Raw genomic sequence first — 72,089 nt, forward strand, 5'->3', positions numbered from 1 at the left:
CTGACTTTTAACAGCAAGGATATACAACAATTTTCCATAATCAATCCCTTACTATATTAAACCAAAATCACATTATTTCTATAAATCATTCCATTGGCACATTATAAAAATCACTAAATACAGTTGTTCCATCCACTTATATTAAAAGAAAAAGAAGATATATATATCCTAATCAACTTTCCCCCCAAAGATAACATTTATTTAATTATTTTCTTCCTACTTCTATACTATACATTTCTGTCTACTATAATAAAAATCAAACTAAAAAGCATATAAATGGTCTGCCATTATAACTAATAATACAATTATAATAATCTTAATCATATTAAGCCTAAACCCAACCATTTATTATTATACCTTATTAATCTTAATCCAAATCATTAAAGATTAATGAAGTCAAACAAGCCCTAGAAACAATCCAGATAAACCCTTACTCCCCCTTCAAAATAAACCAGAGCATTTATATATCCCCACAATACACACAGAGCTTTTTTAATAAAGAAACCAAACAGCCCAACTGTCCCCCTTAAAAACTCTGGCTTCTCAACAGAAAGCCTCCCATATGTAATAACCCCTTCTTTTCCATAACATTCCATCAGAAAATCAATTTCACTTATGGCTTCTAACTCATTCTGTCCCTTTAATTTCTTCAACTTGACTATCGAACCTTCATCTTGCATTTCAACAGAAGCCCCAATCTCGCTATTAGAAGAAACATTTCTATCATTGTTAAGCTCTTCAATTTCTTCCATGACACCCCCAACCAGATGACACATTTTAGAACTCATGTTTTCCACAATGTCCTGAATTCCTTACATAAACACTTGACAGGAATAAAAAAGAATCTGTTTAAATTCTTGATAAAAATCCAAGAAAGTCTGATTGAAATCCTCCATGTTTCATGCAGTAAATTATGGCACCCCCTAGGTACTTAACCAGCGAAAGTGGGAGATAATAGAAAAATTCCAAGATGTCTTTACAGAAGTGAAAGTATGATAACAGGCAGTTCCCCAGGGAAAGTAGCAACAGAAATCTGAAAGTTCGAGACAGCAGATTCAACGTGTAGGAAAATGCTAAAATCTTCAAATTTAGTACAAAAATAATAACATGGAGATGATTACATACTCTCAACCTTCCTTAATATTTGGATGGAAAGCAAAATCCAAAACTTAAAAAGAACTTTTTTAAAAAGAAATTAATCACAAAAATAATAAGCACCAAGAAAACACATTTTTCCTTGTAGAAATCCTCTCTTAGGATACACATACTTAAAAGAAAAATAAATTGGGTGATTTAGAAATGGGGTGGCCGGTCTTAATGTCCCTTTAAGGTTACAGCGTGACTTGGAAATGATGACGCCCCAGCCTCCTGGCTGCTCTTACCAGTTGATCCCGAATGCTGGTTTTGATTTTCTGGCTGCAAGCAGCCTTCCTGAGAACAGATGGGGTAATTCCGAATGTTTTCCTTTCTCTGTAAAAATGCTCCTGGGCTTCAGGAAAAACCTGCCTGAGCCTCCAACATTTCTGCATTGTCAGTTCTGCTCGCGGAGCTCATGATTAAGACCATGTTCAGACCATGTTCCCACTGGAAGCTGATCTATTATCCTTTCTCAATGATATCCTAAACCTTCCAGAACTTATCACTGATTTTTATTTTAATGAGAATATGGTTTCCACTTTTATGCCAAGCTTATTGGTGCTAAGTAGCATGTAATGTCTAGATTAAATATTCAGACCTTCATTTAGCTGAAGCTTAACAATGAGTCCTCAGCAAGCCCAAGAGTAAGGGCATGACAGGTAATGGTTTGCAAGCTGATATAATCAAAAGCATACTTTGTTACTATGTGAGCAAGCCTCACACACGATTGACATCTCATCTTCTTTCCTTTTCTTTCCCTCAGAAAGTTATCTCTTCAATGCTGATAGGACTTCTATGATTAGGATAGTTCTTGAACACCACCACTGATTTTAGCTTAGCCATATAATTGATTCTTGACTGAATTGGACTGTAATTATACACTTCTAAATGTAAACAAAGCAATGAATACAGAAGAAAGTTTTACTTCAAAGCACACTAGATTCAACACAGTTATTGAAACAGGTCCCTGTGGAACCCATTAAGGTGTAATATTGTGTTTCTGTCTTACCTTGAGTGCAAGTCTACATGATACAGCCAGCAAGCATTAGCATGTTTTTGCTTATTAGCAAGCCTCTTGTCTCATGGCCAATAAATCACTTGGGAGCTTTACATGGGAATAGTAATCAGTTCTTATTCATCAGAGAAAAAATACTGCTGTTGAAAACCAAGATGGCATTTTAATTCAGTGCTGCTCTCTTAGGAGTTTCTACTGTATTACGTACAGGCTACAAATGCTTGTGTTTGCATCAAATGATTTCCAGTCCAGTTAAAATGCCTACATTAAAGTTTCCTAATATAGTAAAGTGTCATCATAAGCCTGATATTCAAACATAAGTCTGATTTGTAGCATTAAGATATACACAGATAACTAGCATTTTAAAAAAATCAATGTGCAGTGGTGGCTTCACCATTATTTCCCCTCTGTATAAAAACCAGACTTGTGCCACACATAATTCAGATACTTTCTGAAGCCTAAGAAGCTAACTTACTGAAAATCTAGTCTTGCAAGGATATTTGTGAGGGAGTTCAGCTAAGTATTTTACCATTCACTTCTTGGGCATTTTTTCTTTGTTTGGAAATCCATAACAAAAACTAAAATACAGAAAAATCTAGGAAACAACATGTAAAAATGACAAGAAAATGGGCCTTTGTATAGAACATCCAACCAAAAGTAGGTGTAATCTTTGAAAAACTAATGACTCAAGCATGGGAAGACAAGAGTGCTTTCAACCCTATACTATATTCTGAGTATATCTCATAAAGTAATTTCCTATATCAACTAGAAATCAGATCACACAGTGATGTTCATTTTAAGGGGATTCTGGCTGTTGCAAAAGAGATACTGGTGAATTGCATGAGGCTCTCAGGCCACAATTTCCCCCCATCCCCATAATATAATTGACTGTTATAGCCATGGTAAGTATTAGAATTGGTTCCAAAAGCTGCTCTTTGGCTTCATTTCATTGACGGATGTTTCATTTGTCTATTTCAATTGTTTTGCATTTATGTATTACTTCTGAATGATTTTTACCTTAAGTTCAGACAGAACAGGATACTGATAAAAAAGCTGTTGATCTGATCCAACCAGTGACATCCTGATTATATATTTGTTACTAGGTACACCATGGCACATATCAGATATGACTTCATGGCACAAGGATATAAACATGATGCCGCTGGTTGGATAGATCAAAGGTTTCTTTATCAGCCTCCTGTTTCTCATAACAGCCAATCAGTCACTCCTGGGAAGATGAAAATAAGGATTGAAAGCAACAATTCTTTGCCATCCTCCCCAACAACTTTGCACAAAGATCTAAGTACCTACTCTAAGGAATCTGGAGTTTAATTTTGTGAAGATTGGGACATCCCCTTGGTTGTTTAAGTGGCGCACCCATGACTCTCTTGAAGCATCTTTGTAAGTTGAACCTACAGTATGCTGAGAGGCCTGAATAGATGAAGGATGAACTTTTCAGGAGTCTGACGCTTCTTGAAGATATATAGAATGGTCACAGGCTGATTCTTTGGCCCAATCAGCTTTCCCCAAGCTTGTGTCTTTCCGATCTCTTGGCCCATTCCCCAAAATCCCAGCTATCATAATTACAAGGAGGGCACCACATTGGGAAAATCCAGTCTATATGGTAGAGTGCTTTCCAAGGAAGCTTTTATCACCCCATTACCCTGCCTCATTCATTCACAGAGTTTTAGGGAGACCAGAAAATAGTATTTCCTACTTGTAAACTTTCTGTGCTTTCCTACTGCTATTTTCATCTTTTTTTCTTTCCACAAAAGCCTGCTAAGAAACCTAGAGTAGCTGTTGCACACTTTTTGATCAATATATCTGCCTGAAAAGCACCTACAAACCTTTGGAAAAAAACCCTGATAAATATTATTTCCAGTTTACTTGCTCTGTTTGTTTCTCTTTTTAGCCTCACACTACTCATTTTTCACTTTACTGTATTTAACAAAGTCAGTGGCTACATTTAGTCCAAGGTCTGCTCATAAAACATCTGGTTGACTATCTCTGAGATTGGGAGCTAAGCAGGGCCTGGTTAATACTTAGATGGGATACCTCCAAGATATACCAGAACAGTAGACTAGACTGTAGACTAGACAGTTTGTGTTGTGCATGAAGCTGGAAAAAAAAATCACAGATCACAATGGCAAACCACTTGCAAAGTGCTACCAATAAAACTATATAGATTGTAGATAAAATCACCAGAAATCCTGGAAGGACATTTTATCTTTATTATGCATGAAACAAGATGAAATGTTGAACTATAGCACCACCTTGTGGTGATAAGAGGCTATTACACACTCACCTGCATGCATAATTTATTACAGTATTTCCATCCATCTTCCAAATATATATAATGCAGTTTATGTGTGTGTGTATGTCTGTGTGTGTGTGAGTGTGTATAAAATCAGCATAACATAACTGTTACAAATGATAGCAAAACAATAAACTCAATTATATACAATTAACTCCTAAATGCCTGTTAAAATACACAATGCTAATTTTGAGTTACATGTGAATGAAAAAAAAAGAAAAACAAAAAAACAGTTGAAGAAAAAAAGTTGAAGAAAAAAATAAACTGATCATTGCCCAATGTTCATTAAAATAATAACTAGAACATGACTCTGTTCATTAAAATAATAACTAGAACATGAGTCAAGGATAAAAATAAGATTCTGTAACAATGAAGTAATAATATTCTTTGTGTCCTGCTATCAGAATATTGAGTTATTCTGTCACTATATTTCTCCATTTTGGAGAGAACATTCATATACACAGGGACCAGATCAGGTTGAATGGATGGCGATGATATTTTTAAGCCTGATTCCCATTTTCTTTTCTGTGGCAGGACAATTGCCATTCCATCATTTTGCCAATATTCCTCAGCATGTAGAATACTACATATTTTTTTTGCTGCCAAAGTGATTACATGGAGTACCTTGAGTCATTATTGGGGCGTAACACCCATCCCATTCAGGACACAGGTGGACAATCTGTAAGCTTATACAGACCTCACTCCTAAAAGTGGGGCCCTTGATATGTGGGAAAGCCCTGCTCGTTTTCCTCTCTAGTCAGCTAAAGAGGGAATAAGAATCAATTTCACAGTGAGTCATGCTTAGGGCAAGCCCAACAAAATCAGGGACAGAAGTCAGCCACATTTAATTTAAGTCCTAATGATCTTAACATGCCTGATGTAAGAATGATGAAAGAAACTTAATTCATGACCAAGTATCCGAGCCTAATTTTGAGCCTTTCCCTACTGCTGGGTCAGTGCTGTCTCCTAAGAATGTGCAGTGATCTGGGAATACACAGCAGGAGACACATGTTCTCATGAAAAGTTGTCTTAGATTTAAGACAAATGCAACATATATGTCATGTGCACTCATAATTCCCCTTTCCCTTTCAGCTCTGGATTGTTGCATAACTTTATTACCCACTAATCCTTGAGTTGGCAGAAAATTATATTGGCATGAAATTAGTTACTGCTACTGCTGATCCCTCTCCTGCCTTCACTGCATCTGTTCCTAGTCATTTCCAGTCCCTTGAATTCCTCCCAAGATAATGGATCTCAAAGCTGTCATGTTCACTGTTTCAATGTATAGTATACATCATAACGTTTCACATGCCATGGCGCTGATGTGCGTTTCTGTTTGGGAGGGAGCAATTTATCCAATGACTCAGAGCTTGAGGCGTTACGGGACTTTATTGACAAAAATCTGTCAAGGGGGTTTATTGAACCTGCAAATTCCCCAGTTGGGGCCCCTGTGCTATTCCGGGAAAAGAAAGATGGCACGCTTCGACTCTATACGGACTATCGAGGGTTAAATTCCATCTCAATTTTCAACAAGTATCCTCTTCCACTCATGAAGGACATGTTAGCTGATTTGTCTAAGGGCAAGATTTTCTCCAAGCTCGATCTTTGTGAAGCCTATTTCCGCATCTGCATGCGAGCTGGAGATGAGTGGAAAACTGCTTTTAACTGCCCACTGGGTTCATTTCAGTACAAAGTCCTCTCGTTTGGGTTGGCAGGGGTGCCCAGAGTCTTCATGCAATTGATTAATGAAGTACTACATGATCATTTGTTTAAAGGGGTCCTGGTTTATTTAGATGATGTTCTCATTTACACTGAAACTGAGGAGGAACATGAACGCCTCCTCAAACAGGTGTTACGCAAGCTTAGAAATGCCAAACTCTATGCCAAACTTTCCAAATGTGAATTCCACAAGACCCAACTTGACTATCTGGGCTATAGGGTGTCTGACAAGGGCATTGAAATGGACCCTGCAAAAATTCAGGCGATTTTAAGTTGGGAATGTCCCCGCACCCGGAGGCAATTGCAAAGTTTCCTCTGGTGCAGTAATTACTATCGCCAATTTATCCAGGGGTTCACTGAGATTGCTTTGCCCCTCACTGATTTACTCCATACCAAGGGCTTGGGGCAGACACGCAAAGTAAAAAACCCTGGGGCAGTGTAGAATTGGATGCCAGAATGCCAGGCAGCATTTGAGAAATTAAAAACCCTTTTCACTGCTGAGCCTATTATACAGCACCCCGATCCTGAACGCCCCTTTGTGGTCCAAATTGATGCTTCTGACTCCTCAGTTGGTGCTATATTGTTACAGAGAGATTCTGAAAATCACTTCAAACCCTGCGCTTATCTCTCCAGAAAAATTTCTGAAATCGAACGCCGGTGGCATGTTTGGGAAAAGGAGGCATTTGCTGTAAAAGCCACTTTGGAAGCCTGGCATCATCTCCTTGAAGGCGCTAAATGCCTTTTCGAGGTTTGGACCAATCACAGGAATTTGGAAGCCTTCTGCACCCCCCGGCGTCTCAGTCCTAAACAAATTCGCTGGGCTGTTTTTCAGTCGTTTCAACTTCCAGTTAAAATTTATCCCAGGAAAGAAAAACTTTCTGGCTGATGCTTTGTCGCATTTACCTCAGGATTTTGACCAGGGGGCAGATGTGGTTGGGACTGATCTCACTGAACCACAACTGAGTTTGGTTGCTGTCACTCGGAGCCAGACCCGTGCGCAAGCAACCCCGCCCCCAGCCCAGTCTGGGAAGCGGAAGGTGCAAGTTCCTTGTCAGTTACAGAAGGAATTTCTCGAGGCACTGAAATCTGACACTTGGTTGCTAGCTAATAAAGACACTGTGTCTTTTGAAAACGGTCTGGCATGGGTGGAACACCGCCTTTATGTACCCGAAACTTTAAGAGCTGAGATTTTACAATGTTCCCATGATGATAAACTTGCTGGGCACTTTGGTTTTGTCAAAACATTACATTTGGTTCGTCGTCAATTCTGGTGGCCTACCTTGGGATGCGATGTAAAAGACTATGTGGCTTCCTGTCCTGTTTGTGCAATGTCAAAACGTAAGGGGGGAAACCACAGGGGCTTCTACAGCCCATGGCCAGCCCATCCTGTCCCTGGGATGAGATTTCTATGGAATTTATTGTGGATCTTCCTCCCAGTCAGAAAAAACTGTCATTTGGGTTGTAAAAGATTTTTTTTCCAAACAAGCCCATTTCATTCCATGTGCATACATCCTGTCAGCCCCGCAATTGGCATGCCTATTTCTCATCCACATCTACCACCTCCACGGTAGCCCCTCCTGTTTGGTCAGTGAGTGTGGGACACAGTGTACTTCCCAGTTTTGGAAATCATTTTTAAAATTGATTGGCACCAGATGTGGCTATCCACATCTTCCCATCCTGAGACTGACGGTTCTACTGAGATTTTGAACTCCACTCTTGAACAATTTCTTAGAGCATACATTAACTACCATCAGGACAATTGGGTGGAGTTACTCCCTTTTGCTGAAGTGGCTTACAACAATGCTGTCCATCAAAGTACCGGGCAAACCCCTTTTCGTGTGGTTTCTGGTCATGACTTTGTTCCCATCCCTGAGCTGCCACAACCCGCTCCCCAATCCTGTTCTGCCTCTGACTGGGCTGTTAAACTGGCTGATTCCTGGCCGGTGATTCAACAAGCTTTGGCTGATGCCCAGGCTGCTTACAAGTTTCAAGCCAATAAGCATCGTTCCTTGCAACACAACCTCAAAATTGGGGATCAGGTGTATCTATCTACCAAATTTATCAAGTCACCACAACCCTCTAAACAACTTGCTCCCAAGTTCATTGGTCCTCTCCCTATTGTTGGGCCAGTTACTGTTAAATTGGACCTGGCTCACAATTTGAAATGCTTGCACCCTGTTTTCCATTGCAGCTTGCTCAAGCCTGTCCACCACTCCTCCCGCTAGTATCCCCAACCTCCTCCTCCTGCTCCGATCATGATTGACGGCCAACAGCACTTTGAGGTCAAGGAGGTCGTTGATTCTCGCAAGCTTCAAGGCACCCTCCAGTATCTGGTCCGATGGAAACACTTTCCTCATCCTGAATGGGTGTCTGCTCGCCATGTTAATGCTCCTGATTTAGTTTGCTGTTTCCACTTTGCTTACCCTTTGAAGCCTGCTGCTTAGTGTTTTCATTCTTTTGGGGGGCAGTATGTCACGTTCACTGTTTCAATGTACAGTATACATTGTAACGTTTCACATGCCATGGCACTGACGCGCATTTCTGTTTGGGAGGGAGCTGCTGTGAAACCTTGTACCTCTGTATCTGTGTTCATTGCAATGGAATGTGTTTGGGTTATGTTCTCTGTTCAAGGACTTTTCCCTCAGACCATCAGAAACCGTTAGGAGCACCTGGGATTGTGAACTTGGGAAGATTCTACGGGGAGAGGGATCTCATTTACACTGAGGGTTTTTAGTTTGCATTTGGCGTGCTTTTATCATTCTCAGCTTTCTCTGTGATCCTGCATAATATTCTTTAATAAATCAGATATCTTTGAATTCCTGCTCATGAGTCTGATAGTGTTTTAGAATAGGCAACCATTACAAAAGCCAATTAGATTTTGTTCATAGATTTATAGATTTTTATCTTAAGTCTGACCTTGGATGGTGATGTAATAAAAGGGAAAATACCATTTAAAGACTGGGATTGATTAATTATGTGCCATCTAGTTGTTTTGGACTCCTAGCAACCACACAGATAGATTTTCTCCATGACGATCTGTCCATAACCTGGTCATTCATGTCTTCCAACATTGCACCCATTGCCACTGTAACTGAGTCCATCCACCTTGCTGCTGGTTTTCTTCTTCTCTTTCCTTCCACTTTCCCAGCATTAGAATCTTTTCCAGAGAGCTATGTAAATTTAAGGTTGTTTCATTCAAGGGTTGGAGAGGAGATGAAGGCAACATCAAATGGGCATAACACAACATGACAGCAGCCATCAATAGATGCTTAGAAATAAACCATATTTACACACCATTCAAAAGAGACAATAAAAAAGCTAAGAAGGAAACAAAAAGACCAGAATACATCTCCTCCATCAGCCAACACCCAGATAAGCAGTGATTAACACCAGGCAAACAATCAAACAGAAAACAATACCCCAATCAAGGGACTAGCAAGGAGAAAAGCCACACCCCCACCAACCCTGGCAGGGCAAGCTACTGTAAATAAACAGGGAGCACACCCCACCCTCACTCACACTGATGATGTTACTTAGTTAAGTAATGAAACATCTGCAATTAAACAACCAAGCTCAGAGAGTACCAAGGACTCCACAGTTCAACCTGAGCCATATATATTCTCCTCTATTGGAATTTTAATTGTATCTTTCATTTGAGTTTTATGTAAGTCAATATATTTCTACATACAGCTAGTGGAAATGAATTCCCTAATGAAGTCCTTGCATTTGTGCCTGATTTATTATTGATTCTTCCCATTCATGCACAGTAATGTGGACTTCTCATTTTTAGGCTACTGTCTGAAGAACAGATAGCCCTTGGAGCATCTCCAGTATAGCAAAAATATGGGTATAAGATGGAAAGAAACATATAGTTGAGATTATCAGTGAATAGCATACACATTAATCATGCCTTCATTGTCTTACAAACAAACAAACAGATTACATTTGTATATTGGATGTACATTCATTGTTTCCCAGCTAAGGCTCAGTACCTGTCACCTGCCATATGATTGATTTCATGATGGACCAATTACAAAAGGTAATCTGTGTTAGTAAACGTGCTAGATACCATGTACTTTAGCACAAATGCAAGATTAAGCAGTTCAAATGGGAATGTGCGTCACTGCCAGTAAATGCTTGCCATTTATTGTAAAAGCTATACAGTAAGCATGCCATTCTGATGCTGGATCATTATAGATTTTCACACCATATTTTCTAATTCATCGCAGGATGCGTAAATCTTATTATAGACTTGGATGGAGGTATACTTAACTGGTGGAGGAGGTGGCTTGAAAGATGGAGGTTTATTCATACTACAATGAAAATAAGCCTGTTTAAAATGTGCAGCAAATGAACACACACAATAAACAAGTAGAATAGTTAGATATGATTAAGAAGCAAATTAACACCATGAAAAGATAATTCTGCATAAAAATAGGTCCACCTTGCCACTAATTTACATTGAGGCAGGGACTATATATAATTTGGCAATGAAAGGTGAATTATTAAAATCAGGAAGCTTGCTAAGATACTTGTACTTTTTTCAGGATTTGGACCTCTTGCTCTTTTGAGTAATACCAGATCGATGCATAAACAAAACAATCAGCCTGATTTGTGATAGAGAATGAAATCAGGAAGGTAAAAGAAGAATGAAGTATTAGAGTAATGGTATGTTCAGTTGCCCTGACAAATATTTTTTAGATATTGTAGATATGCTGTTCTCTAAACATGAGGAGATGGTGCACTATGTTTCTATATGATCTAGATTTTAATAATGTGTAATCTCATGCTGATATTATATGGATCTTATTTTGTGTTTATTTTTTTCTTTTTCTTTTACTCACTGTAATGTATGTAGGTTTTTTAGTGTGCAATCACTAACATATTTTGTTGGCATAGTAACTGTTTGTTATATCTTACTAATAACTTTTTTTGATGTACTGTTGATTTCTGTTCATTCTAAAGAGATCCAGTTGCAGTTAATCTCACTGCTTTGTATGGGATTGATTTCACAATCATACACAAAATTAAAGTAGAAGTGTCGGGGGAGGCATATACTCACATTTTTCTTTGATGCTGACACCATTTTCTGATCCCACAAATGATTAAGAATGTGCAGAAGAGAAGCAGAAGTGCTACAACTGCTGGCCAGGGAAATGTACTATGTTTTGGAACAATTGTAGAACCTGGAGAAGGCACAGTACCAAAATTATTATAACTCAAACCATAAGCAAGCTTTGAACAGTTATCCTTTCTACATGGTTAAATTAAGAGTGGATTTTTGTTTCTGAGAGTCACATTTGCATAAACATATTATGCAAAGCACCTGATCATTGAGGAAAGAGTCAGCATTAGACAGGGTCCAGTAGCCACCTTAGGTGGGACACTGGCTTAGAAGTGAAATCAAAAGCCAAGCATGAAGGTGTTCAAACTCTATACTGCTATATAAGCAAAGCCGACATCTTGCAATGAGTCCAACAAGCACCACACACAACCCCTCCCCATCAACCATAAATTCTCAGAACTAACTCTATTCAGAATATGGGCAACCACATCCTGTTGAACTTCATTCTTTGGTGGCAGGTACAGGTAGAGCAAATATATGTCACGGCTCCTACAAAATAAATCTCTTCAGTCCTGATTATGACTTAGAAATTGTGGGGAAATTGATTAATATACCTCCTTTCCCTCAACCCCCTCCCTCCAGAGCAATCTTGCCAAAAACAGCTGCATCGACCTTTTTGCCCTCCTTCCCTTCCTCCTCCTCCTCCTCCTCCTCCTCCTGAATAATTTCTAGACTAGAGCAAAATGAAACTCTTGCATGAAGACTCCTTTACAATCAAAGCAATAACTTACCAGTATCAAGGCCATTCTTTACAGTATATGGATTAATAGGTCTACTCTGTGTAGTTAGTTCAGTCACTCTTCTGGTGGACAAGCTTCCTTAAAAACAGACAAGCATTTGTTCTGCATGATTTCAGCCAGTTTACCAATATTATTATAGGAATATAAAAAATGAATTATTATTATTATTAAATACATTAGCTGCATTCTCCAAGCATACATATTTTGCTAACAGTACCGTTGCAACAAAATATTTGATGTTTTAAGAGAAGCTTCCCTCTTTATGGCAGTGAAATCATACTGTGATCAGTGATACCTTTTATTCCATGTATTCTCAGTGTCCTGGAATTTTCACTTGGAAATCTGAAAAAGCAGCTGTCAGATCAACCGGGGAGGGCAAAATCTTCTTCTACAGCCTTGCCTTAGGTGACTTCATGGATAGGTCCATGTTGTTTCCTTGGCAATAATACCCAAGGGGTTTGCAATTGGTTTCTTCCAGAATTACTGGAAGAAACTGGTTCTGTGGTCTCTTATCCGGAACCAACTGCTTAGGCTTCCCAAGTCAACCAAGACTGATTAGGTACAGTAGCACTGTATTATTTTGGTGTGTCAAAAATATGTTATTGTTAATTGAAATACTGTACCCTGCATGACTGTCTCTCATTCTCTCTCTCTCTCTCTCTCTCTCTTTTGTAATTGGCTATTCTAAATTATCTATCCTGACCTAAGGAGCCTAACTTTAAATAATTAAATATAGACAATATTTCCTAATTTATGAAGTTAGGCAAAATCATATTAATACTTTTACAGTGTCCACTTACGTTGTGATGGCATGGAGTTCTCCTGGAGGTGAGTGGCGGTGACAGTATTTGGGGGGATTGTTATCCTGGAACTCTTCAGCCCTTTGTCAAGATAATGACATTAGACCATGACAATTTAGCCAGGGTCATATTTCTTAGAAAGGATATTTTACATCTTAGCCTTTACTTAAGGGAATAGAATTAAGGTAACGCCAAATGTGGGAAGCAGAGAAAAAAATATGTTTGGTTGCTGTCAGGACTTAAGAGTAGGGTTGTTACTGTAGATCTGGGCTGTAAAAATCCAATTACCATTAGATGGCAACAAAGAGACACAGAACACTCTACCTTTTTGTTGTCATTTAGAAGTTGTCTGGATTTTGTACCCCAGATCTAGTAGCTGTAGTTACGGGCTGGTTAACAACTGCATGGTTGTTAATTGGTGACTGCAACTTCACATCATTAGTTGCATCATCACAGATCTATCACTTCAGAGAAGTCTTTGATATCATTTACACCAACCTTCTCCTGGTTATGGTCAAGGATGTTGAACAACAAGGCTCTTCCTATTCATCAGGATATTGCACAGACCACCCCAAGATTGAAATCTCATAGGCCAGCTTGGAAAACAGCTACACATCTAACATCTATCCTGTTCAACCCTAAGAATGCCTGGAGAGAGGAATGGTCCAGATTGTCACATCGCTGTTTGGTCATTAGTGATCCCTCCTCCAAACCTCCTGGCTTTAACCTACTTCACCCTGTCTGGATGAAATTGAATAGAATCAGATGTGATACTGGAAGGAGTGCCTCTGCTCTATATCAGTGGAGCTGGAAAGATTCTCCTTGCTGTGACTGTGGTATCAATATGCAAATTATTAAACATATTGTGCAAGACTGCCCATGATGTGCATTGTCTGGCTCCTTAGAAGATCTGCATGAAGCAACACCAGAAGCAATTGCCTGGATAGCTGAACTGGACATCCAGTTATGAGGCTTCTACTGTATCCCTTCAGAAGTTCTGAATATAATTGTGTGGACTATGTGTATATATTTGCCTTTCCCTTGTCATGTACTCATCATACACACTATATGTGTGTGTGTGTGTATACATACATACACATACATATATATACATACACACAAACACACATATATATATACACATACACATACACATACACACACACACAAGAGCATCATGTGGCGCAGGGTGGTAGGCAGCAGTACTGCAACTGAAACTGTCCTCACAACCTGGGTTCAATCCCAGAGGAAGCTGGATTCTCGGGTAGCCGGCTTAGGTCGACTCAGCCTTCCATCCTTCCAAGGATGAGTAAAATGAGTACCCAGCTTGCTGGGGAAGGTGATGACTGGGGAAGGCACTGGCAAACCACGCTGCTAAAGTCTGCCAAGGAAACATTGCAAAAGTGGCGTCCCCCCAAAAGATCAGACATGACTCGGTGCTTGCACATGGGACCTTTCACCTTTCACACACACACCAACTTTCTCCAGCCTAGTTCCCATAAAATTCAAGAACTGTGAGCCATGGATTGGCATCAACTTTCTAACATCTCAGCAGGAGTTTTTCTCTCCTTATCAGGAGATGCCAGACATTGCACTTGAGATCTTCTGCATGTTAAGTCATGGTCCTTTCACTAAAATCTCCAACCATGATTGTGGTCTTTGAGCAGATACTCAGTGGGTATAATAATTATGAAGTATACACCTGCTTTTTTGCATGTGTGCAGATACTGGAATAAACTTTTTAGTTTTCATTAAAAGCAAAATCTTTTCTGTATTGATATGTATTTTATTTTTATTCCTAAATCTCACATGTTCTTTGCTTTCCAGGCAACTTCAGGAATTACAGAGGATAAGGAAGGGGAGATGTACACAATTTACAGTATCCACAGTGAGCCTTGTACACCTCCTTTTTGAAGTGAAATGATTAGTCACCCTCTAAACCTGGAGCACCTGTCTTTTACTCCAGGGGACAGTAGTACTTGTAATTTCTTTACCACTCACATAAGATGGACAGTGCTATGGATAAGAGAAGGATTCTTATCAGAAAACCAAACAAGTACCTTGGGATACACCCTATACATCTAAGGTTCAGAAACATATGTCAGAAGCAGTTTGAGAATAAGCAATCAATATTAGTTTGCTTGTTCCTATTTGTGTGTGTTATGCATATGAAAACAGAATGACTTGCCACAGGGAATACTTTTTCACAGCTTGTAAATCAAGCAAGGCTCTACAGCCTAAACAAGCAGCAGCCCTTTAAAGATGTTAGACATGGGAAATGATCACATTCTGAGAATTGTAATTGTGGGCAGCAGACATGAAACCTTAGGTCACTGCTTATATTTTCCCAGCAAGAACTTTGCTTAGTAGCAATAAAAATCAGATTATTTCAGGAAGGATAGCTATATGCCACAGCTGGTGAAGATTTAGCACTGGAAAGAATAGTAGACAGTTTTGTGTCTAGGCTGCATGAGTCCCCCTGCTATGTCAAACCAAGGAGTGATAATTCCTATTATTATTATTATTATTATTATTATTATTATTATTATTATTATTATACAAATCAAGCATCAACTTTCTATAAACTGACAAGAACAATGAACTCTTTGTTCCTTGATTATAAATTGGATTGGATACAACCTCTGTTGATATCCAATCAAATACTGTATATTTATGCAATCTTTCTCCCTCAAATGAGGTAACCCAGCTGATACAGTTTAATCTGTAATCCAAGTTCAACGACTACACAAATTTAAGAAATAAATAAACAAACAAACCAAACTCGTTTGATAATATAATGTGAGATTAGGGATAGCCACTCCTTCAGTTTAACAGTGATACTGAATCCTGTTATTGGTCACAAATGTTGCCTTACTCCTTCAGGTAAATTTCAAGTAATCATTTGTATCTTCTTCTTCTTCATCCAATAACCTGATATTTAACCATATTACTGTACATGTTCCATTATTGAGTCTACAGAATCCATTGAGTGGGGAACTGTAAGTACAACATCATCAACATATAATTTTAATTTGTGTTCCTGCTTTGCCAATTTCATTCCTGAAATTTTATTTCCCAATTATTCTATTGCTGATAAAAATAAAAAGGAAGAGAAAGGAAAACCTTGTCTTGTACCTTTAATTATAATATACTGTATTTTTGTGATAAAAAAATCATTTACAATTATTTTGGCTTCTTGTTAGACACCCTGTATCCATTTGAGAAAATTCAAGCTACAATTCATTTTCTCCAAAGCATGAATAGAAAAAGCCATTCCAAATTATCAAAAGCTTTCTCTACATCAAGAACAAGTATAGCCTCTTTCTTATTTTTCTGAGTAATATTATCAATGACATTGAAGATCTATCTGATATTGTTTCTCATACATCTCTTGGAAACAAATCTAGTCTGTGCAGGATGAATTACATCAGTGAGAAGGCCATTTAACATCTTTGCAAGTAGCTGTGAATCATTACCTTTTTTGTAAATCAAAGAGATAAAAGCCATAAGTGCCATGACAAAGGAAATGCATGATATTGTTGTTTCATTCATTACCTGGATTAATAGTTTCATCAAAATTTCTTTAAAAGTCTTACAATATGTTGCAGAAAACCCCCTTCAGCCCCCTTTCTCCAGAGCAATCTTGCCAAAAACAGCTGCATCAATCTTTTTGCCTGCCCACCCTCCCCTCCTCCTCCTCCTCTGGAATAATTTCTAGACTAGAGCAAAATGAAACTCTTGCATGGAGACTCCTTTACAATCAAAGCAATAACTTACCAGTATTAAGGCCATCCTTTACAGTATATGGATTAGTAGGTGTACTCTGTGTGGTAAGTTCAGTCACTCTTCTGGTGGACAGGCTTCCTTAAAAACAGACAAGCATTTGTTCTGCATGATTTCAGCCAGTTTACCAATATTACTATAGTAATATAAAAATGAACTACTACTACTACTACTACTATTATTAGAATACATTAGCTGCATTCTCCATGCATATCTATTTTGCTAACAGCAGTTGTGCAACAAAATATTTGCCAATTTGCCAATTTGATTCCTGAAATTTTATTTCCCAATAGTTTTATTGCTAATAAAAATAAAAAGGGAGAGAATGGAAAACCTTGTCTTGTACCTTTAATTATAAAATATTTTTGTGATAAAAATCATTTACAATTATTTTGGCTTCTTGTTGTAGATACTCTGTATCCATTTGAGAAAATTCAAGCTTCAATTCATTTTCTCCAAAGCATGAATAGAAAAAGCCATTCCAAATTATCAAAAGCTTTCTCTACATCAAGAACAAGTATAGCCTCTTTCTTATTTTTCTGAGTAATATTATCAATGACACTGAAGATCTACTGATATTGTTTCTCATACATCTCTTGGAAACAAATCTAGTCTGTGCAGGATGAATTACATCAGTGAGAAGGCCATTTAACATCTTTGCAAGTAGCTGTGAATCATTACCTTTTTTGTAAATCAAAGAGATAAAAGCCAAGTGCCATGACAAAGGAAATACATGGTATTGTTGTTTCATTCATTACCTGGATTAATAGTTTCATCAAAATTTCTTTAAAAGTCTTACAATATGTTGCCGAAAACCCCCTTCAGCCCCCTTCCTCCAGAGCAATCTTGCCAAAAACAGCTGCATCAATCTTTTTGCCTGCCCACCCTCCCCTCCTCCTCCTCCTCTGGAATAATTTCTAGACTAGAGCAAAATGAAACTCTTGCATGGAGACTCCTTTACAATCAAAGCAATAACTTACCAGTATTAAGGCCATCCTTTACAGTATATGGATTAGTAGGTGTACTCTGTGTGGTAAGTTCAGTCACTCTTCTGGTGGACAGGCTTCCTTAAAAACAGACAAGCATTTGTTCTGCATGATTTCAGCCAGTTTACCAATATTACTATAGTAATATAAAAATGAACTACTACTATTATTATTATTATTAGAATACATTAGCTGCATTCTCCATGCATATCTATTTTGCTAACAGCAGTTGTGCAACAAAATATTTGCCAATTTGCTAATTCGATTCCTGAAATTTTATTTCCCAATAGTTTTATTGCTAATAAAAATAAAAAGGGAGAGAATGGAAAACCTTGTCTTGTACCTTTAATTATAAAATATTTTTGTGATAAAAATCATTTATAATTATTTTGGCTTGTTATAGATACTCTGTATCCATTTGAGAAAATTCAAGCTTCAATTCATTTTCTCCAAAGCATGAATAGAAAAAGCCATTCCAAATTATCAAAAGCTTTCTCTACATCAAGAACAAGTATAGCCTCTTTCTTATTTTTCTGAGTAATATTATCAATGACACTGAAGATCTATCTGATATTGTTTCTCATACATCTCTTGGAAACAAATCTAGTCTGTGCAGGATGAATTACATCAGTGAGAAGGCCATTTAACATCTTTTCAAGTAGCTATGAATCATTACCCATTTTGTAAATCAAAGAGATAAAAGCCAAGTGCCATGACAAAGGAAATACATGATATTATTCTTTTTCATTCATTACTTGGGTTAATAGTTAGGGTTAGGGTTTACCACTACACCAAAAAAGTTAAGGAAAAAAGGGGATTTTAAAAAATTAAATAAATATTAAAGTTCCCAAGGTTGAGAAACACTGGCATAGATGCTTAGATACTTTTCCCTGAAGCATACTAACATAAATGAATAAATGAACTGAATAAGTGTTGAGATAACAAGACTGGTATGTGACTGAAGTTTTATTGTGGATGTATGGCGAAGAAAAACAAACATAATATTTAGTCTGGACTTACTTTCTGAAGGAAAATCTGATGCCAGAGGTACTTCCAAGACCTCAGAAAGTGTAGTCTGTAACCCTTAAAATAATCATGGTTTGAAATAGTGGATGAAATAGTTCATTAAGAGCTTTAAAAAAATGCCATAAATGAACTTATCTGATACTTGCAATAGTTCCAGACACATTTTTTATTTAGTATTCAACCCAACTTAATTACAAAAAGTGTACGTTTCCCATTTTCCCACCCCTTTTCAAACATCTACAGTATCTATTAGGAAAGGAAAGACAGAATAACTATAACATTACTTTTAATTGTGTATAAGAAGCCATCTGTTTGGAAACATCTTTGAACTGCCAAAATGACACACACATGACTTTATATCAGAATTTTTACTGATACAAGTAGTCCTATGTGTGCCTATGTTTTGTATGCCATGTAGATATGAGACAGATATATTGATATATTCTGCAGTTTTCTCTAATGAAGATATCACAACTTTTACTTTTTTTTTTAATAGAAGAAACTAACTTACAATAGTTGTAGCTGATGGAACACTTTTCATAACCATATTTTATTTTGGCATTGACATTTATACTATTACTTTGCCAAGTATTTAAAGCACAGATAATATTTCATAGAAATCAGTAAACAGATACTTACTTTCTGTGGGAGAATATGGAATTGCAGTAACGTGATTAATGAATTCTGAATATGCCAACAATGTAGCCTGAAATTCTGTTTAAAATAATAACCAGTTAAGAAAGTGGGTAATCCTTAAGGAGAGCATCATGATTATCAGCAGACTGACATGATTCTTGGTTTGGTACCCAGTAAAATATCACAAATCATGAGTTTTCATTATAAGTATAGTGTTCCCACTGATAGATAAGATAGTGAAAATGAAAATAGAATTGAAGCCATGCAGAATTACTTTAAAGTTCAAGGAAACCCAGAAATACTATGAAAATGTTAAATTATGGCAATCGAAATCAGAGAAGCAGGATGGCTTTTAGGGGTAGCACCCAGAATAGTATAACTTACTAGGACAAAATTAAAACTATTACATGTTTTTTTAAAATTATGAGCAGGTAGCATTCGTGGCTAGGAAGGCCTTTGTACAGCTTCATTTCATGTGCCAGTTGTTCCCCCTTCCTGGATCGGGAGGCTTTGCTCACAATCACTCACGCCCTAGTCAACTCCAGCTTGGACTACTGTAATGCGCTCTGCGTAGGGCAGCCCTTGAAGAGTATCCAGAAGCTTCAGCTGGTACAGAATGCAGCAGCATGGGAGGTTATGGGTGCTTCCAGAACAGCACATGTCATACCTCTGCTCCGCAAGCTACATTGGTTACGTTTCCTTCTGGTTCCAATTCAAGGTCTTGGTTTTAATGTATAAAACCCTTCATGGCATGGGACTGGGTTATCTAAGGGACCGCCTCTCCCTGATTACATCAGCTCACCCCATTAGATCTGGCAGAGAAGGCATGCTGCAGATATCTTCTGCCAGGGACTTACATTTGGTGGGTGCCAGGTGACGGGCCTTCTCTTCCCCCCTCCCCCACAAAAAAATATATTGGCTCCACCCCTTTTGACATTCCAGAAGTCCCTCAAGACCTCATTATGTCACCAGGCCTATTTAGATGACTCCACTACTGAGGTGGATATACTCACTCTCTTTGCCTAGGGTTTGTATAGTTTGTTTTTAATAATATTTAATCTTTAATACTGATTTTTATATTTTTAAAATGATTGTTTTACATATGGGTTGTTTTATCTGATCGTTGTATGCTGCCCAGAGTCACTTTTCATGAGATTGGTGGCCATAGAAATTTAATAGATAAATACATAAATAATAAATTGGTACCAGGTACCATTTGACCAGTGCCCAAAATTTGAGATATCATAGTTAAAGCAACTACAATTGGTTAAATTTATCTTTAACTGTGTACAAACAAGTGAGGGGCAATTAAAGAAATTGAAAATTGTAGTTGGAGCCTAATTTGAAGTCAGAATGAATGATGAGTAGAAGCCGTCTTGGCAGTTTTTAATATTGTCCAATGGGCCAACTGCTAACTTCCTCTGCCGTTTCTGGAACCCACCAGGTGTACAAGGAAATTTACAATGCACTAGATTTATAAAAAAGACCTGTTCAGATATTCAGCTGAACTCACAGAAAACTCTAAGGGACTAGAAAGAGAAAGTACACCAGAGCACTTCTGTGCTTTCTTCCCAACCTGCTTGCATTCAGCTAAATGCCTGGAGGGGAGCTATAATGTATCTACAGCTATCCACGCAATTGGGAGAACTGTTTTACGAGCCCCTGGATTGCATGAAGACGTGAATTCAGAGTCAAGCCAATTACTTAATCACTTCCCCTTCAGACTTCCAGCTATAAATGTGGAGGTTGGGGAACCTGGGGTAGATTTCTGTCATTATCCAACTTGAAGTCTCCTCATGTTCAGATGAATTCCTCAGCTGCGTTTGCATTCATTGAACACAGCACATATTGAGACTATGCCAACTTTTGATTCTGCACAATGTGATGGGAAGAGATAATATCCATGAGCAATTGCTTAAAGTACATGACTGAGATTGCTGGTGACTGGAAAATAAACTATTGATCTTTAGAGCTAAAACTGCCTCCAAATTCAGACTTCACATAGTTGCCAGTACAACTGAAGAAAGAACAGTGTAGCTGCTGAATATACAATTCCCTTCCTTAGTAGGATAGCACACACACTGTACTATGCTTTCTATGAAGGAAAGTATTTTTATTTGTTTCTGCAGATTTCGCATTGTCAAAAGTGTGTTTGACAGAGCATATATGCACACAATATCCCTTGGATTATAAATGTCTCCTAATTTCCTAATGTGACTTACCATGAGGAATAATTATTTCTTTAGATGAAGTATTCCATCTTTCACTTCTAGTGAAATGGTACACAGACATGCATTTGAAGGCCTGATTAATGGATGAAGGAGTTGTATTCCATATTGACAAGAATGATGTCCTCTCATAAAAACTTCCTATACGTTTTATGCCTTTATTTTCAATTAAGAACCCTTTGGAAGAAAAAAATAGTAAAAAGAATATCAGTTTTTTCCCCTATGTTCCTTCCTATAGCTATAACTATTTAAATAGATTCCTGAAAACAAGTAGGTAGCACAGAGCAATTGCACCCAAGGATTACAAATATTGCCTGGAAATTTATAACCCCCAAACACATCACAGTAAGAAGGTGATCAGAAAAAGCAGAAGTTTAGATTGGTTTGACAAAAAATAGATATATTCTAAAACAGAAGTATGGAAGCTGCAGCTTTTCAAAAGCTTTTGTATTACAATATTCCTCCCCAATAACCACACTGGCTGGAAGAGACGGCAGATGGAAGGATTACAGGTTCCCATCCTATTCCTGAAAAACTTGATACCTACTTTTAATGCTTGTGCTCTTGTTCTACACTTCTCATGCCAGGTAGAACAATGATTTGCATTACCTTCAGATTTTTCATCCAAAATCTCTTCACCCATGTACCACATAAGTTTTGGCTCTGGATATGCCTTCTTTATCACACATGTAAAATTTGCCTAAGGGAAAATAAAAAGAAATCAAATCAGCAGTTTGAATTTGAAGCTTTTTTCCCCTATTTACTCTAAAGCTAAAACACTTTATTCTATATTTGCTTCTGAGAAACAGGTTAGAATTTGGCAACACCTTGGAGAATAACAGCATGTCATCTCTTAAATTAAGAACAGAGTTGGTCCCCTATTCAAAGTACTGTCCATCCAGATGTTGAAAGACTAGTGGTAAGCAGCCCTTTCCTTCTATAGGGTAGCACAGTTGTCTGCGATGGGGAAACTTGGAATTTAGAAAACAACATTGTGCCCATACTTCACAGAGAACAGAGTGGTTCATAGCCTTCGTAGGTAGGCTGTTCCATTGTACAGTTCTTACTTTCAGGAATCTTTTCCCCTTAACCTCATGTTACATTAAGGATATAGCCAGCAGCTACAGTTTTTTCCTCCCATCTTACAATTTGTGGTACATTTTAATAGGCTCACCCTTGCAAAGAAATGAGATTCAACATTTGTCTTTCAAATTGCAATTATTTTATCCACACCCCCATCATCATCACTACCACTACACACAGGGAGAGTTGAGTAAGAACTCCATTGCTGTCAACAAGGCTTTTTGTCCTTAAGTTTTGTAACCACATCAGAAGGTGATTATTGAAAAAAAAAGATCACAGCTGTGGAGGGAAGTTGTGAGCATCTCTCTGCCATGTGTATGTGGGGATCATTAAAAATAGGGCCTAAATTCAGACTTGCCACCTAATCATTACTTCAAGCAATTAGTCTTCATTTAGGATTAAAAGGTATTGCTCTTTTGTTAATAAGGAACACAATTTATTTTTGCTTTACACTGACAGCTGGGCCAAGCAGGGCTCTGACTTACACAGATAGTATACAGAAGGAAAGGGTGTCTCTGCTTTCACCTGTGTCTTCAGCTTGATGGCCTAGGTTAATCCCTCTGATAGAGAAACAGCCTCCTTTGAGGCGACCTCATGGACATACTCCTTTGGTTAATTTGTGGTACTGTGACTACTGTTGTTTTTTGATGTTCTAGCGGGGCTTCCTGTATTGTGGGATTTTGAGCTGTTTTATTAATTTAAGATTTCAGTGTTTTTTAAGAGGTTGTTTTTTTTACCATTGCACAATGGCTTTTATTGTAATTTTTAAATTGCTTGTATCCAAGTCTTGGACTGCTTTTATCAATGAAAAGTAATTTGTAATCCCAACAAATCTGAAAGGCTATTTAAAAGCCCATTCTTTTCCTGTTCATTCCTATCCAACTGGTTACCTCCCCCTCCATTTCCCTTCTGAAGTATAACCTATTCACCACAACCTATTCTCTTGTAATGATTGATGACAGTATATAAGTAAAGGCTTGCATGCATATATAGATACATCATAATAAAAAAAATCAAGGCTTGAATGAGACAAATTTTTGCAGATACTTAATCTGACCACCTGCTCCATAATCATCTTGACTACTTCCTGCAGAGTTGCATGTATAACCAAGCCACATAAATACCAGTATTCATAGTTCATAACAGGAAGGAAATGATGAACGTTGCTGTGGTTCTGTCTGACATGTGGTTTTGTTCTTGCTGGCAGAGCTTAAAATCACAAGAGCCTTGTTTTTTATATTCTTCAAATAAAATGTTACTGCTTAGGTAAAGATGGAATATCAAGGAAATTGTCACTGTAACAGACATGCTTACTAAATCAGTGTAATATTTTGTTGAGATGTCTGAAGTGCAAAATATAGATATTATACTTCCATTAATTTCATTTAGTATAGAACCACATTTTAATCCCTGTTGACTGTATAAACAATTACATTTTTCTTTGTGGATTCTGAAGTTTCTCATGAAAACCATGGTTAAGAATAGACAGAGAAAAAAAATATGGTATATGAATCCCAAACTTCCATTGGGCACTGAAGCAGCATTTAAAATATCAGTCCTTGTGCTGGAGCACAGCTAACTCTGGGGAATTTTTTTTTATAGATGCTTAGTTCAGAATTCTGCAAAGAAGAATTTAGAGCTAAATTAGAAAGGGTTCTTATCAGCCCAGTTGATATCAAACATAGGACATAACTCACAAGAGTCTTCTTATAGCATTGTTCTGATTACTGATAGGATTACAAGTCTATCTTAGCAAGCAAGCAAGCAAGGAAACAAACAAACAAACAAATAAATAACTTCTAAACTTCCTGTACTTTCTCACTTTTGCTCAAACTAAGAAGAAATTTCCCAAATATATAGGTGACCATTTAAACAGGCTGTTTTCAGACAGGAAAAGAAACATACGCAAGTAAGCATTGCAACCACCATGACAGATGCCTGTCCTTTCACTTTCACTTTCCTCTTTTAGGGCAGTATCAGTCGAAGGACTTTTATTTTATCCTGTTTCTTTCTCAGCCAAGTACAAGCTCTTGACTCAATGGGAAAACTTGTTAGGGACTTCAAACTCTCTAAACTCTTCACCTCAGTTTCCCTAGTAAACTTTGGTAGTTCCCCCTGTTCCCTCATTCAGTGAATTTACTTGCTGGGACCTGATTACCTATATTCCTCTTGCAGTCTCTTCTTAGAGTACTTGCCAGGAAGCCTATATAAAGGGTTAATTTTTAAAGAGTGGGAGAGGATTTTAATGCAAAACAACAGTATCAGGTTTCATACCAAAATACCACTATAATAAAATTCTAGATCGGGGTTTCCTAAACTGAGGTGTACCTTCTCTGGGGGGGGGGGGTACAGACAGAGTCCAGGGGAGGTATGAAGAACCTTCTAATTACATTGCTGCAAGGGAGGTGTAATGGCAAAAAGATTAAGATACCCTGTTCTAGAGGATCCTAAGGCAGAAAAACAGAAATATTTTTTTTTCAGTGGAGGAAACTTGAGAAATTGGAGGGCAAGTTTCAGAAACATATGCCAAAAATATTGTTATGCAAAATGTACAAATACCTTTGTCAATATTAAGGAGGGAACACCTAAATTGGGTGTGCTACATTTTCTCTTGCAACTACAACAGCAATAATAATAATAATTTAATATGTAATAATTGGGTAGTTCAAAGGTTTGATGCTTTGAAAAATGCTGTTTGTTTGTAAAGTAGTTTAAAACATTTAAAACTAATTTTTGTTCCCTTCATGGGATAAGATAGAATTGCACAAACATTTACATGAATTAACTTACCTTTCCTATGGAGTCTGTGTGCAGCACAAGGGAGATTTCTGGTTTTTCTGCAGCATCCCAAAAAAAGAAAAAAAGACAAATGTTTTAATTAATCAGACAGGAACTAATTCAGCACAACATTCTGTACCACAAAGACTGGGTTATTTTATAATTGAAAATATCAATCTGTGTTCATAATAATAGAGCATACAGTAGATGAGATCCATATCTGAAGAGTATGTAATATCAGGATTTCTTTCAATAATCCAATATCCCATCTGCTTAGTATACAGTATTTTATTTACTTATTTAGTTATTTATCAAACTTTATCACTGCCCATCTCCCTCCCAAGGAGGGACTCTGGGTGGTTTACAATAAAAACGAAATTAAAATCCAAACAATTACAAATACAATAAATACACTAAAAATAAAATTAGATGGCTGAGAGTTCTTGTCAGTCCATGAGTATAATAGATCCATCGAAAATCACCCTAGGGTGCTAGCCATCCGCAGGTATGGCTATTCCCCCTCCCATTCCAAGCCTGCTGGCAAAACTGGGTCTTTAATCTTTTTCAAAAGTCCAGGAGAGAGGTGGCCTGTCTCACCTCTCGGGGAAGGATGTTCCAAATGGTAGGAGCTACTGCAGAGAAGGCACACTTCCAGGACCCTGCTAGATGGAATTCTTTTACAGATGGGGTCCATAACATGCCTTCCCTGCATGACCAGGTGGGGCTGGTCGATGTAATAGGGATGAGATGGTCCCTCAGATATCCTGGTCCCATCCCATTATACTAGCAAATATCAAAAATATTTGTGATCAGTCAACCCTGTGGTTTCCAGTTCTTATTGTATATTGCCTTGTATAGCTAGCATCTGATTATTTATACTTTTGCTTATATATTAGTGTGTATGTGTGTGTCTACACAGAAACACAAACACACACACACACACTGACTAATTTCCAGCCCACAAGGGAGATTTATTTCCCATTTGTGAAATGCATATGTTTGCATGCAGTTGCCTATTTGTATCAAAAATGTTATAGTAATTTTATTAAAGATTATAATTACAGCAGTATAAACTAATACAAACTAGAAAAAATAGAAGAATAAAAATAGTAGAAGGTGCAGAAAAGAAAAAAGAGAAGAAATAGAAAAGAAAGAAAAAAATAGGAATATAGTAAAGAAAAAGAAAAGAATATATAAAGAAGTGACTTTCCACCTTCATCACAAGTATAAATAATTTTAGTAACTTATCACCTTCTCTTAAAAAACAATAAATGATCTTTTCTTCCCATATTCCATCTCTTATCTATAAACAAATCCATAAAGCACTGTCATTTCAGTCCTGATTTCAGCAAAAGTCCATTAAGGGTTACCAGAGATAACAACATACCTATTTTAACTGTGATCAAATAAACCAACTTTATATTCCTTCCTTTTACTTCTAATAAATCTTAATCTTTAGTTCCTTCAAATATGTTGTAGACCTTGATTTATTTTCGTTTCTTCTTTGTCCCTTCCCATAAAATTCTTCAAATCTTTAACAAGCCTCTTTTGTAAATCCAATTTGGAAAACTATCCAGGTCAGCCCTTGGTTTGTTGTTTGTATATCTCTTTTAATTATTAAGACATCAGTTGGTTTCTTTTCCATGTCAATCTCAATCTTGTCAGGTACAACTTGTTCCTCTTCCATAACATCTTTTAGACACAGTCTATCTATATAGGCAGACACTCTTAATATTAACTTCTGTGTCCACTGTTCAAAAATATCCTTCAATATGTCCATTGTTAAAATAATTTGCTTAATTCTATAATTGTGAGTTTCAATGTTCTTCTCCTTTAATTATAATGTTTAGTTCCCTCAAGTTCCCTCTAGTGTCCAATTGTTAAAATCGTATTATTTTTTTTTAGATCAAAACAAAAGCATTTTCCCACAAGAAGGATTCTTTATAATTAATTCCAAACTCTTATTTCAAATTTTTTTGGACCCGTAGTCCATTTGCAGCTTTCTAAAATCAAAGTTTTGTTCGCTAAATATTAAAGGAAATTCACCCAATGCTGTAAAATGTATTGATCCAAACATTCCTAATAGCTGAAAAGCAGTTAACAAGCATCTTCCAAAAGTGATTAGAAAAAGGAAGTATGCAAACTTAGTGTCCTTTTAAGACATTGACCACAGTTTGAGCAAGATGGTTATTCCCTTATCTCCCAGAGCTCTAAACCCATCAAAGACCACTATCTTGTGGTCTCCTCATGAGAAGCAGCTGTCTGGAGCCTTGTGGGTGATCTCACATCCTCTCCTTGTCCAGAGAAAAATTATGAAAGAGCCGGTCTACTCTCTGGCTCGTCACTCTGCCATGGTCATTGGCTCTGCTTTTCACAGATCCATCTTCAGTCCACCATTTCTTCCCTGGAAGTCCCTATTTGTATCACAAGTTAAAAAGGAATTCAATGACATTTAAATGGGCATCAGAGCCTAATGTGGAATTTTTTGAAAACAACTTCATCAAAAATTTGTACAATATGAAGGAGGAGGAAAAAAACAGAAAGAGAGCAGAAAACTACAATGCTTGCATTGATAGGTACTGAGAATATTAAATAAATATAGGTAACTGCAGCTAGCCATGATGATGGAAAAAATGATCACCACCCTGGTCCTTTTTATGTGAGCCCTTAAAACCTGGCTCTATCCCTAGGCCTGGCTTGGAATAGGTAGTAGACCTTTTGGAGGATGCTTTAGTTGTTTAATTGGTTGTTGGCTTTTCTCCAGACTCTCTTTTGGATAATATATTCTGTATTTCTACTGTTGTTGTTGTTGTTTTGCAGTATCCTGTAGGCCACCCAGAGTTGTACAGATTGGGGCAGCGAAAGGAAGGGAAGGGAAGGGAATAAGTGACAGAGGCATGGCAATACAGGTAGTCCTTGTTTAGTGACCACAATTGGGACTGGAAACTCAGTTGATAAGGGATGCGATCCCTAAGTGGGAAATCATGTGACCATGACTGTGCTTATGACTTTACTTCAGCTTTCCTTTTTCACCACTACCCTTTGGAATGCTTACCCTAGCGCTGGGATAATTAGCAAGAATGGAATTAATGTTTGTATTTCCTCATTGGGGAGGAAGGGATTACAAAAGAATAAGCAGGCACACAGTGGGGAATACACATTGAAAGGAATGCACTAGTTCCAGCAGCTGCAAAAATGCTAGGCAAACAGCTGGTGTATTCCCCATTGTATGTCTGCTTACTCTCTTGTAATCCCTTCCTCTCCAATCTCTCCATTCTGCAATGGGGGAGAGGGAGAAGAAAAAACCAGGTCAGGCACAGGAGAGATTGCCTAAAGTAATTCCTTGTTTAGACAATCTCTCCTATGTCTGACCCTCTTTTGTCCTTCAAGTGTGCTTGAGGCTGCTGGCACTAGCACATTCCTTTTGATGTGTGTTCCTCATTGTGTGCCTGCTTACTCTCTTGTAATCCCTTTTCTTCTCCAATCCAGTCTGTGAGGAGGGGAAAAACAAACAAACAAACAAACAAAAGGTCAGGTACAAGACAACATGTACTGGCTGTAAAGGTGATCACTTGACTGAGGGACACTGTGAAAGTTGTAAATGTGCACTATGTTCACTAAATTATTTTTTCAGCACTGTCATAACTTCAAATGGTTACTGCATGAAGCAGTCAGTAAGTGAGGTCTACCTTTATCCTAATACAAACCCTGACCTTATTTAGTTACATCCCAATGTTGGACATAAGTATATAAGTCATGAAGTTTGTATATTGACATTATGATGCAAATTTTGTCCCTCTTATCCCCCTCCCTGCTGGATACCTATGCAAACAAGCAAATGAATTATAGTAAAGCAGTTATCACAAACAGTCCTATATTTGTGCTCTCTAAAGCACCTTCAAAGTTGGTATGGCTAAAATTTTCAGAATTGTTCCAAATTTGCAGTATGGGTTTTTGTGGGCTTATGGGGCAAAACCTCTCTTGTAGAAGTTTAAGTACTATTTCTAAGCCATAAGGCATGATTTATAAACCACACTGCCTCTGTTCACACAACAAACTGAACTAAATGTCTTCACACAATGTGTAAATCTGGTTGCCTCACAGTTTTAAGTATCTTAGCTGCAGGTGTTGTATATATTATTAACCTCCAACCACATTAAGCCACAACTTGTGATCCCATCAAGACTACTGGTTTCTGTAGATGTTCTTGCAGGATTTTCCAGAGCTTGCAAAAAGCAGTTGTTCTTGGAGCGCTGGAATCACCTTATTCTTAGTAAGTTACCTGAGCCCTCACTAAAAATTAATATGTAACAAACTGGCATATTTGGGGGCTTTGTTTATTCTAGTCACTTCCGACTCTTTGTGACTTCATGGACCAGCCCACACCAGAGCTTCCTGTTGGTCGTCACCACCCCCAGTTCCCCCAAGGTCGAGTTTGTCACCTCTAGGATATCATCCAACTATCTTGCCCTTGGTTGGCCCCTCTTCCTTTTGCCTTCCACTCTCCCTAGTATCAGCATCTTCTCCAGGGTGTCCTGTCTTCTCATTATGTGGCCAAAGTACTTCAGTTTTGCCTTTAATATCATTCCCTCAAGTGAGCAGTCTGGACTTTATTTCCTGGACCAGCATGGACTGGTTTGATCTTCTTGCAGTCCAAGGCACTCTCAGAATTTTCCTCCAACACCACAGTTCAAAAGCATCTATCTTCCTTCGCTCAGCCTTCCTTATGGTCCAGCTGTCGCAGACATACATTACTACGGGGAACACCATTGCTTTAACTATGTGGACCTTTGTTGTCAGTGTGAGGTCTCTGCTCTTAACTATTTTATCAAGATCTGTCATCGCTCTCCTCCCAAGAATTAAATGTTATTTGGGGGCTACAAGCTTCAAAATATTCAGTGAAATGTAGCTAAACTTCCCCTTAAAGTAGGATCATACAATGTACAGACTGCTTTTTTGAGCCCTGGAAATTTCTGATCTAAATACAACCAGGTATGACCTTGCTTATCTTTTTCAATATCTGTCAGAGTTGACTAGATGGTGGCATCTGCTATGGCCCAGAAAGTTATTGCTCAATATAAATTTAGTGGCTTCCCAGTAATTATGGACATTTCTCAATGTGTTGCTTCCACTTTTTTGTAAACTAAAAGCCAAATTGTTCCTCTTGAATGGGGAGCCACTCAATATATTTGGCACATATTTTGTGGATTAGCAAATATGTTCCAAGATAATATCTGAATGACTGCACTATCAATAGCCCCAAGAAAGAACTATCCAAAGATGAAATTCCTAATATTATTAAAGTCATTATGGAAGGATCAGATATTTCCATAGTAAGTTGTCCTTCCTGTTTTATCTAGCTATGATCTGTTTTCTTTCAAGTTGAAGACTACCACCAGGGGGCAAGTGTTAGCAGCATCTTTCCTTTTTCTTTGTTTCCCAGTTTCCTTTGTTTCTGTTTCTTCACACTTTCTCTGAATTTTCAGGTGCACCGTAACAATCCAGTTTGCCTAAAACCAGCCTCTTTTAATGACTCTTGCTTTATCTTCTTCTAGATAAACCTGTGCAATCATTGCTCATAAAACCCCAGCTAAGCTGAATCTGGCTACAGGCTTAGTTCCATTTGCTAGTGGTGATCTATATTATTAACCTCCATTTTCAGTTTGTATGAGCTAATTGAATTAATTTGAGAACTTGATTGCAAGAATTGTAAGAAATAATCAAAACACTTTAACTTCTTGTACTTCCCTCTCTATGAATAAATTACTTCTCTGTTCAAAGAAACTACTGCATCTTGTATTTATTGGGTAAATTCATCAAGATGCACTGTTGTCAAGATCAAATTCCTCAAGACATGTTTATCAGATGTGGCAACATGATAATATTCAAATGAAGCCTAACAGAAAACAAAAACAAATAAGAGCACCAATAAAAATCAACATAAAGTTCCTAATCACCTTGAGAATAAAATCAGAGACTGATAATGATAATAAAGAATATTAACAGAATGTTTAAAAAGCATGGCAGACAAAATATCCTTTTTAAAATGTAGGTCACTTGAAATTTTCTTTAAAGCACTACAGGTACATCCTCAGGTTATGACAGCAATTGGAACCAGGATTGTTGTTGCTAAGCAATGCAGTCATAAAGCATGACCCCAAGACACATGGGTCATTAAGTGGGAAGTGGCAGGAATCCCAGGTAAGGAGCTTGGGGGTGTGGGAGGCCAGGGAGGCCCTGGAAGGGCCAGTACAGACTGCGCATGAGTTGCAGAAGGCCAGGGGAGGTCTTGGGAGGCCCAGCATAGGCCACGTGTGAGTGCAGGAAAGCCAGGGTGTAGATGGCATAGCACGTCACAAGAGCAAGAAAGCTGGGTGCGGATGGCATGGTGTAAGAGCAGAAAGTCCAGGCAAGCACAGGTAGTCTGGGGGCCTGGATGCCACGATGGGCAGGAAAACTGAGGGGACTTACCAGAGCAACTTGCGACCTTCCCTGCTGGCTTCTCCATTGACTTCACTTGTGGAAAGCCAGCAGGGAAGGTTGCAAATGGCAATCATGTGACTGTGGGGCACTGTAACTGTCATAAGTGATCACATGACTGTGGGGGCACTGTGACAGCTGGAACTTTGACTTTTTTTTCACCTCAGAATCTGGCACCTTACTTAACTTGGTGCCATGTGGAGTAGAATTGAACTGTACCTAATTTGGATGCACTGATTCCATTAATGCAAGCCAAGATAACATTGGTCTGTTTACAAATACATCATACTGCTTACTCATATTAAGATATCAGATCTTTCTCATATGCAGTGCCATCAAATGGGTCTTCCTGATATTGAATATATGTATGTGATTTTTTTTTTTTTGTACTGTGATTCAGAACCTTAGATCTCTTATTGGGCCAAATCCAACATAATTATGTTGCATTCGACCCAGTACTCAAGCTAATAACAATCATCTGAATTGTGATTTTATCCTTAAATTATTAGCCAATATCCCTAGCTTGGTATCATCTGTAGATTTGATAAACATCCTTTCCATCTCATCTCCTAGATGATTTCTAAAGATGTTGAATACCATTGGGTTTAGGATGGAGCCCTGGAAAATAAATTAAATTAAATTGATTTGATAAATTAAAACATTTAATTTTATACCCAACATCTTTTTTTCATTTGCCTTTCATGATTCGGGATTATTTTTTTATTTTGTAACTGGGCATCAAGTCATTCATGAGAACTGAAAAGCTCTGGAAGCAGACAACATAGCAAAATCTCCTTGTTTTATCCATACATAAATACTGAAGCAGACCTATGCTTTTAGTCCCATCACTAAGCAGTTGTTTCCCTGGCCTGTCTGCAAAACTCTTGTGTTGAAAATGAACACCTTTATAAACACTATGCTACAGAAGCATATGTTTCATATGATCAGGTGCCACATTCTTTTTTAAAAAAATCTTGAAAATAAAAGGAGAAGATTGGCCCATCTTGGGAAGGTGTTAAGGATTCTATGGAGTGAAATGAGTATTTTAAGGCATTGTGTAAGGCATTCATTTTACCTTTTTAAACTCTAATAATCCGCCCCCATGGACAGAAAATGTTGGGTGCTCTGTGGATATTCTAGGAGTCTTTAAAAAATGCCAGGGGAAGGTCACATGTGGCCCACAGATCACAACCTGTGTACCTACATCTTATGCGATGAGAAAACATGCTCGTATAAGCTTGAATCCCAATTGTGAAGGCTTTCAGAAGAGATATCTTGATGTCTCATAGAAGAAGCCTAACAGATGGATATATTGGGCAGTGGTCTTAGGTGACTACGTGACATCAGGAACAAGGGCCATGCTGTGTCTCTGCTACCAATCTGAGGTGTAGAAGTTCCTTTGCACAAAGTAGAAAGATGTTAAATACTATTAGACTTAAGAAAACAACCCTGTGTCTCATTAGCATTTAAGAAAATCAAGTTGATCTTATAAAGTAAACCAGTGTCAAGTTTACCCCAATACTAGTAGCTCTTCCTCACCAAATACTTTCACTTGAATTGCACTTTCCTGTATTCTTCCAGGGACATTGGCAATTGAACAGACAAACTTCTTGCCATCATCAATAACTGTCACTGGTGAAATCAATAATGCATTTTTTGAACTCATTTGGATTCTGTCCTTGTACACAGTGAGATAAGTTGTATAGTCTTGAAGGTAATAGGACTGTTTCCTGATTAGGATCTCTTCACTTCCATTTTCTTTCTGCTAGAAATGAGAGATATATCAATGATCCATTCCCATGTAAAAGCATGAATCATCGTCATTTCTTTCTTTTTAAAGTAATAGAAGATGCTGATATAATAGCAATTGTACAACTGGAATGGGTGAATCACTGATTCTTTCTCCCTCTTTATAAGATGAGCTGGCTATTAGGTAGCCTATCTCTCTCCCCACCACCCACATTTCACCTTCTGTCTTAAGAACAGTCCCTTTCTGTTATAAACTTCAGTTTAAGACCATTTCTCTTTTGTTACCTGATATTGATTAGACCTAGGACTACAGAATGAAAAAAGGAAGTGGTTTTTTTTTTTTTTAATTTCTTCCTCTCAGCAGCAATTACCCTGTTTACTTTCTAAATAAGATAGCAAGCTTCTCTAACAGAAGTACTGAATAGTCTGGGAGTGCCATCTCTGACTGAAGGAGTGTAGGAAGATGTTTTTATGTTTATTTTTCCTGGAGAACTTTAAGTTATGTGCATTTACGTTCATCTCTGTGTGAGTGTCTCTGTGCACATGCCCACATCCAGACCACACAAACATACAATAGGTAGTGACAGTTTCTAAAATCTAAAATCTGAAATAGATAGGTTCTAAAATCTCAAGCTCCAGAAGCTGCACAGGCCAAAGTGATGACTAATAATAATACTTGGTCCCAATTAGAACTTTCTCAGACATATTTTGAACTACTGAAGTTCCAAAACTTCAAAGGACAAATCAGACCAAATTACAGAATGATTTGATACAGCAGTTTCATGTAAGTGTTAAAATTGTGTGGGGATAAAGTGCACATTCAGAACTCCAAGGCAAGGATAAAATATTCTTGTATCTCACCCAAAAATACCCAGGAAAGACAGGAATCATAGAATTGCCAGCTCATGCACAGGGGCATCTGTGGTGGGTGGGGGAATGGTATATATCAACAGCATCAAAATAGCAGGTATGACCAGAATTACTGAAGCTTCATCCATTTTTATGTAGGTATGATGCATGTGTGATACACATTAAAAAATGGGCGAGACTTTAATTACCTAGACACACCTGTCATTTTGAAGCTGTTGACCCCCTTTGGATGTCCAGGTCATGGCAGTGATATGATTATATGCTAGAAAGAAGGTGGACTTTTTGGCCCCTTTAGGTGGACTTTTTGGCCCCTTTAAATAATTGGGAGGGTTTTAAAAAAAACAAACACTAACAACCAAGTGGCTTCATTGAGGAAGTTTATATAAATTTGGATATCTCAAAATAAGAAAAAAATCTATCAGAACAGCTGTATCCATGTCACACTAACATGTATGCTAGATAATTTATAGAAGTATTTGCAGTAAACCTATTGAGTACTGTCAAGACAAAGAACTGCAGTTTAGATATAGATTCTCTTGAATATGAGATGATGGGGTTCATAGTATGCCCCTCCTGGACATGGATAATCTTAGACGCTTAGACATGAGCTTTCAAGATCCTCAAGACTCGAGCCCTTCAAAATCACAGCCCTGAAACTTGGGAGCAAACCAAGTTTTAATTATAATTGTATAGCCATTTTTAAAAGCAAAATAACAAATAAGATATATTCTGACAGGCTCAATGAAGCTACATTGGTTTTAGGGCTCCCTTCCCCCCCACCCATTTTATCTGAGAAAATGTTACTTACCAGTAACCATGTTATAGAAGCATTTGCCAGGTTTATATGATGAGGTGTAATGCTCAAGCATGGAATTTCCAGGGTCTGGTTTAGTAATGCATGTAACTTGTAATCTTCTATCAAACATAAAAATGTAAAATTACAAAAGGAAGAATATTAAGTAGAAAACTCCAACGTACAGTGCATGTAAAATTAAATTTTCCCTACTATGTTGGTTTAATGTGTGTTCTGTTGCTTAATACATTCATCGTCATTGTGAACATATAGAGAATATTTCTCCAAACTAGGAATAGACTATTTTTGTGAGATGGAAACAACATAAAAGAAAATGTAACATAACTGAGGCCAACCCACAGTCATTCAATTTCCAATCCTTACAGATGGGTTCATTCAATATCCTGGCCAAATGACAATTTCGCTCAGGTATCTGATTGAATGCCTGGTTACAGTGACTCTACATTCTGGTCTTAAAAGACTTACAACATTCCCACTATGATCCCTGAACATTGCCAGACACTTTTGCTCAATACTAGACCTCTAGCTCCAGTATTGTCCTGATATCCCCCTCCCCACATTTCTAGCATTATCTCTATAGTTCCTGCATAGAATAAGAATCATTTCCAATCTTTGTTAGTTATCAGCTTACATCATTTGCAACAAAACGTTTGGAAGATGAACACACACAACCAATAGGACCATAAAAGTATCTGTCTAGAAAGAGTAGGACTAGATATTTCTTAGTATCCAAGGGTTGCATTTATTGAGGGTATGCTCATGACATCAAGAATAAATATAAAATAAAGGAGCACTTACAAAAACTCCAAGAATCCTTCCAAAAGGTTCTATTGTTAAGGAAAATGAAAAACAGTAGCAATAACAATGAACAGAATAAAATGTTGATAATTATCATTTTCTACAGCAAAGGATCATTACCTTGTCGTGGTGCTGGAGCTTGAGCACCTCAATGATGCAATGAGCTAAACCGTGAAGGGCCACCCAAGACGGGAAGGTCATGACAGAGAGGTCAGACTAAATGCAATCCCTGGGGAAGGTAATGGCAACTCACCCCAGTATTCTTGCCGTGAAAACTAAATGGATCAGTACAACCAGAGATATGTCGGTATACCATCGGAAGATGAGACCCCCAGGTCGGAAGATGGTCAAAATGCTACTGGGGAGGAACAGAGGATGAGTTCAACTAGCCCCAGATGTGATGACGCAGCTAGCTCAAAGCCAAAAGGACGGCTAGCGGCCGACGGTGCTGGTGGTGAACAGCAAATCCGATGTTCTAAGGATCAACACACCACTGGAACCTGGAATGTAAGATCTATGAGCCAGGGCAAATTGGATGTGGTTATTGGTGAGATGTCAAGGTTAAAGATAGACATTTTGGGCATCAGTGAACTGAAATGGACTGGAATGGGCCACTTCACATTAAATGACCACCAGATCTACTACTGTGGACAATAGGACCACAGAAGAAATGGAGTAGCCTTCATAATTAATAGTAAAGTGGCTAAAGCAGTGCTTGGATACAATCCAAAAAACGATAGAATGATCTCAATTTGAATTCAGGGCAAGCCATCTAACATCACAGTGATCCAAATATATGCCCCAACCACAGATGCTGAAGAAGCTGAAGTAGAGCAGTTCTATGAGGATCTGCAGCACCTACTGGACAACACGCCTAAAAGAGATGTTATTTTCATCACGGGAGACTGGAATGCTAAGGTGGGCAGTCAAATGACACCTCGAATTACAGGTAAGCATGGCCTGGGAGAACAAAATGAAGCAGGACATAGGCTGATAGAATTTTGCCAAGACAACTCACTCTGCATAACAGACACTCTCTTCCAACAACCTAAGAGACGGCTTTATACATGGACTTCACCAGATGGACAACACCGAAATCAGATTGACTACATCCTTTGCAGCCAAAGGTGGTGGAAATCTATACAGTCGGTAAAAACAAGACCTGGAGCTGACTGTAGTTCCGATCACGAACTTCTTCTTGCACAATTTAGGATCGGACTAAAGAGATTAGGGAAGACCCACAGATCAGCTAGGTATGAGCTCACTAATATTCCTAAGAAATATGCAGTGGAGGTGAAGAATAGATTAAGGGACTGGACTTAGTAGATAGGGTCCCGGAAGAACTATGGACAGAAGTTTGCAACATTGTTCAGGAGGCGGCAACAAAATACATCCCAAAGAAAGAGAAAACCAAGAAGGCAAAATGGCTGTCTGCTGAGACACTAGAAGTAGCCCAAGAAAGAAGGAAAGCAAAAGGCAACAGTGATAGGGGGAGATATGCCCAATTAAATGCAAAATTCCACAGGTTAGCCAGAAGAGATAAGGAATTATTTTTAAACAAGCAATGTGCGGAATTGGAAGAAGACAATAGAATAGGAAGGACAAGAGATCTCTTCCAGAAAATTAGAAACATTGGAGGTAAATTCCAGGTAAAAATGGGTATGATCAAAAACAAAGATGGCAAGGACCTAACAGAAGAAGAAGAGATCAAGAAAAGGTGGCAAGAATATACAGAAGACCTGTATAGGAAGGATAACAATATTGGGGATAGCTTTGACCGGTGGTCAGTGAGCTAGAGCCAGACATCCTGAAGAGTGAGGTTGAGTGGGCCTTAAGAAGCATTGCTAATAACAAGGCAGCAGGAGACGACGGCATCCCAGCTGAACTGTTCAAAATCTTGCGAGATGATGCTGTCAAGGTAATGCATGCTATATGCCAGCAAATTTGGAAAACACAAGAATGGCCATCAGACTGGAAAAAATCAACTTATATCCCCATACCAAAAAAGGGAAACACTAAAGAATGTTCAAACTATCGAACAGTGGCACTCATTTCACATGCCAGTAAGGTAATGCTCAAGATCCTGCAAGGTAGACTTCAGCAATTTCATGGAGCGAGAATTGCCAGATGTACAAGCTGGGTTTAGAAAAGGCAGAGGAACTAGGGACCAAATTGCCAATATCCTCTGGATAATGGAAAAAGCCAGGGAGTTTCAGAAAAACATCTATTTCTGTTTTATTGACTATTCTAAAGCCTTTGACTGTGTGGACCACAACAAATTGTGGCAAGTTCTTAGTGATATGGGGATACCAAGTCATCTTGTATGCCTCCTGAAGAATCTGTATAACGACCAAGTAGCAACAGTAAGAACAGACCAGGGAACAACGGACTGGTTTAAGATTGGGAAAGGAGTACGGCAGGGCTGTATACTCTCACCCTACCTATTCAACTTGTACACAGAACACATCATGCGACATGCTGGGCTTGAGGAATCCAAGGCTGGGGTTAAAATCACTGGAAGAAACATTAACAATCTCAGATATGCAGATGATACCACTTTGATGGCTGAAAGCGAAGAGGAACTGAGGAGCCTTATAATGAAGGTGAAAGAAGAAAGTGCAAAAGCTGGCTTGCAGCTAAACCTCAAGAAAACCAAGATTATGGCAACCAGCTTGATTGATAATTGGCAAATAGAGGGAGAAAATGTAGAAGCAGTGAAAGACTTTGTATTCCTAGGTGTGAAGATTACTGCAGATGCTGACTGCAGTCAGGAAATCAGAAGACGCTTAATCCTTGGGAGAAGAGCAATGACAAATCTTGATAAAATAGTCAAGAGCAGAGACATCACACTGACAACAAAGGTCCACATAGTTAAAGCAATGGTGTTCCCCATAGTAACCTATGGCTGCGAGAGCTGGACCATAAGGAAGGCTGAGAGAAGGAAGATCGATGCTTTGGAACTGTGGTGTTGGAGGAAAATTCTGAGAGTGCCTTGGACTGCAAGAAGATCAAACCAGTCCATACTCCAGGAAATAAAGCCAGACTGCTCACTTGAGGGAACGATATTAAAGGCAAACCTGAAATACTTTGGCCACATAATGAAAAGACAGGACACCCTGGAGAAGATGCTGATACTAGGGAGAGTGGAGGGCAAAAGGAAGAGGGACCGACCAAGGGCAAGGTGGATGGATGATATTCTAGAGGTGACGGACTCGTCCCTGGGGGAGCTAGGGGTGTTGATGACCAACAGGAAGCTCCGGCATGGCCTGGTCCATGAAGTCACAAAGAGTCAGAAGCGACTAAACGAATAAACAACAACAAACAACAATTATCATTTTATTATCAATATTTTATTCTGTTCATCTGACATGTCATTCTGAGGGCTGCATGCAGGTTATCCTCCTCAATTTAGAGTTATGCTACATTTCTTTTTTGTTTATTTTCTCCTCATTAAAAAAAATCCATTACTTACCTCTTTTCTTAACAATAAGATGTATTTTTGAGCTGCTTGTTCCAATTGGAAATGTGGTAAAGATACATTCATAGGAGCCAGAGAGTTCAAGTGTAACATTCTTGAGTTGTAGAACCCACTGATTGCATTCTAGGTTGTTTGCTATAGAATTAACTTCTTTGGAAGTCCTGCTGAAGTCAGTCCAACCATCATGGAAGCCTTTCTCAAAACTTGCTGAATTGTTGTAAGCTACGTCGAAGTATTTTGTGCCATAGCGAGGGTTATACACAGCTATTATTCTGTTTAGGCCATCAACAAACTTAGACCACTGAATCTGTGTTACATGGGTTTCCTTTCCTTGAAAGATGCTGCATTTTAGAGTCACATTACTACCAGTTGAGGCGTAGACAGTTTCTTCACTCATAATTTTTACTGCAGAACCTCCTACAAATCAATATAGTGGGCATATTATCACGTTCGTGTATAATAGCCATTATACTATCTTAGCCTTCCCCAGCTTGATTCTCTCACTGAAAACAACTGTTCCCTCTCCTTATATTTATCACTTACACGTATAATTCAAAACAGTTATACGCATTTAAAGTATATTAAAGATTTTGGCTCTGTACAGAAAAGCCATATCCCAAAGGCAAATCCCTTTTGCAAATCCCAAAGGCCCAAAGTCACCCAACCGGGGACATCCTGCTGCTAACTCAGCACTATAACCACTACCCCACATTGTCATAGATTTCACTGCCAAAAATGGGTGAAAGCAGGAGAAAAACTAAATGAAAATTAAATTATATAAATGCAATCCATTGAAATACTTTTTTTTTCCTTCTGTCACATTAAAATTTAAATTTGGTGGCAAACTATGCAGATCCTCTGGAGGCACAACCAAGATTTTGAAAAGGATTATCTGCAGCCCTGGATTTCTACCCTTGATCTAAACTTTTGCTTTATTTTGGGCTCTAAAAGTTATGGGACTGAACCTTGATGGGAAATTTAAACAAGCAGGCATATATTTTTTTAAAAAGATATTTTAGAAAAAAACAGTATAAAGAAGCCTGAAAAATCAAAGGATGATTTTTTTTTTCAGCATCCTGGTTTCTGGAAACTGCCCTACTTTTGATAGAACTCGGCACTGGCAATTCCTCCTGAAGAGTATTTTTGGTGCATGTGGAGGATCAAAGCGCAACACAACAGGGCATTAAGAATAAATATTTTAATACTTAACTTTTATTAATAGCCTTTTTATCTCAAAATGTATTGCAACTCTGAGCATTTCCATCTTTTAAGTTGGGAGTGATCAGGCCAAAGTTGTTAAGACTGGCTGGCCGAAGCCTGGCTGCTTGATCTGTATTTAGGCTAATAATCCTATATGGAGACTCAGCTGGTTACACTATCTGTTTGTCTGCTCATGCATGAGCAGGGGAAAAAATCAGACTGTTAGCATCAAAAACATTTTTCTTGCATTGATGTAGGTCACATCCCACCAGGATTAGGTCCTGGTCGTGTTCTGTTAAAGGGTGTTGTGAGGGGGAGACATTGTGTGAAATTCTGTACGAGAATGCAGTTAACTCGGATGGACAGTTCATATTCTGATTTGTAAGACATTATCTGTAGCATTTAGAACAAAAGCTGCATTGACAAGGGTGCCAAAAATAACCAACACATAATTCAGTAAATACACCCTAGGGTCAAGCTTGATTCCTGATGACTTTCTGAACTTTTCCATGTAGTTTCTTGACAGTACAGAAATGGTTTTGCCTTTGCTTCTTACAGGGTGTTCCCCCCCACACCTTTGGATTTTCTGGATAAGCCTATAGATGGGAGTTTCTGATTGTCTCCCATCAAGGTATTCACTAGGTCTAACCTTGCTTAGCTTTTTCAATTATTTGCTTCTAATAATGAGCCAATAATGATTTCATTTTATTCTTAAATAAGAACATTTATGATTTAATCCCATAGTACCAACAAACTAATTCTTCAGTTTTTAGAAAACTCATAATGGAACTAAACTGCTTTAGTTCTTATAAGAACAAAGATCTTGTAAGAACAAAGATCCAGCACTTTGAGCCACCCAAGAAATAGAATTTTGTATTTAAAACTTAAAAGAGACAATCACCATGCACACTACTTTGCGCTCTGACAAGAAACACTGAATGATAAAACAAGTTCATAAACCTAGACATCTTCATTTTATGGAAAGAAAACAGACTTACCACTGAGAATGCAGGCCAGGATGAGTAAATAAGATCCCTGAAGTCCCATCTTCCTATTGTATAAAAAAGAAATCCTGTCAATAACAGTCTGTCTCAGTATTCAGCAACTGACGGATTCATCCCTTCAACAGTGAGTATGCTTTTTATACTTCCTTTTTCACATGTTTGAGAAGAAACATGCTTACGCGAAATGAAACCACTCGTTGGGGGTGTTTTAAAAATGTATATGAATTTTGCCTCAAAAAAAAAAAAGAATAAATTAAGCCTAATGCTATGATAACTTGCCCTACTGCCCAAATAGTTTAAGACTTCCGTTCTCAGAAAAACATCTGGCAGCAACCAATGACAATTGACAGTAGAATTAAAGTTCTTTGAAAAATATATAGACAGTGATATAATATGCATGATGACAATGTGGTGTTTAGTCATTATTGGTGTTTCTTCCCCCACCCTACCTTTCTATGCTATAAATTTAGCATTAGATAGCTGACTCTACAGCTAGATCTAGACCATAGGGACTGTCTGTGTGAGCACAATGCAAACCTTGCCTTTGCTATGAAATTACTAAGCGTGCCTAGGCAAAATACTTTTTTAATTCAATTCTCCTCCCCATAAATAAAGTAAATATAATAAGAATGTTTTAAATATGTATGCGGCCCAACTCTCAAGAATTCTGGGTGGATGAATGTAACTATTCATAGCAGGTACTTAAATTAAGAAAAACTTTACCAGCAAAATATAATGAAGACCACTTTCTTAGGCAGCTTTAGGATGTGATTATCTATTTAGTGTGCAGCTGGCAATGATTGTTAAGAAGTCTGTATACTACCTTCGGGGATCAGAGGGAATATATTGTATATCTGAATAAAAACAAAACAGACAAAACATCTGGCCACTGGGGAACCTGAACTGCATAGGTTTTGGGTCTGATCTGGCAGAACTCTTGTTGACTTGTTGAGGGATGCATTCATTTCATTTTATTGATTACTCGAATTGACCTTATCAATACAGCAAGATAAAATTAAAATATAAACAAAACATAATCAATAATAAGAAGGGATACAATAATAAAACAAAATACATATATATGTGATCACTGTACAAGGAGGCAGTAATCAGATGAGAGAGTTGCCTTTACAGGGCACCCCAATTTGTTCAATATATTGGGATCTTAAAGCCCCAGCCTTCAATTTGAACATAGTTCTGTGCACTATATATGTATGTATGTATGTGTGTATGTGTGTGTATGTATGTATGTATGTATGTGTGTGTGTGTATGTATGTATGTATGCATGTATGTATATGTGTGTGTGTGTGTGTATAATTACCCTGGAGAAACAATCTGAAATTTGGGTCCCAGTATGCTGTTCTTGGGACGCGGTGGCGCTGCGGGTTAAACCGCTGAGCTACTGAGCTTGCCGATCGGAAGGTCGGCGGTTCGAATCTGCATGACAGGGTGAGCTCCCGTTGCTAGTCCCAGCTCCTGCCAACCTAGCAGTTCGAAAACATGCAAATGTGAGTAGATTAATAGGTACCGCTTCGGCGGGCAGGTAACGGCGTTCCATGTAGTCATGCCGGCCACATGACCACGGAAGTGTCTACGGACAAACGCCGGCTCTTCGGCTTTGAAACGGAGATGAGCACCGCCCCCTAGAGTCGGATACGACTGGACTTAATGTCAAGGGAAACCTTTACCTTTACTATGCTGTTCTTTCCAATAGTGGAGATAGATATTTAAGTCTGATAGATGAATATAGTTGACAATTAAACAGGATATGAGAAATATTTTCAATATCAGGCAAACCACATATACAAGTTCTCTCATACTTGTTGAGATAACACATGTGAAGTGATTTAAACAGCCTAAGGCCTTGTATAAAACAGTTAGAATTACAATTTTTCTGGAATAGGGAATCTCTGACCTGCTGGCCTGTTTTAAATCATTAGCTCTTACATTATAGGGCAGGATTTCTCAACCAGGGTTCCATGGAACCTGAGGGTAACTTCTGGCCTATATTTGAGCCTGAATATGCAGGGGTTCCCCACGACCTGAAAGATATTTCAAGGGTTCCTCCAGGGTCAAAAAGTTGAGAAAGGCTGTATTAGGGTATTATTTTTATGGCACAATTGTCTGTTTTCTGCATTGCTTTCTTCAGATGTCTCCCCCTTACCCCTTCTCTCTTATCTGGAGGAGAAGAAAGAGCAAGAAGTCAGCATATACAGTACCACTATCTACATGACTCACTAGAAAAATAGCATCGTCATAGTTGTATTGATCCTAAAACTATTCATCACAATTGAACATGACAGCACACACACAACATGATATATGCCATGAGCACAAGTGGTTTGATCTGTCAGTTTCAGTAGTTCTGAGGTCATAAGTTCCTATCCTCAGAGCTAAAAACCATTATTCTTCTGCATTGGCTTTGAGCGGACCATGTATGCTGACACTTGTCAGGCCATTGGGAATTCACAAGTCAGTGAAGATAAGAGAAGTGGTGGTGGAGTAGCTTAATTTATCCTGCTTGAGCTGAGGCATACAGGATAAGTAATTAGTTAGATGTGAGATAAAAGAAACCAGCAAGAGGGAATTTTGCAATATATATTTTGTATTGCTGGTAGTATCTTTTTGCCCCAATGCTCCCTTGCAACAGTATCATAAAGCATAGTAGTATCTCTCATGTATGAGAGAACACAGAGTTTATATGTACTCCTTCTCTTTCCTGACACCACATTTCCTTCTTTTATTGTCACATTGTTGCAAATGCAGAATTTGAAATTATCAATGAAACAAGGACTTGTTTATGTGTAATGGAATAAAGGGTGTAATAAGGGATAGATCCAATCCCCAAATCACTTGGTTTCTGATATTACAGAACTCAGAGGAACATCACCCCCCCCCTTTTTTTTTTCCTACTGCCTTGTCAAAGCTGGAGGTTTTTGTGGTTTGGGCTATTCTATGTCTTCTTTTCAAAGTAGTTTTGTTTTCACTTCCATTCCTTCCAAACTCTATTTTATCCCTTCTTCACTATCTGTTTTTTTACATGTATGGATAAATTTTAACTCTGGATTCCAGGATGGCTAAGAGCAAGGACAAGCCATCTCTTATTTCCTGCATGCTGCAATTGACCTTAACAATGTTAACACTTTTGGCTTGGATTAGCTCTCCTAACCAGGGCTGCAACTAGGGGGGTCAAAGCGGGGCATGTGCCCCAGGCGCCATGCTGGGGGGGGCACCAAAATGAGCACTGGGTGGGGGCCAAAATGAATTCGGGGGGGTGCCAAAATGGGTGCGGAATTCATGTTTGCCCTGGGTGACACCGACCCTAGTTGCGGGCCTGCTCCTAACCTGTCTAATTGGAGAGACTGCACAATAAAAATTCACCTCCATACTACTTCTGCAGGTTTAGGGACTGAAAACGGTATTGATATGGAAGTACTCATTCTCTCTCTGCCTGGGGGTTTGTATATACAGTATTTCTGCTTTAATTAAATTCTAATGTTGATTTTTATATTTTTAATGCTTGTTTTTATATATGTACTGTTTTTATTTGATTACTGTATGCTGCTCAGTCACTTCCTGTGAGATGGGCAGCTATATAAACTTGATAAATAAATAAATGCTATGTGAAAGAGTGATCCATTAATTATTCAGTTTATATCCAGATTACCCCCACTAACAATACATTATCTGTGCAGTCAGTAAGTTCCTACAGTAGCTTCTACCCAACCAGCAATTCAGTACTCACATGTTTTGGTAAACAGAATTAACTGCTAACATTCAAGTCAACATGTTTTATGATAACATTTTCTAATACCTACTATATATTCCAAAGGGACAAAGAAGTTAGACAACACTTTGTTTTGATTTGATTTAAAGATCTTACTGAGTTATAGATTAAGGCTATAATTTTGTTTTCATGTTACCGTATGGTCCTACTACAACCATAGCTTAAGGATTTGGGAATCAATTTCTGTATTTTCTAACCATAAAATATCACATTTTTTTCCCTCTGTATATCAGTAACAGTTTGTAGTTGGACTTTTAAAAGCTTTCATCAATTCAGCATTTTTAAAGTCATTTTAAAATGCTGCAACAAAAATATTCTGCAAATAATTCAATATCCTGAAAGTTTATTCCCCTTTTGAAATTCAAGCATTTACTACTGCTTCCCAGAAAGCAGTACTGAAGAACTGCCAATAGGTGGTGATATAATATCATCCACTTTGCATCACTGCAAAACACTCTCCTGATGTACATTAACTTTGCCCACATTTAGAGAATACTGATCTTCAGTTATCTTTTACTGATGCTTTTACTTTCAGAGAAGTTATTCTGAATGTTTTGGAAAAAAATTGCTTACCATCCCCTCTATTTTATCTTCCATTTAAGGATAACGTGGGGGGTGGGGGGGTAGAGCTGGAAGGACAAGGATGCCTACATTGATTGCCATACAATTCTTTTTCAGCAGTTATGGTTAAGCCACATCAAAGAAGATCCCAGGAGGACAGGCAGTTGCACAATAAAATAAATCTTGAACTCTAGGAATAGTTTCAACTGTTTTCAAAGAAAGCTTTTTCTGAGAATTTGGCAAGAGGAGTTCCTGCTCGAGGCAAGAAATTATTCCCTTGCAGACAGATGTGCTCTAAAGATGCTTGACAGAAACTCAGGTCCTCACTGAAATTGAGGGCAAAAAAGGATACTTTGAAATGGAAATGATATTAAGTGATAAGTTTTTTTTAAGGTACCCTAAGAACCTAAACGACTAAGTTTAATTTCACTGTTTAAATTGTATTAAATGATTTGCTTATAAGGCAACCATCTTTTCCTCTCTCTATATATTTTTAATTACTATCATCCATCCAAAGTACATAACCACATAACTGCATTTAGCACACATAAAAATAGGCTATATAAAACAAGCCAATAAAATATGGAATGGAAAAAGTGAGGACAAACTAGATTAAAAGACAATTGAAGTAGTGGTAGATAGAATACCAGTGGCATCCATGAAAAAGAATTATTTATACTACATCACACACACACACACACACACACACGAGAGAGAGAGAGAGTTCCCTAAATATAAATATGGGTGTGCTCCAATAATTTCTCAGCAATTCTATTTGCTGTCTTGCCACAGGGTCTCACAGGTTTTTCATCCATTATTCTGCATGTGGGCAGCTAAAAGATTCTCATAATAATATACTGGACTGTAGCTGCCTTTTCATGCATCTCAGCTGGAGAGGCAGCACAGTGTACTCTGAAAGAGTTTATTATCCTTGAGAAGATTCCCTGCACATTTGACAATTTTTTGTACCCTTTGGCAATCAAATTACTGCTGGGTCAATTTCCTTTCTAGACTAGCATTTATCTTCAGATTATTATCACTATATGTTCTAATACATTCAGGACTAGTATGATTTATACCTGCAACCATCTAATTTTAATCTACAACTAACGGAACAAAATAAATAACATATAGCAATCACATTTATAAAGTAACACAATCTATTTGGAAATCAGTCACCATTATCATGACTGTGAGTCTTAATACAGCCACTTAGCCTGCCTTATTTTATATTATTGGTGCTAGACAAACCAATGATAAAAAAAAAAAAAAAACAGAATTAAAGGATCAACAAAATCTCAACAGATGTTGAACATTATTGTGTTTCCCTCTAAAATTTAAAATAGCCTGCAGCATGCATGCCTGTGGGTTTGCTGCAGGCCCCTGGCAGTGAGGTGCACAGTTTAGGAAGAGTGGGGTGCCTTGAAAAATTTACTAAGATGTTAAGGTCACCATGAACTGAGAAAGTTTGGGAACTTGTGGCTTAACTATTTCTCAAACAGCCTTGGTGCTGATTACAATGGTGGTTTAGCAATATCTAGAGGGCCACAGATTCTAGAAGGTTGCTGTTGGATAGGCAAAAAAATCTGTCCGAAGACTTGCAGCAGGTGTTGCTTGCCAAATTGTCAATGCAATTTTTTTCTACACATGAACTCTGTATTTTATTTCTTAAATTAATTCCTTTATTTGATCTCTCTGTGATCAAGTTAATTCAGTAGTTGGCATTGTGCTTTTAACTCAGCTTTGAATGCAACAAATTGCCAGCCTTCTCTTCCTTGGAGTAAAATTAGCAAGTTAATTCTACTTTTCTCCTGCATCTTGCATTTGAGCCCTCTGTAGTTTTTGGGACTGTTCTCTGAATACTCTCTAGTTCATTAATCATCAGAAGTTGTCAAGCCTAGACAACTGCTTGATTCAGTAGAAAGCAGGGAATAATATTTTTTTTTCTCTTTTTCTACCATTTTATTTCTAAACATTTTTTCTCACTATTTAGTAGAGGAAATACATTGTTTTCAGTGCCCCAAATATAGATTACAGCTAGGATCCTTCTCCAACCTAATATTTACTTCAAATACCCCAAATTCCCATGGCTGGGAATTTTTGAAACTGATGTCCATCTGTATGGAAAAGGCTACTCTATAGTCTGGGAAGAATTTTGTCAGTCATTGAAGCTGTTGTATTCAGCAGTAAGAAACAGGCTTTAATCAATTCAAATAGTGTTTAGGTTAATAAAAGTGAATTACAGGTCAATGCATGGTAGCTATTTTGTCAATAAGCAAAACTCCTCTCCATGGCACTATTTTATTAGAACCCTACAACATGTTTTCATAATCACAAATATGTCTACTTTCACTGACTTGAAGGTCTGAAGATCTGAACTGCAGGGGACAGGAGAAGGAGTTGTGAGAATTAAGTCAAAAGCCAGTGGTTGTCAGACAAGAATTGTCAGTGATGTAAACATTCACTCAGCTTCAAAGCCATCAATCTCTGTGCTAAGACTTAATTTGTGGGAAGGATAAGAAGAAAAAGACATGGGAAGAACCTCTGTATGTGTAAGTGTCAAGAGACGGCCACCTTTCTTTACTGCAGATAATGTCAGCCTTAAAAAGATGAACTACCATGTCAACAGGACTATGAATGTGGTCCTACATATATGTTCTATCCCAAAGTCTAATCCTAAAATTCTTTCTCCCATGTTCTCCCAAGATTTATAATTAACTAATTGCAGTCTGTTTATTCACGTTGCTCGAATTTGGCATGTGCCCTGTGTTTACAGCAGTTTTTCAACCTTGACAACTTTAAGATGTGTGGACTTCAACTCCCAGAATTCTCCAGCCAGTGTGGGTGGGGAATTCTGGGAGCTGAATCCATATATCTTAAAGTTGCCAAGGTTGAAAAACATTGGTTTACAGAATGATCCTTTCTGATTCCAGGGTTACTTCCTGCTTTGTCAACTCCAACTCTCATCATAAGAGCCACTTGCACACTCATACTGACAGTGGGCAATCAACAATTTCATTTGGCTTCTTTCTAGTTACAGTATAGATCCTTATGCAAGGCTGTGATATGCTTGCTGAAAACTAGCTTAGGGACTGAATTTAATCATGTGAAGTCAGGTGGTCTATGAGTTATTATGAGTTTTGGTCACTGAAGCCTGATCTAAGTGGGTTCTGATGCCATCTCACTCCTGTTGCTAGAATGAGGGTTCGGTGTCTATCCCTTAATTAGTTCTAATTGAGGAAGACTCTTCAGCCACAATTTTGTACATATTTGCTGGAATTTGGAGACAAACTGGAGTAATTCACACATGGTTATGCTATAGATACTGATCAATCTCTAATGTTACACAATAATTTTCTCAACATACTTTTAAACATTTACATAGTATTTCAGAATCTGCCAAAGCAGGAAGACTATGTGAAGACACATTCTTCCTATGGAGTAAAACACTGGACATATTCCTATTGTACTGAATTTGTAAGCCCAATGTTAACAATTTAAAATTCATATCAACACTTGCTATTTCCCATTCCAATAAAGGCTTGTCCAATGTCAGCTAAAAGATTAGTAATTGATTTTCAGATTTTAATTTACTAATTGTTTAATATATTATTGTTGTTTAGGAAACATGGAAATGCATAATTATTTAATTGTTTTGAATTGTTGAAGCTAGTTCCTGGCCCTTGAAAAATCAGTGATATGGTAAATTAATCTCAATATGCTTCTGTAATTGGATTTTGAGCAGAGAAATATGCAAGACCTTTCTTTTTAAGCAGATGTAGCGCTGGAGAAATGCAATATTAAATCTGTAAAATACATTAACCATTTTTACATACTTTTCATTTTAATTGCAAATATAGAAACACTGAAATAGACCAGGGAATCTGCCCCAGAACAGAAGGAATCTTGCCAATTGGCGGCACAGGAAACATAAATAAGAATCATCCAGCATATCTGAAGAACTGCGGGGAAGGGAGAATTGGATGGGCATCCCAGGCAATATACAGAAGTGTTTCCAGAGGTACACTAGAAATAGCACTACATCTAGTGCTGAGGGCAAAAAAGGTGGTAGCAAGAAGAGCATTGACTGACATTATCAAATTCTCAGACCAACTTTATATAGGTGTTGTGCCCGAGTCGTAACTCCAGTGCCAGTGTATGCCATGGTTCCCCAAAATTTTGTCCTCTACCTTTTAATATGAAATTAGCAATTTTTAGACCAAATTTCCTGATCCAAAAGATAATGAAGAAAGCAAATCAATATAGCTACTACTGTCCTCCCATGAGGCAAATGTCGGTTCTTCCTTCCAAAATGTCGGTTCTTCCTTCCAAAATGTCGGTTCTTTCTTCCTTCCTTAGTAAAGCTGTGTCAGTTTCTCTCTTGCCATTGTTCAGTTTCTCTCTTGCCATTTTCAGCTTGTTGATCTTATTCATGGGGTGCTTGAGAAATTTTCTTGAATTCCTCTTGATGATGTTTTTGAGTTAACTTTATTGTGGGAAGTGCTGGAAGACAATACGGCTGGTAACCTATTTGGTGATTCAATTTTTCTATCACTCTGACGCTTCCCTGGATGTCATACTTCCCAATCTGAACAAAGCTCAATAGGAGGTATTCCCCCATGATTTCTTCCCTAGGGAGTTAATTAAAGCAAGGAAGGCCAAAAGAGCAGATGACTCCTGGAAAGATAATTATACAAAGAAAATCAAAACACTCACCCACTCACCATGGATATTTCATCACTAGATAAAGAGTAATACATTCCACACAGGAGATTATCAGGAAAAAATGTTTCTTCATTGACTGAAATCTCCAAAGCAAATTGTTTTTTGTTGGATGGAATAAGAAGCAGAAAAAAAAAGTAAGGTAATTTTTATGCATAGCATCTTCCTTGGTCATACCAATAAACATAAAAGGTGTTCCTTCACTTTCAGGTGATCCTAGTGGTGAATATGTTATTAGCAAGTGATAGGTTGAGTTAATATGTTGATTTTTTGGGGGGGATCTATTCTGTTGTCCCCTACCTGACTCTTAATACTGTATACCCTTTAAATAATTTCCCATTTGGACTAAAGGTTTGAATACAAATTCTAATAAGGAGTGTGGGTATATGCCTTGTTTCATAAAACACTCTAGATCATTTGGTTTGAGATTGGGATTAGCTGATCATTTGTGGCTGATAAAATGAATTTTGGTTGAAATGATATGTAAACCTGGTAATTTTTTCCCCCTCATCTACCTAACTACTTAGAACCTTTGTGCAATCAGCTGCACATAAGGGGACATAATGTGTTCCAGATATTGCTCTGGAATAGCTTCCGAATGACCGTTACAGGAAAGAAGGATGTGGCAGGTAGATTTTTAAAAACCCATAATTAACTGGCCTAATTCAAGATGGTTGAGTACATAGAATTCCTTTACAATACAATGCATTTAAAGGAGGAAATGCAGACACTTTTCAAAAAGAAACAGCATTCACTGAAAATATTTTCTATTTCTTGCAAGTTTAGATCAGCCTATACTTGCAGTTTTTATAATTGATAAAACCCATTACAAGAAGCTTATTATTTTGGAACATAATACCAACAGATTTTATCAAAAAGTAACTTAACCAGATTCAATTCCAAATTTACTGGTATCAGTGAAGACACAAAAGATAAACTGATCTAGATACATAGTTATGCCAACTTCTTTTTAAAGGTGATGGAAAAACTAGTTTAGCTGAAGACTCATTAAATGATCAGTCAGTCAGTATACAAATAGTAGAATTATAAGTTTAATGTTTTTTTCTCTCGCTATAGCTTATGACAACACTAGAAATTATTTTTAAATGGGTTCTTATTTGATCTGAGCAAAATACATTCTGTTCTGATATTTGCATACCTTGGCTGTTTCTGTGCTGTTTTCATATATTACTTCCTGTGGGGTGAATGATCAGCAATAATTTGCTTCTTTGGCCCCTGACATACATAAATGGTTTTGTGAGCACATTGGATACATAACTCATGAATAATAGATCAAAATTGTGTAAGAATAGCATGTTCTTTCTTAAGAAAGAATGGATTCAGTAGAGATGCGAACAAATGAAAACAAGTAAATTGTACACTGCTGTTTCTGCTATGTATTTATTTAGCAACAACAAGCTTTTTAAGCCCTAGAAGATTTTGAATGAAACCATTTAAAGGGAAAATGCTAATGGTGCTTGCACAGTATTTCATCCCTGAGTAAGGTTCTCATACTGTCTGTTTTCACAGCATAAATCAGATTCTACTCATGATATCTACTGTATCTCTTCAGCATTAAATTGACCAGATTTCATTTTTTTAAAAAGCAACTCTCATCTTTACAGATATTGGGTTATCTGTAGCTGTTGAGAAAAGCCATATCTGGGATTTAAAGAACCAACTAGAATAATAGAGCAGGGGTCTACAATCGTTTAGCCAGTAGGGACTGCTGCAATTTTTGAGAAGTTGTCATGGGTACTGCCTCAAAACGGATGCCTGAGATGACATAACCAGTCACAACACATTTACCAGAAGGAAAACTGTTAAGGTTGTTTCCCACCATTCCCTCTGGCCCACCTCCATGATTTCTATATCCCATTTTACCTTTGTCTTTTTTTTTCCCCCCTGGGAAGGGATAAACAGCAGAACCATCATAACTGGCCTGCATAAAACAGATCAATAGGCTGTTTCATTTTTTAAAAAAATCCTCTAAATATACCTTTACTCAATGCTGGTACTTTCAAATACAGACTGCAGAAGACATTTAAGAATCCTACAAAGAAATTTAAGTTCAGATGTTTGGAGCAGCTTCAAAACAATGTGAGCTAGGACTAAGTTTTAAAAAATTTTGACTTTTGCTAGGAGCTCAAACTGGCATTGCATCTTCAGGCACAAGGAAGGACATTTTTTGTCTGGTTTCAACAGCCAAGCCCCTCAGTGTGATGTACCTTGAGAAGTAGCCAAGATCAGGGATTAATATTTCATTTCCAGAAACTAAAATCATTCACTCCTTCCTTGGTGGTGCTGGTATAGAAGACTTGGTGGTGCTGATATAGAAGATTAGAACTGTCAAGGCAACATGTAAATAAATACTTCTTAAATGACTTCTTCAGGATCAGCTAGAGCTTGTTAGATCCTCATTAAGTCAATTATTAACACAGATGGTCAACGTGTATACTTTGTATGACAAAGATCATTATTATTATTTCCAAGTTACTAATCTAATTCACATGTTGAAAGCAACACATATCAACAATCAATTGCCGTAAGACAGATATTGTATGATCAGGCTTTTAGTCAAACTGGATGTTAAGAAGTGATAATTCCTAATCTCTTGGTAGATTCCCAATACTTGCCAGGATTTTAGTGGTATCCAATAATAATTATTGAGTTCAGCCCAAAGACATTTCTGAAGCTCTGTACTGTATTGCTTAATCTAAGATAGGACAAAGGCCTATGATGCATCTGAAAATGTGGAAAATGAAATCCTTCTCTCTCAACAAGTAATGTAATCTATACAGTGAAAATCATACAGGATGTCCTTGACAAAGAAATTTATGCATCATCCTGTAAATTAATTGTGAGGGAATAAACTATCTGGATTTGAACTCTGTATTTGAAAGACATGCCAATGGTGGCATGGGCAGCAACACTGAACAGTTTGTTAGTATCCATTCTCTGATGAAAAAGTCTGCATGCAGGCATAAATACTGTGAAAGATATATCTGAAAAAAATACACGTATTTCAAAATTGCTTGAAAAAGAGTATATATTGGAATATTTGTATTTTTAAAGCCCTTCCCTCCCTCCCTCCTTATACTCCACCCTGGGCTATGTTCCTTTGATAGCATTTATTATTGAAAATCCATGCTTTAGAGATACTAAGTAAAAGGGTAATATGTCCATATTTATCACTTTCTTTGGGTGTATAATTTGCAAATATTCAAGTTAAAAAGAATGTTTAACAAAATAGAGCCTCAGTTCATCATAGAAATTCTGGATTGTAGGAATCTTTTATGCATATACAGTAGTTTACCAAACAGAGGGATCAAATCTGTGTTAATCATTATTGGAAAAGTACACAGAGATCTAAAACGATAGGGTCAGTTTTATGAGCAGTGTGCTTTATATCTCCCTCTGTTTCACAGTGATTTATGGGGAAACTTCTCTTTTGGCAAATAAAGGTAAGGAAAGCTTTGTCAAAGAAGTAAGAAAAACTTGCATTAAAAATGATAGGCTGTCCAATACAGTCTCTGCCTAGATTCCATCTGGAAAATAAAACAATGCAAATATTTGTAAGGGTCACACACTGATGAATAATTCATCATGTCACACATACAATACTGGATGCTGCAACTAGATTTCTTAGAAGAAACTATTCTATGTTGGCTTCTTGATGTAAGTTAACAGATGGATTTGGTGCCTGTCTTGTGCTGTAGGAAAATAAATGAACAACATTTCCTGAAGGATTCAATGTAAGAAACATACAGTGGACAAAATAAAAATAGCAGTCAAACCTTTGCCAATTAAATGAGATAGCTGAAGGTGACATATAAACTACATTTACTGATGAAAGCTTATGACATAAGCCTATGATCGGGACCTTTGAATACGTCAAAGGCTGAAGTAGGAGATGACATGAAAGAACAAGGCAGGAATCAGAACCAAGCAAAAACTCAAAATCTGATAGCAACCTAGGAGACTCAACTCAAAATAAGGGTGCCCTCTGCATTCCAGCTGCAGAAGCCATCCAGACTGGTGGTTAAATCTTTCTTTAACTTAAGGAATGGCATACAATCCTCTAGAACAGTGTTTCTCAACCTTGGCAACTTTAAGATATGTTGACTTCAGCTCCCAGAATTCCCCAGCCAGCATGCTGGGATTTGAAGTCCACATATCTTCAAGTTACTAAGGTTGAGAAACACTGCTCTAGAATACCTGAAAACAGAAGGATCTTTTCAGGATGCAAAGTAGGCTGTGTGGTCCTTAAATCCCTTTCTGCTGCCTGCAGATCTGCTACCTCTCTTTAGATCTCTCTAAAGTAAATACTAAAGAACAAGAAAAAAAACAAGAATCACATCAGAGCTCAAGAAAATGTTTTATACAGGAAGATAGATTGGCAGAAGCATAAAGTTCTTCACTGAGAAGACTGCTATCTGAATTTCTGTTGTTCATCATGATAAGTAGTTTCTAATAAGAGCCAGTTTGGTCTAGTGGTTAAGGCAATGGGCTAGAAATCAGGAGACTGTGAGTTCTAGTCCCACCTTAGGCATGAAAGCTGGCTGGGTGACCTTGGGCCAGTCACTCTCTCTCAGCCCAGCTCACCTCACAGGGTTGTCATTGTGGGGAAAACAGGAGGAGGAAGGAGTATTAGGTATGTTTGCCGCCTTGAGTTATTTATAAAAATAATAAAGGTGGGATAGAAAATAAATAAATAACTCCCGATACAAGTTTTTTCTAGGTCCATAGCACCTGGATCACTAATATAGCAGAGACCCATCCCCATCTCCAGAAATGAGGGAGCTAAAACACTGGACAAAATCAACCATGTTGTTAACATCAAGGTTGCTTTTTCTTTGCATTTTAAAAAAACAATGCACACATGAACTGATGCCACAGTAACTTGATGTGATCATGTGCATGATGAGTTTTCTCTCTTAGAATCCATTTCCAGATGAACTGCAAGAAGATATTGGAAACACCTACTTCATTTTTCAACTAACTGCAGTTTTTGTATTGTCCCCAAACATAACCACAAGCAGTAGTAGGTTTAACTATAGTGTATCTGAGAAAAACAGGATGAGAAATCATATTTGTTTTGATTCAGACAAAGCAATAAATTTCTGAAATGCTAAACTGTGATACAGTGTTATATCCAGATATAAATGAACTAGCAGTTGCAGCAAATTTCAGTTTCAGTAGAACAGTCTTTAAATAGTGCTTTGCAATTTTGAATAAGCTTATGTAGAATCAGCATATGACCTCATCTCATCATTCTTCCATTTATACATAGTTTTTTTTTCCTGCAGTGAACGGAACAATCTTATGGAATCCTACTCAGAAATAAGTCCTTGATTTCTCCAAGATACATTGGCGTAGGATTGTGTTCTCAGTAATTCATTCCCCTTTTTACTGAGCAGTTACTGGGGAACAAATAAAATATATCATATTTGAATTAAGAAAACTATATTGAACCCTAATGTCATTGATGCCTGTTGACATCTCTGTATAAACTTATTTCCAATTTCATATGGAATACCACTGATACTCAATTCTGTCCAGACTAAGAACATGTATGTTCCAGCCACAAATATTCTGAGTGTTGGGGTTTGAAGGGGTGTGCGTGTACATGACCTGAGAGTGGAAATCTGGCCTGAGCAATGATTAATGGAGCAGGTTTTTATCTACAATAGAAATGAAATTTATTTACAGAAAATACATTACAGGGATAGGCAAAGCCTAGCACTTACCTAACTACATCCTTCTAGGGAGGGAGTGTCAAAGATCATGTGTTCTGTGCATATATGCCTGGAAAGGAAGGCAGAAAAAGGAAGTGACCTGAGATAGCAGGTTTCTTCAAGATGTAGTTTAGAAAGAAGTGAGGGTTTTCTATTCTCAAGTTTTTCTTAATAAGCATAGGTTCGGCTTAAAATACAATGGCTGACTGTTAGCATTCTTAATTACTTTGGATTCTTTCAGAACTTTTTAGATTAGATTTTTAGACTTTTTATCAAGCCTTTATTATTTGGATAAAAAACTCAAGGTGGGAACATACCTAATACTCCTTGCTTATGTACAAGAGCATATTCTTTAAGAAGGGTACTGCTGAATTCAAATCTCCAATGTTCTTTTAATTTTTTTTAAAGATTTCTTAGCCTAAGGTGCTGTGTCAGTTTTCTCTTTCCCTTATGACAGAGTTGACTCAAAATGTTTTCCTATCTGACAGTTCCTACAATATTTGCAGCACCTGAAGAGAATTCCACAAACACCTTTCTCTCAGAGTACGATACCATGGTAACAGTTAAAGTAAAATAACTTAAAAAGTAACAGCTTACCTCCCTTCCATGAGATCCAAAATAGATGGACTTGAGAGGGCTGTATCACTTAGTCTTATGACAGGCTGCTCCTTAGATATGCCTTGTAGTATTTTGCAGCTGTTTTAACATATCTTAGTCAAAGCAGAAAGATGGCCTAAGAACAGCATTTATTTCATTTTGGTGACCGGAAGTCATTTTATATCTGGGTTGAGTTACAGAACAAATAGCACTTTTGTTTAGCATCCTGTGGATATTTTGAAATGAGAATTATTCAGTATGTTTAGACTGTAACATGATATGTTCTATATCAGAGCTGAGAAACGTGACATAGATATGGAAGTAAATAGCAACCACTGAAATTGTTTTTTTAAATAAAAATGACCAGAATCTTACAAGATTCTCAAGTCACTCAAGTTCTTTATTCTTAAATGGGATTTCATGAGATTTTTCAGGTATGACTACATGGGTTTTGGTTAAATGTCCATTTAATGTTATTTATTTATTTACAGGTTTAATGTTTTTGGCACCTATGAAATTGTATAACGTCACTCAGTGCTGAAAGTTTGCTGAGTGCTATCTTGTAGATAATACTGGGCCAAAACTTAAAATAAGAGTAAATCTGTAAAATCCATGGTATTTAACTTGTTTTATACCTGGACTACTCTAACAGTCGTGTGGTAGGTCATTCCTCTTTCAACCTTTCCCTCTTAATCCAGATCTAGAACAGTGGTGTTTGCATTAGATATTATTAGATCTAATTAGATGTTATTAGATCTTTCCCAGTTTTTCTATATCATCATATAACATACTATAGAACTCTTTACAACAGTTCTCCATAAGAACAATGGCCCAATATAAAATTTTGGTTTTGGATTTCATGATGTTGTATTACAATTTTCTATCTATCTTTCTTCTCTAATTTCTTGGTGTATTTTTCTTTGGCTGTTTCCTTCAGCCTCACAAACACTTTTGACTGTTCCCTTCTAACTTTGCCTTTTCACGATTAAGGACTTTCTAGGACCTGATCCCTAGGCTATGAAATCAAATCCTCAGTGCTCTTTGGATAATGACCAATTTTAGCATATTTAACAAGGATTTAAAAGCACATTTGCATTGGCCACAGATGTAATTGAAGAAATTAACCAGAGCCTGGGCAATAATGTAAAATATTGTTTTTAGCTTGTTGGTAACATATTGACCTGGAAATGTCACTGTTTATTGAGTATTTAACTGAATTATTTTGCTAGTTATGTTGGTAGGATATGACATAGCATCTTTAATTGGTTTTGTTTTTAAGTGCTTGTAAATTGTAGATTAGATGGTGTTTATTAAATTGTTTCTTCTTAAAAGATACTGTGTAAAGACTTGTAGTTACTGGTTGTCTCTGACATTTTGTTGTTTTAATTATCTTTGAATTGGTTGTTTATGTTTCTTGTTGAAAAATCACTATGTTATTATTAGATATTATTGTAGAATTATGTTATAATGCACATCCAACTGATTTCAGTGTGTTTATACTTTAAATATAACTGGATTTAGCCCATTTTCAGGACTATACTAACAGAGCTTCTATTTTTAAACTGAAGGATCATAAAAAGTTTGCTGAAGCACACACTTCGCCTTCACTTCTAACACTGTTCTCTGAAGCAAACTTTCATCTTGTTTTTAACCTTCTGCTAGTACAGGTGAGCCCCCTAGCAGTATGAGATAAAGCATTAGACCTTAGAAGCTAAACATATAAATTTCCAATAACAAGGTTAAATGGGGGGAGGGGGCGTATTTCCACCAAATGCTGGTGAACTGAATCTTTCCTGGATCTCTTTCTGCAGCTCTTTGTACTGAGGAACACAATCTGTTTACATTATATTGCTATGAATTAAATTGTTTGCAAACATTCTGTCTCAGATTTCTGCCTTGGGCTGTAAAAGTTACATTCAAAGTGATTTGATTGTAGCAATTACTTTATTCTCTTTGAGAAATTGATGCCCTGCACTTTTCACTGCATGTTTTATTCTGTTCTTCTTTTTAAAGGCTCTTCGTTTCCTCAGTGAAAGCAGGCCCAGACATGTACAAGTAACCACACCGCAGTAAGAAGCAGGAGCACTGTCACTCTCCTTCTGTGGTAGAAAAAGGATATGATGTACCTATAGAAGGTTAAGTAATTCAAGTGATTTCATAATTTATTTGCTAAGTGGAACTGCAGGTTCTTCTGCCTCTATACCCACTCCTGGATTTTAATGTAGTCCTTTGTGTAAGATCCTTAAAATATTTGTAGTCTGATCTACAATAAAGAATGACAGTAAGGCCTTTCTATGATTCTGTCCTTCACTTATTCTACAGTATATCTAAAAACCTGATGTTGTTTAGAGATTTTATTAGAGGACTCACAGATACATCACCTTAAATTTGTTAGCTATTTCTGAATACATATATCATTCATATTGCATTTTCAGTGACAATAGGAGACCAAGATTCTTAACAGTAACGAATTAAATAAGTATAAAGAATAGACTACTAAGCTGAAAATGTCCATTAACATGTGATGCTTTAAAAAAAAAAAGAACCTGACAATTACTGAGGATACAATTTATTTATTTTTATAGGGGCCATAAAGACTAATTTGTCTCACCATGAAATTATCTGAGAGAAGTCAGATTACAAAGATCTCCCACAATAAAAACTGAAGGTTGCCTCCAGTCTTCATGGTTCATGTATATTGGCACAAGGCACAATATATAAAGCAGACAATAGTTCTAACTGTATAGGGCAAAAACTTAGTTCATGTTAGTAAGCCATCATTACTTACATACACTTCCTTTTTTTTCTTGGTGCCCTCAGGTCAACATTGATTCCTGGTAACTGCCTGAACAGGTCCCTGCAGTTTTCTTGGCAAGGTTTTTCAGAAGTGATTTGCCATTGCCTTCCTCCTAGGGCTGAGAGAGAGTGATTGGCCCAAGGTCACCCAGCTGGCTTTGTGACTAAGGTGGGGCTAGAACTCACCATCTTCCAGTCTGTAGCTTGATGCCTTAACTAATACACCAAACTGGCTATCACATATACTTACAGTACTAGGCAGTTGGAATATCATGAAGGATTGTACTTGGAAGAAGAAGAAAAGAGAGGAAAAATAAGACTTTTTGAAGTTGTGTGGTGATAATAGAGGCAAATGAAATACTGGATATGTGACATTAGATGAATTTGCTGATGCAGATGACTGGTTGTGAGGTCTCATATGTGTTGGATGCCAAGGACCAGCTGGTGGTATCACTGGTATCACTGGTATACTCTTTCCCATGATGCCCAGCAATTACCATTCCCAATTTGATCTTATTCCTAGGCTAGTAGCGAAGTCTCCTAGTCCTTGTGTACTGGCAGATATCAACCTCCATGTCTTGGATATGGGATCTGAGTTGTCATTATGACAGCCATGGATTTGTCTCAAGTCATCATGGTCCTGACACCCACACACTGGGGGTTTGGAGCCATCATCAATCTCAAATGGAATGGCCCACTTAGGTGGTCCAGCCTGGGTATCTTATTGATCCAACTTGCTTCCAGTAGGTGCTTGGGGAATTATCCTGTGGCCTGAAAGACAACTTTGTGGCCTGTCTGGTTTAGCTCTAGAATATGAAGATAATCAACGTGTACGACAGTGTTGCTCCAGAGTGGCCTCCTCTGGTTTTTGATTCAGAGATATTCCTTGGTTTACTGAGGAAATTTAGGAGATGCTCTGACAAGCAAAGAGTGAAGGTGACCAGACACAGGTGTAAGCTCAAGTTTGATCCTTCTTCATGGTAGTAAGGGCAGCAAAATCAATACTTCTCTACACTAGTGCACTCTGCAGAATATTTTCCAGTGGTGTTATTTAAAGTGACCCACTCCCTTTTGGGAGCTGCAGAACTGGAAGTACAGTATCTCCTGCTGGCTGTTGCGGGCGGTTGCCAGTCATTTTGTGGACAAAATCACTCATATGCACTCACAGTTGGACTCTAGATGGTTAGGGTCTTCTGAGATGACAGGCAATATCTTGCAAGATCATCTGGGACTCTTTTAAATTGTGGTGGGTAGAGGCAATGACTGTGAGAGACAGGAGGAAGACCCACTACCAAGGAAAAAATCAGATAAATGAAGTCTGATTCTGGGTCTGAACTGTAACCTGAGCAAATGTCTCAGGCAAGATTCTTCTTAGTTTTCATGAAGATAAAAGGTGGTGGTTGGGAGAAGCACATTCAGACTTGTAAAATTATGTTACTATATCTTTATAATAAAAGTAATATTGGCCTCTATAACTTTGGTTTTCTGGATTAGTCTACATTGAAGGGGTGACATCGGCAGGTGACATCTGAGAAAGTGGATGGGGTTCTATCCTTGGATTGCTCATCCAGCTGTTGGTTAGATTGACAGCCTGGGTAGAAGAGAAAGGAGTGTATCCTTGGGCAAGGGAATGATGATGCCAGCTTTTTAGGAATGGGTCATGTGTCCCCTTATCAATAAATTATCTCTTGACCTGGGTGTCTTAAATAATTATTGACTCTCCTAACCATTCCTTTTTTATAGAAAAAGGAAGGGCTACAACTGCAGAAGCTGTTCAATGCAATAGTATGCAGGAAAGACTTTGGGAGGTAGGGCAAAGAAATGCTGCCTAGGGAATCATCAGATAAGAGAGAGCATAGCTTGCAGCTGGATAGTGGCAGGGGCAAGAGGCTCAGAAGGGACCTTCCCTAGTTTTTCAGGCTGTAAAGGAGATGGCAGGAAATTTGAATCTCTAGACTTGCAAGATTCTTTAATGTAGCTTTACAATAAAGTAGAATCAGCTGATCTGGTTGTGTTTCCTGTCTGGTCTACTTGGTAAGCCTGACATCAATCTTGCATTATACCCAATTATATATCTCCTTTACAGGTCAAGCAGGAATTGTGGTGGAATTCTTGATGCAGAGCCTGGGTGCTGTATGGGATTGATGATATGGGGCAAGCTGAGACTAAACTCAAGCAAAGTTAAAATTGCTGTTGGACCAGAGGCCCTAAGGTTCTATAGACTCTATAGACTCAATTACTCTAGCTGGAGTAGCACTTTTCTTAAAGGAGCAGGTATTCAATGTGACAGTTCACTTGGACTCCTGCTAGAGGAGCAAGTAGTGGCCATGGCCAAGAGATCCTTTGGTTAACTTTGGCTGATCCACCAGTTGCAATCTTTCCTGCCCTAGAAAGTGATGAAGACAGTAACTCACACTGTCCTCTCATAGTTAACTACAATTTGTTCTACTTAGAGCTGCTCTTGAAGTTAACCTGGAAGCTGTGGATGGCACAGAATATGGTTGCTGATTTGCTGACTGGTATTAGTCAGCTGAGTAGACTAACATCTGTGTTATGGAAGCTGCATTGGTTGCTGATAGGCTTCTGGACCCAATTCAAGGTGCTAGTGGTTGCCTACAAAGCCCTTTAGGACCACCTGCTCTAGATAGAATCTGTCTGCCCTACATGATCTAGTCAGGAAGAGGTGCTATGCGTACCTTCCTTCCAAGAATTCAGGTAATACAGGCTAAGAGGATGGCCTTCTCAGTAGCAGCCACCTCTCTTTGGAATAATTTGTTTCCTATTGCTTAGGAAGGCAGTGAAAAGAGTGCTCTTCCATGAGATTTTTGGAATGAATGGAAGATCTTCATTCATTAGGCAATAGCATGGCATTGGATGGTACTAATAAATTTTGAATTTTCCTTTTATTTTTATTATTGTAAGCTGTTTATAATCTGATGATTGCAAGATACAAATGGTCTAAATAAATACCTAAATAAATAAGGTAATTTCAGTAGAAAAAGTAAGCAACTTTTCTAAATGAATGGAAAAAAGTGACTGGGGCTAAGAATTGAAAGTGGATGGAACAAAAAAAAATCTTACATGCACATTTTTTTTTTAATGAAGAAAAGGAATACTCTGCCTTTTAAATTTTCTAATTGGATCCTTCCAAGGAAACATAAAGAAATACATGATACTTTGTGGACAGGATGGTAAACTCTCTTGTCCATATATGTTTCTGTCAGCAGTACACAGTAAAACTGAAGATAAACAGTTTAGAACTTATACACACAGAGACAGTATATATGTAACAAAAACAACAATCCATTTTGTCATCTAGTTGGTTGCTTGAAAAAAATTAAAATGTGCAACCAAGCAAATCAATTCTAAAATAGAGGTAACTGCAAATTATGGATCAACTTTAAATCTTTAATTAAATCATCCTTGGCATTTGATGGCAGATGAGGAGAGGGCTCCAGGCAGCTTTTCCAAACTTCATTCATAAAACTATAGCAATATCCTGTGGCTTCTTCTCCCAAGTTGACAAAGTAGGAAAAATGATACCATATTTTTTATGTGTTCCGATCCTTGACAGATTTCATAATGATAAGAATCTTTTTAATATCTCTTTCACAAACAAGTCATTTTTCTATGCTACAAGGGCACCTGAAACAAGGAGAAATTAAACTGGAGTTGTCAACTCATCATCATGCAATTATTGGCTCAACATTGTTGCATTATTAACATAAAGGAGGTCAAGCTCTGACATTACGTTCACAAAGATTCAAGAAGAAATATATTCTTAGATCATTAGGGAAGCACCATCTTGTCCCTTATTTTTGATACTATTGCTTTTTGTAACATTTAATCCATCAATTATCAAAATAATTGCTTTGCTTGTGGTGAAAATACCTAAGTCAATGGAAAAGATTTCTCCTTCTTGACTTTTAAATAACTTTGCATTCCTCTCACCTCCCACACCCCACCCCATTTTAACTCACTGCAAGTATGGCAGTTCAAATATTATGTCTTTTCAGTAGTTTATTTTGAGATCTATCTGCAGTCTGCATGTAGGTTTCAGAAAATACCAAGTAACATCACTGGAAGACTAATCCTGTAGAGTATAAATTCATCAAATCAATTTCTGTGAATTGCCAAAAAACAGCAATTTTTGCTGTTTCTGAGAACTTTTAGATGTGTTTATGTTTCCAAGTTGTTCAGTTTATGCAGCAGCTTGTGAAATACTTTGAAATTATCAAATACTCTTTCTTATACTTGGAACTATGTAGAACAACACTGTATCTTTTATTTCCCCTTCCATTCATGCTTTGTTGCAATCTAGTTCTAGACAAAGCCTACAGTTCAACTTATGTGTGTTGTGACAGTGTTACAAGGACTGCATATTAAAATATTGTGAGTTTTAGATGCAACTCTTCCATAGAGATAGAAAGATGTACACAGATGTGAAAACACCTTTCTTTCTTTCTTTCTTTCTTTCTTTCTTTCTTTCTTTCTTTCTTTCTTTCTTTCTTTCTTTCTTTCATAACAAACATTTATATGGCTGCCCATCTTACACAAGGCGACTCTGGGTGATGTACAACGATTAAATAAAAACAGCAAATAAATAAAAAACAATCATCATAAAAAGATAAAAGTGCTTTTTAAAAAAGAATATTATAAAAATGTCATGTTCCCGTTCCGATGTTTATGGTTCCTTGTAACGTTTCACATGTCATATCTGCAGTTGCGTGCCTGCCTGGCCACGCTGGTAAATTTCCTTTGTGCTGACTTGTGATCTTCTGGAATGTATGTTTGGGTTATCTCTGCTGTTCAAGGTTACTTTCTCAGGCCGATTCTAACGGTTGCTAGCATCTGGGGTGGGTGGTTGCTATGCTAGCCTGAGGGGAGGGTTCGCCACGGGAGCAAGGCTTTTTAAGTTTGTATTTGGCGCGCTTTTGCTCATTCTCAGCTTTCTTCGTACTTTGCATACTATTCATTCAATAAATTAGTTTTCTCTAGTAATTACTGATGAGACTCCTTTTATTGGAATAGGCAATCATTACATAAAGCTGAGAATTGATATCTTTAATATCAGTCTGCTAGCATCCATCCAGTTTCCTGTGAGGAGTTTAATTAGCGATGACTGAAACTGCCCCAACCTCAACCACCGGCTCGGGGGAAAATCAGCTCTCCAGAGGTGGGGAACAAGTTGAAATACACCAACTCTGTGGAGAGAGCAAGAATGTCAATCGTAGTAGAGCCATCTAAGGATGTCTCCCATTCCCGAAGATCCCCAGGCCTGACAACATAACCAAGTCTTGAGGTACTTCCTAAACAATAGCAGGGAAGGAGCAAGCCTAATTTCAGGGGAATCATGTATGCATGATGTAAGAAAAATATAACCAAATGGAACATATTAATTAGAATAATTTTATACAATCAGTATTTTTCAGGCTCAAAATATATATTTCCTTTTTATTAACATGGAATGTCCTTTAAGAACAGTCCTATCAAATGAACATCAGAGGAGTCCTATCCTTTTATGTCTCCAAGTCTGGCTCCTATAGTATTACAGTGCTTTCACCATTCCATTTTTTTATGTAATCTGAAATTAATTACATTTTGAAATCTCTTCTGTGTGCACGCATATCATCATCCCCTCCTCCTCCTCCTCCTCCTCCTCTGTGAAAACATTAGGCTTCCAAATGGACCTTCAAGGGGAAAGACCTTTTTCAATTGCATTTTTCCCTAGTAACTTCTTAATTTGCCTTGCTCTATAAGTTTCCGTATTATCATTTGCAATTGCTATAAAAACCAGTGAAGCAGCTGAAGTCCAGAGTTTTATTCTTACTCTTAATTCACCTTATGGCTGCTTTAATATCATTGGTCTGCATAATTGAAAGTCATCCAGTTTTTGCAGTTAAACTCCACAAGGCAGCTTTAAAATATCCATTCTATTTATGAATAAATGATCATTGTCGTTCAAATAGTAATTGAAAGAGAAAAGCTCCCAGATTAGTGATATTATTCCTCAGTAGATAGAAAATAATACAAAATTGACTGATCATTTCTAATGTGCATCCCCAATCCTACTGAGTGCAAGTGCAATATATGCAAACTATTATCACACGCAGGAGTTAGGAAGATTTGTACCTACTTTCTCTTTTCCTAAAAATACTCAGAAATCCTGGGGGGAAAATCAGTTTCTACTGTCAGAAGTATCAATCAGCAGAATATCCAAAAGGGGGAGGAGGAAAACAAGGGAGGAAAAAATCGAGTTACTCACACAGACTAGATGAATGCCCACAATAGACACTCCAAAATTTTGTCCCACTTCAAGATCAACTTCAGATGCCATTGTTCGCATGAAGCAAATTGTTTTTGAGAGTTAATTTAAATCATGGTAAACCCTTTACTAAGGTCTGTGTAATGGAAGCTATGTTTTTCGCAGTAGTAATGTATGGCTGTGGGAGTTGGACCATAAGGAAGGCTGAGCACTGAAGAATTGATGCTTTCGAACTGTGTTGCTGAAGAAGAATCTTAAGAGTCCCTTGGACTGCAAGGAGGTCACATCAGTCAATCCCACAGCAAATCAACCCTGACTGTTCATTGGAAGGACAGATATTGAAGCTGAAGCTCAAATACTTCGGCCACATAATGCAAAGAGAGGACTCACTGGAAAAGACCCTGATGCTAGGAAAGACTGAAGGCAAAAGGAGAAGGGGACAGCAGGGGATGAGATGGTTAGATAGCATCACCAATGCAATGAACATGAATTTGAGTAAACTCCAGGAGACAGCGGAGGACAGGAAGGCCTGGCGTGCTGTGGTCCATGGGGTCACGAAGAGTCAGACACAACTTAACGACTGAACGACAACAACAAAAACCCTTTACTGAATTTAATTTTCTTTGGAAACCTAATGTTTTGAGATTTTGTAAACTCCTATTGTTCTTTTTCAACCCTACTTATTTTAACTGTTATTTGTTCATTGAGGGTGTTTTTAAATGAATAGCTATGACATGATGAGATGACATGAGATTATTTCCCAAGTTAGCCTACCCTATTCCAACTCTGTTTATATTTTACATTTAAATTTGTATCTACCCTTTTGTTTTGCTGTAGTTCAAATCTGAAAGTTTTTCCTAAAGCGATGATGCTAAAATCTGTGAAAACTTTTATGGAAGAAAATGGTCATCCAACAATGCAGTCCTATGTATATTTTAGGTTCAAGACATATTACTTTTTATGAAACCAGAAAACCCATACTGAAGGATACATTTTAAAACAACACATGGCTAAGTAATAATCCAACAATAATTTTTCCACGATGAATCTATTATGCTGGAGGAAAAAAATATGTGGAAGAGAGTTTCTCAGAAATCAATCAGAAATCCAAAATTAACAAAATGTATTTATTTATAAATACATGTGTTTTTTATTATTAAAAGTGAATGCAAATGCAAATATAAAATAAATGTATTTCCGGTTTAGTACCTTACTTCTATCAAAACATAACAGAAGAATGTATTCTACTGAATTTAGATGGACTTACTTCTGAGTAGGAAGGTATATAGAAATGTGCTGTGTATAAAAGGCTTTTTAAAGGTTTCCATCATTCTATCTGAAAACTGAGGCTGGTAACTCAAAAATCTTCTAACTTCTAACAGCACTAACACACCTACAACCTTTTATGGTGAATGAAAGTGGAAATTGACCAACTCTACCACACTCTGATTAATGGCATTTTTCAGAGCTCTCCATGAGCATTAGCTCCAGCTGCCTGGGAATTTTCTGCTTTAGCCACATCTTAACAAGAAAGACTATATCCAACTGTTAATTTTGCTTAGCTCTAATTGGAGCAGCAAAGAAATAATTTACTTCAGTTAGTTTTAAACTGTATTACATTTTTTATCACTTTTGTTACTTTCATCTTGGGAAAAAAAAAACTTCAATGTTCAAACAATGTATCTGCCCACCCGCACCTACACTCCCAAGTTTGGATTTGTTAAAGTTAGCTTCAGATCCTTGGTATATAGCCAAAACCATTTCCAGTAGGCTGAATTGGAAGTAAATAATTTGTGGAAATGAACAAATTGAAGATCTAGGTGGTATGTTCCACCATAATGAAAGAAAACTGGTGAGAATAAGTGAGAACGTGTTAATTTTCAAGAATCTGAAGGCAGTTGTAAGAACTTTTCTTTATTATTCCAGAATAAGGATATAGAATAATGATCTTATAATAAAAAAGATTCATGAAGAATATTAGGAAAATACATGGTAAGAGAGCAGCCCTACAGTGAATCCACCTACAGAAGGAGGCAGTTGGCTTTGTTTGGCTGGATGTATTGAAGCACAGACTGGATGGCCATCTGTCAGGGATTCTTTAATATGGTTTCTAGTACAAAGCAGGGCATTGGGCGTAATTGTCAAAACTGTTCTTTTGAATTCTATCACTGTAATGAATTTACATGTCAGGAGACATCATTATGTTAATAATTACTTAACTAAGGAACAATACAGAATCCCTAGTATAAAAGGTATGTAGAAGCAAGAGAAATTGGATTCTTAGGACTGAAACAGATTGAAATTCTTATTCTCTGGATGAGTCAACTATCAGAGACCATTCAAATCATTTGCTAAGCAGAGAAATCAGCTCTGATTAGGTTATTGATCATTAGAGTTTCATAGACAGTAGAATTCTGAGAAACAGTTTTTAAAAAATCCCTCTTTAAAGATGGAAAAGATTGCCAACTTTAACATTACACTCTTTTCCTGAAATTTAGAGACTGTATCGAAACTGAAGCTGAAACCAGAATGCACTTTTTTCCTTGAACTTGGAAAGACACACAAACCATAATAAACTCTATTTGCACTTTGCAGTACTTTGCATTCGAAGACAAAGAAGTGCTTCAGAGCGTAATGGGACCTCAGTCTGCAACTCCTTAAAACAGCCATGTCATTTCCCAGGTTCATGCTGCACAACCCAAAAACTAATATCTGCAAACCAATGTGAAGCAAAATTGTCTAATAAATAAAGTTACCATTGAATACCAGATTCCCACTTCAGAATAAGTTTTGATTAAAAAGACTTACGAAGTACTTCTGGTTCCAATAGAATCAGAGGGAAGAATAAATCTTGTATCTGGTTTTATATCTCATATTAACCCAAGCTTCTATGCTACCTTTTCTTCAGAAAAGCTAGGCTTGGAAGCATCAAGATGGCTGTGTCCACCTGGGTTTCCCTTTACGATATAATTCACTGTCCCAGATCATAAGGTTAAATATTTTGCGCAGAATGAAGGATGAGGGGACACTGTTGCTTGTGCTCTGTGAAGAGAGTGCCTTCTCAGTGATGTGGTGCTAGTCTGCTTACAGTACATATATGGCTGTCAAAGCTTTAAGTATCTACTCACTTTAACATAAATATTTTTTCCTGATCTTTGGTTAAAACTATCTGTATCCAAAATTTTAATTTGTTTTTAATGTAACAATATATTTGTGGTGGCTATACCTTTAGTATCACAAGTAGAGAGAAATAATGCTAGCCTAGTGGCATAGCACTAGACTAATAAACAGGTTTTACCATATCTTTGTGTCTTGGCTTGAACACTCTCTTTTTGATCTAGAAAATAAACCTAGGAGACAGAATCCAAGAGACAGAAGTCATGACTGCAGAACAAGCATGGGTACAGAACACATCAAAGCTGCGAGAATTTATTGTTCAAAAAAGGCCTGCTAGAGTCGAAAGGAAAGCTGTCTGTCTAACCATCCATCTGTCTGTCTCTTTGTTTCTTGTAACCCACCTCCTTAACAAACTCTAGGCAGCCCATATGATATCAATATCTAAAAATAATAAATAAGCCCACAGTAAAATATAGTTAAATCATAGTTTAAAAGATTAATAATAAAGTAGCCCCATTTCTCCAGACAATACAACTACCAAAAGCTCATCAGAGTAGCCAAGTCCTCAACACTTTCTGAAATGTAAATAAAGTGGGGGGCTGCCCTGATTTCAGCAGGTAAGTTGTTTCTGAGCCTTGTGTGGTGCAGTGGTAGGTGGCAGTATTGCAACCGAAACTCTCCCCACGACCCGAGTTTGATCCCAGCAGAAGCTGGATTCTCGGGTAGCCAGCTCAGGTTGACTCAGCCTTCTATCCTTTCGAGGTACCCAGCTTGCTGGGGAAGGTGACGACTGGGGAAGGCAATGGCAAACCACCCTGCTCTATAGTCTGCCAAGAAAACATTGCAAAAGTGGCATCCCCCCAAAGGGTCAGACATGGCTCAGTGCTTGCACAGGGGACCTTTCATCTTTTTTTTCAAGTTGTTTCTAGAGAGATGGGACTGCCATCAAAGAAGTCTGCTTCCAAGCCCTCTCCAATTTCCCAAGGAGAAGATTCTATTTGCAGGATCATTTCTGGACTGCACAAACTGAACAAGTAGCTTCTATTTGGAGGATATGATCCCCAAAGTAAACTGTACCCAAGCCATGTAGGACTTTATTGGTCAATACTAGCACCTTGAATTGTATTTAAAACCTATTGGTAACCAATCTGACACCCACAGTACAGGAGTCACGTGATGAAGCTGCTCTCACCCTTTAACATTCTTTACCAAACTGCAGTTTCTGAGTAGTCTTCAAAGGCAGCTACATGTAAGATGTGTTGCAGGAATCCAGTCTTGAGTTAATGAGTTACTGTCATTTGGGGTCTCCTGTTTCTGAAAGGGGCATTATTATCCTGAACAAAAGCCAAAATAGCTGAATTCATGGATGGTGTCTGCAGGCTCTCAATGCTTTCATCAGAATGACAAAGCAGCATCACAGCATCATACTGCGACTGCCACCCCCCTTTTGAACATGCATGATGTGACACTTGTAGACAAGGGAAGGAGCTTGTGCCACAGTGCTTTTCGTTTGTCTTGATTAGAACTTTTGAAGTTTGAAAAGCTATTTAAATGTTAATGCTTATACACTGGGTAAATTAATGTCTCTTCTAAAAAGTGTCTAAGGATGCTGACAACAAAAGACAGGGAAGTGCAGGTTCATAGTGGAACACATCACTGTTTATGAATCTATTGTTGGAAGTCCAAGTCCAATGATTCTTCAGCATCTCAAGACTTACTGACCACAAGGGGGCAACAGGGTATAGATAGAGTTAAGAATTTACCCTCTGTCCCCTATTTGTCTATAATTCTACCTATTTGGAGTCTAAAAGACTGTTAATCTGAAGTCACTTCCTTCTGCCTTTCTTCACAGGGACACATAAAGGTAGCACATGCTTTGGATTCTCCTTCTGATAAGAAGTAATTATCTAAGTGCTAGGCTTTGCCTGTCTCTATAACCTTTCCATCATTTTCTTTACTTGTCACATTTCTAGACCACCTGACTCCAGAACAACCCTGGAGCACTTCACAATTAAAAACATATAGAAAACAACATCTTATAAGAAAAGGACCCCTGTTGCTACAAGGGAGCAAATTAAAAAGATCACTCACACCATCCCCCAACTTAAAGGGGCCCAATCACATACTAACCCAAGTCTGGAGAAAGAACCAGACTTTTTAAAGCTAATTTAAAAGCAGTTAAAGTTGGGACTGTACAAATCCAGAGGAATGCTTTTCCAGAGGGCAGATGAAGCAACAGAGAAGGCTCACTTCTGGGTCCTGCTAGGTCACACTGCTTAATTGGATGGACCTGAAGCAAGCCAATTCTGTTGGATCATAGAAGACAGGCAGATACTACGGGAGCAGATAGTCCCTCAGATAACTAAGCCCTATGCCATTTAGGCTTCAAAGGTTAAAGAAAAAGCACTTCAAATTATACCTGAATGCATATTGATAACCACTGCAACTCATGGAGCAGAGGTGTTAATATGGGCATAGCAAGATGCAATTTCTGAGTTGTCTACAATGACAAAGGCATTGGTGACCGTAAGGAGGGCCTTCTGATCCAGGAATGGATGAAACTGGCACAAAAACTGAAACTGTGCAAAGGCCTTCCTGGCCACAGCTGCCACAGCTGCCATTGCTCCATAAGCAGGAACTGAGAGTCCAGGGAGACCCCCTGACTATGCAGCATTTCAATTGTTATAGTTGTATTTTTTTTTCTCTTTTCTGTCCTTTTTTGCTAATTTAGTTTTTTTTCTT

The 72,089-nt window shown here is 37.7% G+C and overlaps 1 protein-coding gene across 1 annotated transcript; it reads right to left on the reverse strand.

The window, feature by feature from the left end:
• Positions 1-9,621: 9,621 nt before the first annotated feature.
• CD96 (CD96 molecule) lies at positions 9,622-41,873 on the reverse strand. Its single transcript, XM_063304720.1, has 13 exons — positions 41,758-41,873; positions 39,554-39,976; positions 35,278-35,381; positions 33,390-33,615; positions 25,383-25,429; positions 22,119-22,209; positions 21,504-21,686; positions 19,285-19,359; positions 18,636-18,702; positions 17,614-17,696; positions 16,628-16,714; positions 11,248-11,371; positions 9,622-10,498 (listed from the first exon to the last, which is right to left on the reverse strand). Exons 1-13 carry the CDS (start codon positions 41,804-41,806, stop codon positions 10,387-10,389), a joined length of 1,671 nt encoding a protein of 556 aa, XP_063160790.1. The 5' UTR covers positions 41,807-41,873; the 3' UTR covers positions 9,622-10,386.
• Between the last annotated feature and the right edge of the window lie 30,216 nt (positions 41,874-72,089).

Source organism: Candoia aspera, chromosome 5 (assembly GCF_035149785.1).
Source record: "Candoia aspera isolate rCanAsp1 chromosome 5, rCanAsp1.hap2, whole genome shotgun sequence".
Lineage (NCBI taxonomy): Eukaryota > Metazoa > Chordata > Lepidosauria > Squamata > Boidae > Candoia > Candoia aspera.

Bases quoted from the DNA above. Each gene is read 5' to 3' on its own strand.
- CD96 (XM_063304720.1), bottom strand. From the start codon at position 41,806: ATGGGACTTCAGGGATCTTATTTACTCATCCTGGCCTGCATTCTCAGT. The intron at 22,210-25,382 runs GTAAGTTAATTC...ATTTTCCCTTAG, and splicing joins ACACAGACTCCATAGGAAAG to GCAAATTTTACATGTGTGAT. The intron at 11,372-16,627 runs GTAAGTTATTGC...TGCCTTCTCCAG, and splicing joins AAAGGATGGCCTTAATACTG to GTTCTACAATTGTTCCAAAA.